The following is a 72,089-nucleotide window of genomic DNA, read 5'->3' on the forward strand; positions in this document are numbered from 1 at the left end:
ATAGCCATCTGTATTTTATTGACCACTTTCCCAAGAAGGGTTTTCTGGGCCAATACGAGAACGCAGACAAGTTGGCCATATACAAAGAGCAGCCAAGAAGTTAAACTTGGGACAACCGAGAACAAAACCAGTGAGTAACAGGCTGGAGGGCTTGAACCCAGGACCAATAGATCCCAAATCCAGCGCCCTCACTAGCTACACTACAGGTACTCTATCTCGCTGGTTACCCCCATCTTCCTTGTTTCCATATTACTTGCCCTTAACGTTGCTCACTCTCTAAATAATTAATACTTATCAAAATAACAACTAAAGAGACCTTTATCATTAAAAAAGAAAGAAAGATGATAATGTATACTAACATTTGACATCCCCTGTCAACCAGATAAATTAAAAAAAAAAGAGAGTTGATTACCTTTTCATTTTTGTTTCTTCCCCCGTTGTGCCAAAACCAAGCTAAGAACGATCAATACTGTGAACAACAATCCAGCTAAAATTACGATTATCAGAAAATAATTATAGTTGGGGTAATAATAATAATAATAATAATAATAATAATAATAATAATAATAATAATTGAAACATATCTATACAGGATTGCTGCCTCAGTTTAGGAAAGAAAACTGCTATCAATGCAGGTCCTGTTTAAAAAAAAATAAATAGAGATCAATTTAGAGTAAATTATAGAATAGTTACAATAAACGAAAGTAAATTCGGACAATAATAAATTCTACGAAATATTAAGAACTATTTAAAATCATTAAAGATTTTTGGACCTTTATAAAAAGAAGCGCGCTTAGAGCGCTTAACTTTTTTCTAAAATAAGACCATCACTGTTTCTAGTATTGTAGCGGTGAATGTCGCGAATTCTTACATCAAAATAATTCAAAAGATATCTGGGAACTCTATTTGCAATGCACTCATTAACAAATCTAAAAATATGAGTCCGTCCTCTATAATACAGGGGTTCCCAGCCCAGTTTAGTCATAGCTTGATCAGTTGTTAGTTTTGAGGCATCTTTGGAGTAGACGATCCTGGCTGCTCGTCGCTGTAGTCGTTAACTCTTGTCACTGTTTCCTTGCCCACATTCATGCCACACAGTATCACAATAATCTAGAACCGGGAAGACCATGGCTTTATAATGTCTATTTGCAGCTTCTAGCGTTAGTGAAGGTCTTATTCCAGAGAACATACCAAGTATCTTAGATATCTTGATCCTCGCATAATCCACGTGGTCATTGAAGGAAAGGGTGCCATCAAGAACGACACCCAAGTACTTAAAAGTGTCCGTATTCTTAATTGACTGTCCATTGAGGCTTATATCAGTTTCATCACACTTTAGTCTCGCGAGCCTTTGGCGGGTGTCAAACGTCATAAATTCCGTCTTCTTCATGTTGATAGCAAGTTTATTATAGTGTAGCCACTGAGAGAGATAAGCTAGATCAAGGTTTAAATTATGATCACTGTCCACAGTGGATGTGGACGACAGATAGATCGCTGTATCGTCCGCGTACATCATGATGTTGGAGAATTGTATACAGGACGGTAGATCGTTTATATACAGAGTAAACATTACAGGGCCGAGGATGCTACCTTGCGGTAGGCCACTGAGGACAGGCATTGGACTGGATAGTTCATCCTAGACACAAACAGCCTGGGTTCTGTTAGTAAGGTAGCTCGTCAACCATACGAGAGAGTTATCTTCCAAACCAAATATTTTGAGCTTGCGAATGAGATCATCATGGGGGACGGTATCAAGGGCCATTTTCAGATCGATAAATAGGGCCCCAGTTACTTTTCCCGCCTCTGTGCTTCTTCTAATTGTGTCACAAAAATATGTTAACGCGGTCTGCGTCGAATGATAACGTCTAAACCCTTATTGAAATGAATTGAAGAGGCCATGTTGATTTAGATAATAGAGAGCTTAAGCACCAGACGTTCTTGAGGTCACGGAAGCCTACCGGAAGTCATTAGAGGAACTATGTACATACTGCGCATGTCATGACGTTCGCGTGGTCACGTCGCAGACGCCAGAACGCCACTTTTCAGGTTGAAGGTAGGACGCCACAAAAATATGCTGTTATCTTGTTTATACGAGATAAATTATTGACTCAAAACCATAAAAAGCTCTTCTGCTTTTTAATAAGTGATTAAAAAACGTTTTCGTAGCGCGTAAAGTGGTTTTTGCTTAATCGATAGATTAAACAGGATTCGACAATGGCAGACAATTTTCTCGCCAAGTCTGGGTGAGTTAAGTCATTTGATTTCATGTCCATTTGAATCATCAAATGCAGAACTAAGATTTTTTTAAACCGTGTTTAAGCTTATCACAAATTACTTTGAGCGATAATTTAGGATTAAGACACTTAAGCGACATTTAGATACAATAACAAAGTGCAAAATGAGATAGATGATTGTCTTTCTGCATCGGTTGTATTTTGTAACTGCACATTGTATATCGTATGCATCTATGCTAGGTTTTGAGCAACCGACTACAAACATAAGAATAACAAATCTCGCTGTGGTTAACGAATTTAGAAAAAGAGAAATGGTCCTCTAGGCATCCAGATCATGCACTGAAAACTCATGCTCGCTCGTTCGTTCGCATTGTTTACACAACTAGGAAGTGGTAAATTTCAAGTCGCCCAATAAAAATTGACGAATTATTCATTCTGTCAAGAGAGTGGGGTAAAGAAACTTATTCCCTTACTCATTAAGGTCATATCTCAAGCATCTTTTAGCAAAGACATGTTAACACGGGTAGAAGTCCGTCTCTGAAAAACGTCGACTGCTTAACCTTCCTATTTCGCACCAAGAACGAAGGCCTCGATCCAGTCTTACGCGGCCTCTCTGCCGTTCGTGTTGTCAAGAACGTCTGGTGTTTAAGCTCTCTAATGTTGAAGTTTAACATTTACGGCTTTTTGAGCAATTTTTGAAATTACTGGTAAGATCGAAATGGCCCGGTAATTGTCCATAACTCTCCGACCTCCTGATTTGTAAATAGGAACAACTCTCGCCTACTTCCACTCATCTGGTACAGTGCCTGTGGTCAAAGAGAGATTTACAAGAAAAATTGCTAATTGGCTAATTGCTAAATTGGGTAATTGCTCTGACTCTGAAAATCATCGATCATTGTCACAGCTGACATCATTGCGGTCCAGGATCCAAGATCTGCTTAGAAAATAATATGAAATAAATTATAATAGAATCACAATTACAATTGCATGAAGAAGCACAAGGGTAACGAAACAAAATGGTGCGCGCAGACTGAGGTGGGGTAGGGAGGTGTGGGAATTTAGTAATCAGTATATCATGCGATAGACGTAGACTGGTAGACTTTATTTGAACCTGATCGAAAGAGAGATGAAGGCAATTAAGTGGAAGGGGGGACCTTTCATCCTTTAATTAATCAATCTCTCTCATTAAATCTAGCATTCAAAAGTCCAATTTCCGGCGCATCGACATAAAACTTTCACGCTAAATAAATAAATAAATAAGATGAGTGAGAGATAATAAAATGAAAGCGATATCAGTTATTCCAATAAAGGAGTTCCTTTTCTTAGCTGAGGGAGTAAAGATAAGCCCTTTATATGGGCGATGACCCTAATCATTACTTCGCCAGCAAATATCATGTTCTCGACAAGGGAAAACACACCTGTACGCTAACTTGAAATGATTGTCGTATCATATACTTATGAGACTGTTGATGTTTTTCTGCTCTGAGTAAGGGTTGTTTTAGGTAGTCTTGTGATTTTCGGAACTGACTGCTTCATGCGCACTACCATACAGTTATCTGTTCAATAAAGAAAGATTGGAACAAGTGCAATGTAAAGTTGTCAAGCACAGGATTTTAAAAGAGTATTGACTCCATGTGTCTCTCTTACTCGACGGCAGTTAATGCATACTCCTAAAGTAAGCTTGTTCTTTCCGCTTCTGCCGGGTGATTCCTTTTAAGGAGTGTGAAAAATAAAACTTGATTGAAAAATAAAACGTGATTACATAAAAAGAGGGTTACGATGAGGTAATGGCGTTTACGGCTAAAGATTAAAATTTTGGACAGTTTACGGCTAACGGGTCAATATCCTTTTATTGTTGTCACCCGATACCTTTTTGTTAAGGTTAACGCTTTATACGACTAACGGTTAAAATTTGTGAATTTGTTACGCCTAAAGGCTACATATTTGGCCATTTAATATACCCTCTTTGATGAAACAGTTACAATGCACGCATTTTTGCGTTCACGCTAGTGAAGCAGTTCAGTCTAATTTTACCCCAAACAATCTATTGCGATATTATAGGAGAGATTGCAAGAGTCTCTTTATAGCGCTCTATCTTTTTATTTTTGTCTTTTTCTTCGCCATATTACAATGGCATCCTGGCGATTTCAAGGGGTTATGCTCTCAACATGTTCCGATCCTTCAAGCTCTGATCCATTACCCAAAAAATAGACGAGGTCAGAACTCTTCTTCGGCAGTGTAACCGGGTTTATTGAAAATAAACGTTTAAGGTGAAAGAAGAAAGCGTCTTCACCGGAGCACCTACAAATTACAGTTTTCTATTTTGACAGCATGCCTCCTGCTATCCCACAATGCTTAAGAAAACAGTACGTGAAAACGTGTAACGCAACGAGTTACGCGTGACAGAACACAACACCATTGGGAGTTTGAAATGTGTACAGAAGTGAAAATGGTAACGAGGGTTCCTACTTTGAATCACTGCTATGAAAGGTGTAATAGGAACACTGCTTCTTTCTATCTAAAATAAATTCCCGGCCTAGTATTCGTTAGTCTCCCTCGCAGCCGTTTTCTTTTGGATGTCACGCACCGCTCCCCCAAAAGAACGGCTGCTGACAACCGAACTACATTCCTTTCTCCGAATTGGCCAATCACAGCTCGGGTTCCATTTTTAGGAACCTTTTCGCGCCAGACTCACCTTTTAAGACTCGTCCAATCAGATATTGTTTTCTATCGCGATCCTCATGTGGAAAACACAAAACAAATGGCGGTGCTTGAAGTAGCTTTTCGTAAAGCGTCGTCAAAGTTCAAAATTTTCGAGCTTAATGGTCACCAGAAGCTTGCAAATAGAAAAGTTTTAGTCGAGAAAAAAAATGTTTTTGTTAAGCTGCCTACAGGATCCGGGAAATCGTCAATATATCAAGCACTCCCGCTCGTGTTTGACCATGTTACCGATGAAAGTGGTCATATTATTTTTATTGTTGTTGCGTTGTACGAACGTGCGGAAACACTCGATAATTCGGGCCGATTTCCTGTACCGGTGATAAGAAGCCACGAACATAACTAATTGGGTTTGCTCCAGCTTGCAGCGGACTGGCAAATGAAGAAGTTCAAGTAGTGTAGGAGACGTTGGCTGACCTAAATTGCAGTGTTCTGGAAGCCTTCGCCCGGTTTGTTGACGGCAAGCACGCGCTTTTTTTCCTCCTGATCTCCATCTGTAGGTCGAAGCAAGCGTTTAGCCCTTAGACTCGATTGAAAGGCGTCTTGTATTTTGTTTTAATTATTGATGTAATTTACTGTTTCTTATATATTCTGACTTTTATAATCTGTAGTAACCTCTTGAGGTAGTGCGTAAAAAGAGTTTCAGTTCAGTCTTTAGCTTCTTCTACTTTCTCAGTTGCTTGCTGAAACTTTAACAACCGCTCAAACAATCTAGCGTTCGTGTCGTTGGCGTAGCAGTTGACGTCTATGTTAAGCGTAGATTCTATAATTTCAACGAAATTGTGAGAATTTTTTCCCAAAAATATATACTCTATCTTTACCAGGGCACAACGATGAACATGTGAAACATTTTGAGCTCTCACTGACAAATTTCTTCTGTGTTTCTCCCGACATGATAGCTAGATCATCTGCCACATCCCCATTTTCGCGTGAAACTTTACGTCATTCAGATTTTCTGGCATGTGATTGGTCTGTTCAATAGACCGCGAACAAACCGCAAAGACAATGAGAAAGGGATGTAGTTCAGTTGTCAGCAGCCGTTCTTTTGGGGGAGCGTTGCGTGACATCCAATAAAACGGATGCGAGGGAGACTAAGTATTCGTTGTACGTATAATTTTACTAGTTACAAAAATCCATTTAATTAGTTCTTTCTCGTCATTGACATTAAATCACTGGTTGGACCAGAAAAAAACATTTCGATGATCAAATAATCCGCTGTTCAAAAGTTTAGCTTACTCTGAATTCCATTCTGTGTCCCTCTCGCTCTCTTTAGGAGGACTCGAGATATAGCGGCTCATGGCAACTTGTTGTCTGAATAGCGCAATGGTTGCTCTGTTTGTATTGGGCCAGATGGCCCATTGGAGCACTTTTTGCGGTTTGACTGAATTCGAGCTTATTGATTTCTTAAATTACGTAGCGCATTGCATCTATCCATTTTTTCAATTGCATTTTGTTTACATTTTATTGCCCAATATTAAAAAAAAAATTATTCCTGGGTCTGTGGCTTTTTTATTAAGAAAGATTGTACAAAGTGGTGTTCGAAATTCCTCTTGAGATTCATCACTGAGTCAGGGAACTAGATGCAGATCGTCAGCGAGTAAGAAGAATAAGCGCAGCGTGCTATGTCAATTGTTATGATAAGAGTATTTTATATGTAGTGTATGATAGAGCGTAACGCAAATAGTCATATGATCCCTATCAAATACCGGACATATTTTGTCGAATGAACACGATCTCGACTTCCTCGTTCTCCAATCTTGAAGGATAATCTTTTATCGCTAAACTAATTAGTCCAATAATCCGTTGCGACGACCCGCTTTTTACTACTCAGCGGGATTTCTGATTTGCTATGTCACGCTTTGAACTGACTGAGGAAGTGCTTTGACGCGGCTCCACCTAAGCCTGACGGACTTCATTTCCTACAGATATGTTTCTTTTCTTCGATTTATAATTCTTGCCGACTGTTGACGATAACTTGACTTGTGGAAAATGCGGTCATTTTGAGAAAACAGTTAGCCACAGAATGGAAACGGAATGGTCGCAAAAGGGTGATGGCTTTTATCGCTTTTATCGCTTTATGGCTTTTATCGCTAACGGTTGAAATTTTGGCTGTTTCACAACTATCAGTTAATTTCTTTTAGTCTTCTGTCCTTTGGATTAACAGTTTTCATGCTTTAAGTTTTTACGACCGACGGTTAAACTTTTTCAATTTCTGCGCCCAACAGTTAGTTTTGTTACCGCTTTGCAAATAATGATTGATCGGGCCACTGAACCCTCAAACAGGAAACTAGGTCAAGGAAAAAAAGGGCAAAAGGTGTGTATGAGGGCCGAAAAAAGGAAGGTGTTGTTTGATTTTGTTTGTCACAATAGGAAAAATGAAAATCTGTGTCCGAAAAGGAAAAAGTACAGACAAATCTGTCTATGTCCCGTACAGGTGATCAAAAATCATCACCATTGCCACCGATAGGTGAACCGAGTCAGGCTCGGGTTTATTCATCCATAAATGGATTATTAATATTTATGGATGTCAATTATGAACAATTATTTTTGCGCTTACCATTCATAGAAAGGGTGGGAACGATTCTTATCACAGGAACTCGATATGCTGTCGCTATCAACTGATACACGATACCGCACATCTTTTCTCGGTCATAAGCTTCGTGAGAAAGTCCGCAATCGATGCAAAGAGAAGATTTTTAGTTGTGACTATATACTTAACAAATCAACTCCGTGTTGTTGTACCTATGTTTAAGTTTAAATCGCGGGTGAGACAAATTTTGGTACGATAAAACTCAAACTGGCTCCCGAAGCGCAGCCGAGTGAACACAGATTTCAAACGTTCGCGCATATGTGAACCTTGAACTGACTGGTTGTGATGCTTTCTAGCTGTCAGAACCAAATTGTCTTGTGGTAGTTTCAAACAACTACCGTGACCCAGGAAGCCGTGGTTTTAAAAAGCGCAAAACTCTTTGTTTTCTAAAAGTGTAGTGTTTTCCTTTATAAATTATCAATCTCCTCACGTAAAACAGACAATTTACCTCTGTGTTAGCCAAGGCAATGATGCTGATGTTCTTTGCACAAAAATTCAGTTGGAGGAAAGGTGATTGTTTGAGTTTCAAAGTTTAGAAAGCTTTGGTTACGAGGATCAATATATCGAAAAAAATAATCACGCTTTCACATATTTCACATTGATTAAATCAAATTGTTTATTTATTCTTTGGTTGTTGTTATTGTTTCTTTTTTTGTTTGTTTGTTTCTATGGTAGACCATACCAAAGATATAAACGCTAAAACGGGCTTTACAATTTCACGTTGCAGTTTAATTTAATGTCATAAGACCCTGGGAATCGATGTTTTATTTGTAAAAAAATAAGGACATTTTCAAATTTTATACTTTACCAAGAGATTTTATAAATTAAAAGTTTGCTCTTGCAAACACACCACATCCAAAGTTCGTTAATCTTTTGAAATGTTTTCCTTCAGGATGCCCACGCACAGAGCCCCGTTTTTTAACTCATCGGCCGTACAAACTTATCGCTTGTACGTATTATTGATTTTTTTCGGTTTTCCAGGTGACTGAAAGTGAAACATGCTAATTATTCTGGTACACAACAGTTGATGTTAATACAATTGTCATGCTACAATCTATTGAAGTTACTTTTATCAAGTTAGCAATGACAAAACAAATGGTTACTGACAGCTGTTTCGATAAAAATTTTTGCGAATTCTAGTCATTTTCTTAGAGTTTTGACTTAGTTTTTTATGTTTTTTATCGCTAAATAATTTCTAGGATTGTAAACGGGCATGGCTCACTTATGTTCCCCTTCCTTTGTTTCCTCCAGATTCTGCTGCGATATCTTCACGCTTGCTGTCTTGAGGTGATCAACTTGGGCGTATACTGTTTGGGACTGCTCTTGAAAAAGCTTCGCACTGTTTTCTCGGGTATGAGCCAGATCTGCATACACAAGTCCACGGTAGGGAGGGGGCATCTAGATCAAACATTAAACGAAGAAATATAATTATATCTTATAGGAAAAAAGTGAAAGCACCGACACTGAATAATGTTAGCAACATAGTAGCTAGTGAACTAAAAAGAAGAAGAAGAAGAAGAAGAAGAAGAAGAAGAAGAAGAAGAAGAAGAAGAAATGGAAGTAGGAAGATTGAGGACCAATAAAGTTTATAAACGAATACGATAAGCCAAAAGAACTAGTGTTGCCCTATTCAGTTTTCGCCCAAGATTTTGTCTTCTATTAGCCGTGATTTCCTTTTGGTCTGTTTGTTTATTTGGTTGCTTTTTTTTTTTGCTTGTTTGTCTGTTAGTTTTGATCTACTATATGCAGTTTTCATAAGACCCTATAGATACCTAAAAACAAGTCCAGCTGCCGTGTTCCAGCTGCAAGCTCGACCATCATCAAAATTTTTTTAGTGAAGGAGTGAATGTATAAGGATTTTTTCCCTTAAATTAAACAGCGCTGGAGACGAAACAGGCCTTCTTAAAAACAAAACATAACAAAACTACAAAAAACAAAAACAACAACAAAACAACAACAACAATAACAAAAGAATTATTGTCGGAATCTGTTAGATGCAATACCTGTGGCGGCTTCTTCTTCTTCGTTGTCATGTCAACAGCTGCGTAGAAGTATTCATTGTTCCCGCCAGCTTGAGGTGTCTCGCTCTCTGCAGCTTTTGCGATATTGTCGAGCCCTAACTCAGTTTGATGTGACGAACGACCAGAACAATCGACGCCTGACGCCTTGTTCACAGGTAACCCACTTGCTCCTTTCTGAAGGCGGCCTGGAGATGTTTTGAGAACACTAGCTTCAGAATTGACCTTGCTTTTTCTTTCTTTATGAACAATCGCGTAAACATTGTCCTTGTTTTCTTCTTTTTCGTCACACAAAGTGGGCGGCTGCTCCATTCCTTTCTTACCACCAACCATCATCGCTTTTTCTCGTTCTGTTTCCTGAATTTCTGAACATCCCTGGCTTCCTGACCTTGACTTTCGGTTGGTCTCATCCATGTCATCATACTCGCTCTCTTTTTTGCAGTCGCTCCCTGTCTCGTAGGTGGCCAGCCCAGATTCCGTTTGTGAAAGGGTTAAGTGTACAGTAAGTTCGGTGGAGCTATGTGTTTGTTGGACATGCACAGGATCAATAGATTGCAGTTCGGAACTCGGAGGTACCTCGTAGGTGCAGGTAACCCGATCGTGAAGGTGATCTGAACGTGAACTGTTAGGAAAAATGATATTTATCTCTCATAAAGCGGAAACACGGTTTCAGTAGGATTATGATATAGAAGAATATGTTTATATAGCTGAAATGTTTGCCCTTTTTTCTTCGTGTAGCGTTGTACTCTGTACTCGAACCGATATTTTTAGGAAAAAAAGTAATGTGCTGTTAATGATATGAGTCACATGTATACTTTGAAGCAAACAAGATGCATCAAATCCAGTGACAGTCAAATTTCTACTGAGAAAAGGTGATGATGGAAGGGCAAAGAATGAGGTTTGGAAGGGAAAAAAATATTACAATTATCATTATATTAGTACCATTACCACTATGTAGATCTGAAAATATTTTGTTTGTGTCATTTAATCCAGAGCCAAATGGGAGATGCTTTGCCATCACTCAATATGTTTCTCACGGAAAGTCAAGTTTTGCGGATAATTTATCGATAGACCCCTTGTCTTTCCATGTTTAAAACCTGGATGAATAAGATACGATGAGTTGATTAAGAACTATAACCGGAGTGCTAAAGATTAACGTATTCTACTCTGTACTACTTGCCGTAATGTTGTTTTCATCATAAAACATATCATTATCGTCGTGGCCGTCGGGGAAAAAAAGGAAGAAAATGCATGTTAATAGCAAGCCAAGATAAGGTACAAACAACGCTCCGATGTAAAGCCCCCCTCCCCTTACAGGGTATAACATGAAAGGGACAGCATCTTCAAGGGTAACATTCGGAGAAGGCTGTTTGGCTCCCCCTTAGCTTGAATACTTTTTCTAATTTTTTGAAGACGTTTTCAAGCCAAATATCTTATGTCTTTATTCACATGTTTACCATATTTTCTGATTGATAAAAAAACTGGAGATATTAAAGAAGCTCATCGGCTATCTCAGACACATGAACGAAAGGAATCGACAAACTTGAGAAATGTTGGGAAACTCTTTTACATTCTATGGCATCAAAAAACAATTTATATGAATATCAGTAATTATACTTATATTGGAAAAGGGAGAGGATGAAGGTTGTAGAATAATTCAAAAAGAGGCGAAAGAAAAAATGATTTAGAAAAAAAGAAACAAAGAAAAAAACAACAAAGAAAAAAAACAAAGAAAATTAAAGATGCAAATGTTCCAAACGACTTGCCTTGGTTTTTATGATTCTGGCGTCGACAAAACAATATCCCAAATACGACTGCAGTTGCAAGGATAAAAACGGCCAATAGCACTATGATGATCAGGACCAAGTTTATTTTACCAAATGACAAATTTTGCCATGAAGATTTACGAACGGTTTTCTCAAACGTAGTCCCTAAAGAAGAAAAAGGAAAATGGTCATATCATTGGTTTTCTATGAGGCGAAGGCTGATTGAACTGAAAAAGGTTCTGGTAGACACTAAAATGAAAAATAAGAAATGTCGAAAAATCGAATGTCACTTTTCACGAACTGTGATCGACAAGGGACTAGAAACAGTTTATTGTCTCTTGCGATCGATCTTTGGAATATTATAGGTTCCAAGGTTCTATAAGCTCAAGTGTTACATTTCTACGCCTCCCTGCCCGGGACATTTTTTTCAAGATCTTAAGCTTCGTTAATCAATAACGAAAAACAATCTCTTCTGTTACCCTGGTCAACCCATGGAAGAAGAGCTAACTGCCTCCCGGTTAGCTCAATGGATAGAGCGCTGGACTGTTGTGCGGGAGGTCGAGGGTTCGAGCCCCGGCCGGACCAACACTCAGGGTCTTAAAATAATTGAGAAGAATTTGCTACCTATCTATAACATCAAGAAATGGTTAGAGATTCTAGTCTTCTCGGATAGGGAAGAATAAATGGAGGTCCCGTCTCCTGTAGGGTTACGGGCAGGAGACGTTCATTTCCCACACACGAGATTACTGTGTGATGGATGTCCTCCCCCGGGGTGGGATGGGTGGGTTTACTGGGCCCGCAGTAATTGGCGCAAGCTGTTACGGTGTCTCTGCCGGTCGGCGAAGCTTAATGAATTCTAAAATTCTAAAGATATCAGATCGAGCGTAAGGCATACCTCATAATGTCACTCTGAAGAGTAGTTTCTCGTTTATAACAAAGTTTTTGGGAAGTACGAAGTTGGCATTCATGATAACGTTGCTTTTGTGTTTCGAAAAGAAAACAATGCAAGAAAACGCAGTGTTCTATGATTGGATTTTATTTCCCGTTAACAACGGTACATTGGAAGTAAAGAAACAAAAGTAAAACTCTATGGCAATTAAATAGAAAATTACATGGATTAAGTTCTGGATAAATACAGCTGGTAGCATGTAAACGATTATCATACACGCATAGAAGAGGCTAAAGCGACTACATTTTACATTGCGTTGGGAGGTTAATTGTGGGTCCGTTTTGCATTGTAAAAAATGTTTGCTATTGTTAGCTATCTATGAAGTTTTGCCAGAACTGATTCTTTGAAACGAGTGGTTGTTTCCAGAGTTTGTGACTCACGGGTCAACGCTGACGTAAAGCAATGGAGAGAATCATTTGCAGAAATCCTTACTTAGATAATTACCCACATACCGCATGGTCGTATAACTCGATTCATTTCACTTATATGCCGCCAAAATAAAAATGAAGCGAACCCTAATTGTTTCAAATGAAGTTTCATGACCGAAATAGTACTGAGACTTATTCATTTTTGTGATAAATGAAGGAATGAGTCAATGAATTGATAAGTGAACAAGTCAATCAAACAATTGATAAATCGATCAATCGATCGTTCAATACAGCTAATACAGAGGCATGTACACATTTATCATGAAGACATTGACAACGTTAAGATAGTCACATTGTACCTTGCGTTGGTTGATTTGATGGAGGTTGTTTTTGTAGTGTTGAAATTGCTGCACCTCTTGATTGGGTGGAGGGTTTTATCACCCTTGTTGTTGATTCTTTCAAACCAGTTGGAACCGGTGCTCTTGGCTCACGAGTCGGTCCTGACACAAAGCAATAGAGATAGTCATTTGCAGAAATCTTTACTTTCAGAATCCCACACGTACCCCACGGTTATATAACCCGATTTATTTCACTCACACGCCACCAAGATAAAAATAAATCGACCCCTAATTGCTTTAAATGGAGTTTCATGACCAAAATCAATCGATCGTTCAATACAGCTAATACAGAAGCATGTAGACATATATCATGCAGACAGAGACGACGCAAAGATAGCCATATTGTACCTTGTGTTGGTTGATTTGATGTAGGTCGGTTTTGCAGTGTAAAACTTGTTGCAACTCTTGGTTGGGTGGAGGGTATTAGTGCCTTCGTTGTTGATTCTTTGAAAAAAGCAGTAACCGATGTTTGTGGCTTATAAGTCGACCCTGACGCAAAGCAGTAGATGAGAAAATAAATTCAAGAAATCCTTAGATTGAGAATCACCCACAAAACTCTTAAATTTCTTGATTCAATTCACTTATACGCTTAAAAAAGTTCCAACAAAACAAACTCAATTTTTTTTATTTCCTCTTTTCTCATTTCGATATATGCCTTAACACTGTACGAATTGACTCTCTACATAATGTGGTTTTTGTGAAGGTGTTATATCGAACTTTATTCGATTCCGGAACTGTCTTTGTTGAACTGATAGTGGATCAGTCTCCAGTAACTAGATGTTCTTCAGCGAATCAAAGGTGACGGAAAACGGAGTATAAAGGTACAGCTGTGTACATTCATAGCTACATTAATTTTTAATTTGCACCGCTGTAGTTCAAGTATAGTTGCGTGCGTATAATATATGCTTCGCTGTTCGATGGTTTCTTTGCACTCCCTAATTTCTTAGTTACAAAGAGAAAAAATGGTCTATTATTTAAATCCCGTTTTCAAAGTTACTTCAACCAATCATGCGAAAGATTGTTGCCACTAGAGTTACTACTTGTGCAAAAAAATACTGCCCCACGGATATTTTTGGTTCTGGCGTCTTTAGATCATCTAAGCCTTATGAAACCCGTGCCAGTACTTGTACATAGTTCATGTCACCTGGGCCCGGTTGTTCAAAGAGTGGATAACGCTATCCAACGGATGAATCCCTATTCAACCGACCAATGACACACTACGAGGCTTAAACTAGGCTCCCAGAAGAAATAAAACGATTCGGCAAATGTGTTTATTAATGCAGTAAATGGTTTGAACCCGGGGGTAACATGTGAAGGTGTAGTCTGATCGTCCGGGTGAGTGTAGTCCCGAGAAGGACTGTTGTCGGTGGCAGTGACTGACGTTTCGACAACCTGTGCGGAAGTCATCATCAGAGTCAAGTGAGTGATTGTTGTCAGTAGAATGTTCTTATTCCAGTTCGTGTGAAATGATCGGTTGGTTTTGCCGTGATGTTATTGGCTGTAAGACTCAAGTGACGTAAGTCGTTCGTGATTGGTCTGTTTCGGTCTGTCGGTAAAGCTAGGTTGTTCTTTTTCGGTCGTTTGTGATGTTTATGTCGTGAATGAGTCGTTTGTATGGGGCGGGTAGTTGTTGACATCTGTTTAGGGGAGTCTGTTCTAAGTTAGTAAACCAGCTTTCCAGAGTCAGTCGTTGAAAACAGTCAGTGCTGTAGGTTAGGCATTGCGCAGAGTCCCAGTCAATGTTGTGGTTGGTAAGTCGGTGGTGTTCAGCAATGTGATTGCTGACATCACCTTTCCTCGTCGCCCGTCTGTGTTCAGTCAGTCTTGTTGCGAGGTTTCTGCCAGTCTCACCGATGTGAGACTCCTACATCGGTGAGACTGGCAGAAACCTCGCAACAAGACTGACTGAACACAGACGGGCGACGAGGAAAGGTGATGTCAGCAATCACATTGCTGAACACCATCGACTTACCAACCACAACATTGACTGGGACTCTGCGCAATGCCTATCCTACAGCACTGACTGTTTTCAACGACTGACTCTGGAAAGCTGGTTTACTAACTTAGAACAGACTCCCCTAAACAGATGTCAACAACTACCCGCCCCATACAAACGACTCATTCACGACATAAACATCACAAACGACCGAAAAAGAACAACCTAGCTTTACCGACAGACCGAAACAGACCAATCACGAACGACTTACGTCACTTGAGTCTTACAGCCAATAACATCACGGCAAAACCAACCGATCATTTCACACGAACTGGAATAAGAACATTCTACTGACAACAATCACTCACTTGACTCTGATGATGACTTCCGCACAGGTTGTCGAAACGTCAGTCACTGCCACCGACAACAGTCCTTCTCGGGACTACACTCACCCGGACGATCAGACTACACCTTCACGTGTTTATTAATATTGTTACACCAAATTTAAATAGTGAGGTTATGCATTTGGGGGGTTTTATTTGTTTTCTTCCTACTGCCACTCAATTGCTGTGACGCATTGCGCAGATGTAACGTCACAAAAGCGTCATGTAGTGATTCTGCTTGTACGACATTGAGAATGCAATTACGCGACCCGATCCCGCCCCGATCTAGAATGAGGTATAGAGGCTTTGCACGGTCACGTGACATCATAGCAAACCGTTACTACGTCGCCATGACAGGGGGTAAGCTAAACAAACATGGCGGCGAAAGAGAAGAAGCGTGTGCCTTATCTGCCGAAATATCGCGATTCTTTAACGCCAGATGACCGAAAAATATACGAAAAGAAGCTCCAAATGATAGCAGATATCGATCCTTATAATGTAACGAACCAGTTTTACACCGATTCGATGGAAGTGTCCCGATCTCGAATACATCGATATGGTAAACTTCCTGCTGCTATCGACGAGTACTTACACTCAAGAGCAAGTTAAAGCTTATAAAAGCCTCGAAGCATACCATTTTCTGTTGCGGGCTTTGTAAGATGTATATTTATAGGAAAAGCAACAGATAATTTGAAAATTCTCCTCCGAAAGGTATGCATTTTTCGTTTAAGTTCGGTATTCGATATGGTCACTACAATTCAAGTCGTTTCTAAACTTAATGTGTGTATCAATGTTTTCCTTGAGGTTAATCATTCACAGAGACTAACTGATACTGCTGTAAAGCCATGGTTTGTAGCTAAAAGCGATGGAACAGCTCTAACAGCCAATTGCAACTGTATGGCGGGTTTAGGCAAAGTATGCTCATATGTTGGAGCGATGTTGTTTGCTGTCGAAGGTGGAGTTCGTATCATGAAAGCCAAAACATGTACGTCCGTTCCGTGCAAATGGCTTATGCCAATTCCAGTTGCTAATATTGATTATCAAGAGTTAAGAGACATTGACTTTACATCCTCACAAACAAAGAAAAAGAAGCTGAATTTGGAAATCGAAAATATTACGACACCAACGACCCCAACAACTTCCTTGGGACCTGTGGCCAATAAGACAAAACCCGGTATATATACTCCTTCAAAACGTCAAATCAAAACTTTCGCTTATTCAAGTCGAATACTTCTCCAGCAATTTTGTCATTACTTTCACCCTACAGCAAGAATTATGTTCCAAAGAATGTCAACTTACCAGAACCACTGACCATACTTTATAAAGAGGAACTTTCCACGATGGACCTTGAAGGGTTAGTCGAAAAATCAAAGGGAATCTTCAACCCATTAAAAGTTACTGAGGAACAATCTGTGCGAATCGAAGAAACAACACGACAGCAAAGCAAGTCAAAGTTGTGGTTTGAAATGAGGTGTGGTCGAATAATAGCAAGCAAATTTCATCAAGCTTGCATTACCAGTCCTGATACACCCTCTGTCAGCTTTATTAAGGGTATCTGCTATGGATCTCATTTCTCCTCAGATGCAACAAAGTGGGGCTGTGATCATGAAAAGCAGGCATTAAAGGAGTATGAGCAGGTAAATTTCAAAAATATTTTATACTTTGTCAACCTGAGCTCCCCTACTCATCTATATATTGTTATTGTACAGGACTGTGGTTTGGTTGTCAGTCCCCAGTACCCTCATCTTGGTGCATCCCCAGATTCCATGTCGTTATGTACTTGTTGTGGCCAAGGCGTTGTAGAAGTTTAAGTGCCCATCTAGCATCCAAAGTTCCATGATTCCAGATGCTGCTCATGCAAAGAGGGATTTTTACGTGAAAGAGACATGTGATGGCGAGTTCCAGCTCAAGCGTACCCATCCGTACTTTGCACAAGTGCAACTACAACTTGCATTAACTTCTACTGAGTTTGCTGATTTTATTGTTTGGAGACAACTGGGCATACATAGAGAGCGAATTACAGCTGACAGCCAATTCATTGAGAGTTACCTGGAAAAGGCTAAGAAGGTTTACCTCTGTGGCATTCTTCCAGAACTTCTAAGAAAGCATTTCACTAGGCCAAAGAGAAATGATGATGTTTTATATTGTTATTGTAGAATTAAATTTGAGGATTCTATTATAATAAGTTGTACTAATAACAGGTGCTTATTTCGCAAATTCCACATAAAATGCTGTGGACTATCTAAGAAACCATCTAGTAAGACATGGCTTTGTTCAGACTGCAGGAGATTGAAAGTAGCAGAATCAAGACAGCACTGATGAACATTAATTTATTGGTTTTATTTGTATACTTTAGTTATTAATATTCAAATTTTAAAATACTTTGTATGGAGTAATGACAATTGCAAATATTTTTGTAATATTTTATTACTAAACCATTCAACTATTGAAATTTATGTTATTTAGTGCCACAAAAGTAGGTTATTGAAACATTTCTATATCACTGAACTAAATTTTTGTTCAGGGTGAAAGTCTCCCTGGCCCCACTAAGTAGCCCCTGGGTTCCCGAAGATGAGTGAAAACACAAAATGTGTGGTGAATCTGAATCCATCTAATCCAATGTCATTCAATGACTCCCCTCTGGCTTAGTACTATGATATTACATTTCGCATACCATACATTTAGTGATTTTTTTTATTAACTGGTTTTAATCTGGTGGAACAACTGACTTACAAATATTAGTCAAGGCACAAGAAACAAATGCTACTTTATCAAGTAAACATGGTTCTCCAACATTCTCTGTTTTAACATAATCATTTGGAATTATACCACGTCCTAAGATGGAATACTTCTGTCGCAAACAGTGAATCACTCTTTCCACATTTATCCTAACATTCGCTATAGTTCGTGTGGTTTCAATATCCCATGGGGCTAGTTGTCGTTCTCCTCTAGTGAAGGCTGGAATATTTAATCTAGCAACAGAAAGTCCACAGCTGTCTTCAATGTCGAAGCCTCGATCAACAAGAACCAACTCTCCAGGAAGTAGATTTTCGAAGATCCCACAGTGCTCTGTAATAAATATATCAGAGGTCCTTCCTCCCCATCCTTTGGAAATAAATGAAACAATTCCTTGAGGGGTTATCCCAATCAAGAATTTGGCAGTATTGTGATGCTTATACGAGGACCATGTTTTTGCACGGGCCAAAAAATCAGATGTACGGTTTATGAAGACTTTGAAGCAGTCAATTATCGCAGCACAGGATGAGAATTTTTGTCTAAAACTTGCAGGCATGGTTAGTTGTAATGCATCTCTGTCAGGCCAGTGTACAAGGAAATACATACATGAGTACATTACAATGCAGCTTTGAAACACTCTTGATACTGTAGAAGCATGTATGCCAAATCTATATCCAAAATCCTGAACATGCAAATTTAAACGAAGTCTCATTAACGTTGTCAAGAGCTCTTGGAACTTGGTTAGTGAAGTACGGCATGGAAGTCTAGGACTAATGAGATCAAGTACAGCAAGGAACACAGACATAGTTGTCAAAAACTAGTGTAAGACTTGAGCTTTTTGTCGTCTTTCTCCAAGCTTTCTCTCGTTAATTCAGAGGCTAAATGGGCAGATTTTGCCTGTTCCTCGAGCAGTTCTAAGTCTATTAATGTCATATCAGTTTGAATCTCGAGTGAAGTTGTTTGTTTTGGTCTCGGTTTGTCAGAAGCGAACATACTTCTTGTATTTCGTCGGATCGAAGGTTGATCGATTCCACGGTACCGACACTTTCAACGACGTTTTCTTGCGTTATGTTTTCCAGTGCTATTCTCTATTTGACTGAAGATTATCAAAGAGCTCTTTTGAATTTAGGCCCAGTTCAAAACGTCAAATTTCACATGTGCTGAACTTAATGCGAGAGTATTAATCCGATGTCAATCAAATTCGACTGTTTTAAATTAAATGCGACTTTCGCCGTTTCTGCGACTGAAACAGTCGAGGATTCGACTTAGTCTCGTATTTTGATTCAAACGTCGCATCTGACATGTGCCGAACCTAATGCATGAGTCTAGGAAAGTATTATGATTCAATTATTACCAACAACTCGCCAAGGATTCTGTGAATGTCACGCGCGAAAAAGCCAAAACAGCACAAAAAATGGTGGGAGACGAAGGAATTTGTATTTCTTGCTTTAAAAAGACAAATATAGTTGTTTGACGCGTGTTAATTACCATTGTATGAGGTGTTTGGTTATTTAAAACGAAAAAGGCACTCCTGGGTGTAAAGTAGGAAAATCTGTGGCATTTTGTGGGTCGTGTTTCACCGAAATGATGGAACGTGAATCAAGTCAAAGTATCGTATATCACGAAACGCCAAGACGACGAAGCAAAAACAAACAGCAAAACAAAAGCATCATTAAAGAAATTAAGCAAACGCTTAATACTTCTTACAAAGAAGTAGTGCACCTGGGGATATTGACAGCGAACAGCGTTAAACTCGACAGAGTTAAATTCGACGTTTGAATAAAATGCCGTATTTAACCATTTTAGTCGACTAGAATGGAGTTAAGTACGGAACATGTGAAGTTCGACGTTTGAACTGGGCCTCAGAAAGTAATCAGAATAGCTTTATCGGTAATCAACCGCACTAGACAACGCTGCGCATAGCATATGCACTCAGTATTTATAATCGTCCTATTGTAAGCTCTGTGGATTTTTCAACCAACTTTTTCAAAGGTACATTTACTAGCCCTCTCACATATATATCCTGATTCTTCCACTCCTCTGTGACATCTTATATTATTATACCGACCAAAGCCTCCGTGCGTCTTGTACATTTGTGCACAATACTCAGAGGTGTGGCTGGTTGGTTCACCCGTTGCCCAAGGCCAAGCTTCATTTCTTGACGCAGTCACTGTGGTATTATCACTCATCCACCTTCACTCTCCGGACTCTATATCTTTCTTCAGCCCAATGATATACCCCCGTTTCAAAATCCTGGATAGTTCGCTTTAAAAAGCCCCATTCCCCATAACTTTCAATAGAAACAAGATCATATCCAGTATGCTTGCATGGTTTTCTGTTTTTGGACCAGAAGTAAGAATTCGTCAGGTTGTTTCGGTGAAAGACGTAACTCGAACCATTGAATACATGTGTGCAATTACCTCTGTAGCCTGCAAGTAAACAGAAGCATGGAAATGCCTTCATTATCTTTTTAACTTTATTTGTTACAGGAGGCAGCAGCTTCTAATTAGAGTGCTGAACATAAACAACATACATGTACTCTCCTACTTTGTACCACCTGTGATTCGCATTTCCTTCCCTATTGTTTTGGACTTCCTATTTTCACTCCTAAAGCACAGCATGCATTAGCCACCAGCAAGCGAAGTGAACACCCTTAAGACTTTTCCGTAGTAAAGTAAATTTAGGTATTTTCCTGTACATGTACTAGGATATCTTATAAGTAAAATATTTATTTATTTTGTGAAAATACACCCTTTACCTTTCAAACCCCATATTTCAGCGAACCCCTAGTTCGACATCTTTTGACACCTTTGAACATGACATAATGAGCAATGGAAAATAAACCTTACTGTTTTTATTGTTGTTGTTGTTGTTTCTTTTTTTTGGCGAGCCTTAAGAGGTAAAAGGAAAGGCTAAAGTGCCTAATTATAACATCTTCCTTACAGCCTCCGTCTTTCCGGACTACCCTTAATTAGTAAGCCCTAGCCATTCAAAAGGGACGGGAATCAAACAGAAATGAGAAAGGAATCAATAAAGCATGAAACTTCAATCATAAAAGTTTTACTCAACTTTCTCACTCTTGATCGTGTGTATGTTTCTTTAAAATAAAGGATAGGATGCGACAAACAATTTTTCCATCTCGGCATAGAAATATTTCTCTTAAAATGTTCAGAAATCCTCTCAAACGGTTAAGCGATTCGTGTTATGATATGGGTAGCGAACGTGTCAGTTAACACGTGTGACAAGTTCTGCTGAGACGTGATATCCAATTTAAAGGCAAAAAGAAAAAAATGCAGCGTACGAGTGTCAAATAAAAATATTTAAAGTCAATAAAGTTTAAAGGAGTGCAGATTTTCTTTAACAAAGTAAAAATACAACCTCCACATTAGTAACAAGTAAAATCATACTCGCCTGGTGTAATTCCGTCGGTCGGCCTTGCTTACAGTGATTCAGGTCCAAACTGGAATGGTATTGTGTCCAAACTACTTGGATGATTCGTTTTGACCAATTTCATAAGAGTCGATACTTCACTTGAAGGTATCAATCTTCCAAAATAGTGTTATCCTTTATGCTTTCCCGAAATATTGTAATCTATTCACCATACAGGACTTCGCTTTGAGAAAAACATGCTAAAGAAAATCTCGCCAGGAAAAATCTCGGACATAATTCAACCTGCACATAAGAATGCCATTATTCTGCTGAAACGCGCCATGAAAGTTCTAGCAAAGTAAAGGGAAAAATTCAAATAGGTTGTTCTTTAGAATGAATCACCAGTTGTCATAGATATTCTCCGGACTTTTCTAATTTGAGGAAAACTGATCCAATTATAATAACGAGAATAATAATAGTCATCGCTATATTGATAGTTATCTTCATCGTGTGACTTTGGCTTTGAGTGGAAGTATGAACATTTTTGTTTCTTCAAGTTATTAGCCATTTAACAAATAACTTAACTAATAAACTCGACGTTCGGTCGTTAAGAGGAAATCTCAAACCTCGGCGTAGCCATATTGACCTCGCTATCGCTTGGTCAGTACGGCAAGGACTCAGTTTGAATGCTGTTGTATGGCGCGCCATGTATGAAAAAAGCTTTGAATAGGCTTTCGGAATGAATTATTACGAGACTATTACTAATACCTTTCGAAACAAACTGTCATCGAAATTGGATGAAAAATGGAATCGGACAGTCGTTGCTTGGGCGACCAATCATAAATTGGTTGAAGAACGGTCCCTTCCCCGGATGGTCAGAGTATAAGATATTTCCTTTTAGTGGTGGAAGAGACTTTTTGTCTTGTGCACTTCGAGCCGTTTGCGCTTGCAAAATAGCCCCGTAAAATGCTAAAAATATTGTTTATATAGATATATTTTTAATTCTCCTAGCGTCAAAATCTCTATATCAAGACATGCATATAAAAATATTCATCGTCCTGCGTGTGTTTTCGCTGTAGTGCGTGTAGTAGGAGTAGGCGCTAATTATGGAAGAGCATAGGGTGTTGTAATAACTGAATATTCTATCCTGTTTGTTCAATTGTTTGTTTGCTTGTCTAGTTGCTTGTGTTAATTTTTCATCCATAGGGGTGGTAAGAGGTTGAAGTGTAACTTCCAACATGACGTCTGCAGTAGTTTTGGTACAAATTAGATATCCAAGTTTCGACGAATTCAATCCTACCTTCTGAGAGCATCTTATGACCATCTGTTAATTGTGTTCTTGGAGAACTGGCAGTTGCCTTGATTGCGATCGATTGGTTGGTTGATACAGGTCCTGTCTTCTCCTCCACGAAAATACTCTCGTTTTTTGAAACTATGGAACAATCTAGAACAAAAATATGAGTTTAAATCAGGCTTGCTTTAAAATCAAAGTCCCATAGGATCTTTTTATTACGCACTGCAACTTTAATAAAATTAGTTTGGCATAATCATTTACTTACTGAAATACTTTTCGCATATATATCCTGGATTGTCATCATAGTTTTCTGCTTGACATTCTATGTTGTTATATTTTCCATTGTTCAGCATCTCTACACATTTTTCTGTTTTAGGATGATTGGGTTCGTGTTCATTCCAACGCCATGTTCCCTTTGCTGTTCCATTTGCTGTTCCAGCGATGCAGGCAACTTTTTTACTCAACCAGCACCACGTTTGAGGTTCTTCAACCCTCTGTAGGCCAATAAACCAACGCGGTGTTTTTTCATCTTGCTCCTCGGCTAAGTTCTTGACAAAATGCCATTCTGACTCGGTTTCCATGGAGACAAGAGAACCACCTTTTTTTTTACAGCTGTTCATGGCTACACTCCACTTACCTTTTTCTGTGTGAAAAGTATACTTGGAGCAGATCATGACTCCTGCGTTATGGGAAGCCAACCAATTGAGGTAAAAAAAAAAAAGGAAAATCAAGAAAAATGATCTAAATTTAATCAAAAAAAGACATAAACAGCAGTGATAAACATATTGAACTTGCACATTTTGATTATGACTTGACTTTTCGCATGTACTCGACATACATTTTCAAAAGTAACCGTTGAAATTTGAAACAGCTATGTATATATATAACTGAGGTGAGGGGACTGGAACCAAGATTAAGCATAAAACTTAACAATAAACAATAACACTAGAGCAGATTAATAAAGCAACAGCTTTTCACTTCCGATGTTCACGTTGAAAGCTGGCTCAAGTTCCTGAATGAGTAATGTCTGATTTTAGAATGGTAGTCTGTTTTGCCCTTCGCCAAAATATCAAAATGATCCCACTTGATATTATGTCCAGTGGCTTTGACATGGTCAGCAATGGCTGAACTATTGTCATTTTTCTCATTTTTCGCGAGTTATATACATAGCTGTTTTAAATTTCAACGGTTACTTTTGAAAATGTATGTTGAGTGCATACGAAACGTCAAGTCATAATCAAGATGTGCAAGTTCAATATTTTTATCACTGCTGTTTGTGTCTTATTTTTGATCAAATTACGATGGCCCAAGAACAAAAGCATTTACGATCTAAATTTACTTACAATTATAATTATGTATCATTCAAGAATGAGAAGTAGCAACACAGAAAGAGAAATGAGCAAAAACTATCCTGGTGGAAAAGGAATTGGGTGATGAAATTGAGAATTTCCTGAATAATATCATTCTGAAAAAAAAAAAAAAAAACTGCGAGCGGTGGCATCCACTATCTCCCTTCCCTCCTCCCCTTCCCTCTTAAGGATGGTATTCACAGGTTCATAGGGACCCTGTACCAAACTAAGTTAAGATTACAATTTGTCAAAAACTGATAAATTGAATTCAAAATTTAATTTTACTCCAAAACTTCTCAAAAAATTACAACTGCAAAAGACACGTATTTTCGCAGCGACGGAAAGTCTACACGTCTGCAGTTTCTTGATACCAGTAGGCATGCATCTCATTAAAAAATTTACCCCCCACTGAAGGGAAAGGTCTTTATTCTAAGTCTGCATCTGCCTTCGGTGGCGTTAGTCTACCGTTCTCCCTTCTAATAAGGTAGGGTGAAGCCAAGGACTCTAAGCTGATAAAAACAAGTTTGGCGCCTATTAGAAATACACGACCAGCACAGAAGAGACCATGCATCTGAGAAGTACGTACAACGCGTAATTATTTGGTCTGGCATAGTTCATTTGGTTTAATTCTAATTTTGACTAGACGTTAAAGGAGCAGAACTGCGAAGGCTTTTTCCCTTTGCATTTTTCTTTATTTTTTTAGGTCGATGTAGGAATACTTACCTGACCAGTTTTTATAGCTTTTCCGATAGAAACAACGGAACACTACCGACAGCAAGGTAAAAAAACAAATAGAAAAATTAAAATTGTTTAGTAACTGTCAATAATTAAAAAAAAGCATAGAAGCTTACTAGTTCGTAATCTTCTCTTTCTTTTCGTCAAAAGGAGTGAATAGTCTCGTGCTTTTCGTCGCAAAAACTATCTGAACAGTTTTAAATCTGGCCGCTTAGATTTTTTATATCGTTTTCTCTTTTGTGGTTTTGTTGTGCATGCACTCTATTCCACATATTCCTCGCAGAAGTTCCTCAGACATCTTTTGTGAGTAAATTGACTTAATAAACAGCGACTTTTGATAACTTTCCGAACGATTTAAAAAGCAAAAGGCTTTCGGTGAATCGCTTTGATACGCTCCATACGTTGAAAACCATGCTACACCGCTCCTGATCTGGCGTAACTTTTTATTCATACGTGATAAGAGCGATACGCGTCATCTGATTGGCTCTTGGCTTCTTCGACCATTTTGCCATTAAAAAGTTATTTCTTGCCTTTTTTATTGTAAATCACATTATGTTAAGGATAACGCACTTTGTCTAATTATACGTGTGTAAGTCAGGTTATATTCGTCGCGAAATACTGGCTATAGGTTTTGACTAAAGGACATCCACAAGGACTTTCATCCATAAAGAGGTCGTGAAATCCCGATATGGCTACCTGGTATTATGAGGCGTTTACATTTCATGATCATAAATATGGAAAAAGCCAAATTCAATTTTTGAAGAACTCAATCATATGATTTATCATAGTGTCTCACGCTTTTAAATAATTTGAACATTATCGCCTAATTAACTCTTTGTTGGTTTTATAAGTCACGTACAACTGATTTACCCACGCGCTGGTTTTACAAGCAGCGAGAACTTATATGTTTTTCTGTAGGTTCCTCAGAGCTGACGATCATTTGTAGAATCATATCCTTTTGAAAACTTTTGTTCAACCCATCGGTCGGCCCTGTTCGCTTTTTCTTGTCAAATGTATAAAACCAAATGCACTTTAAAACGAAGACATTGAAAAAAATGGACCGGAATCTCCGCAAGAAAGTTACATTTACAGTGTACATGTTTGATGGCCTTCAGTCTATGTTTTACAACGATGACTTCTACGTGTATAGTTTACAATGATGAGTTCAAAGTTAACTAAACACTTAAAGAGAAACTTTCTTACCATTGTTGTCTTTGTCTTCAGTAGCATTAGTAACACCAAAAGCAAACAGTAATAAGGTGCCAATAAAGGTCCTCGTAATATCCCTTAGATTCCAACTTAGCGCAGATATCGTCGAAAATGTTCAGTGAATAATTGAAAAGTGTATTCCTGAATGTACTATTTTGGTGGAGCTAAAATTTTGTTGCTGTTTGATTGGAGCATTTTGCACAAGCTTTTGTCCGCAAACCCATATGGGATAATTATGCTTCGCAGGGAAGGTGGATAGACTATGATACTCAAATAATTTCCCACGATATGCAACTTTCTTTTTTTGTTTTAGTTTCGTATCCAATTAAATCAAAGTGACCTTAAATACGCTTAGGCTGTAACAACCAAGAATAAAACTATATATAAAATTTTAATATAATGGCACAGGCGCTGCTTGCCCGTTTATTGGTTCTCTCAGCTATTTATTGAATTCGCTTTGATTCATATTATAACATCAAGCAATTTATCCAAACACACGTGTATAAGTCAGATTATATTCGTAGAGAAAAACTTGCTACAGAATTCAATTAAAAAAATCCAGAAGTACCGTTCATTCGAAGAGAGGATGGGTAACTCGCCTATGGTCATTTGGTATCATGGGGTGTTTCCATTTCATTATCATAAATATGGAAAACGCCAAATTCTATTTTTGAAGAACTCAGTCATATGATTTATCATAGTGTCTCACGCTTTGCTGGTTTTATAAGTCACGTACAACGTTATTCTGTAAGTTTCGCAAGGCTGATTTGCTGATTTCGCAAGTCTGATTATCATTTGAACACTCATTTCCTTTTCAAATCTTTTCCCAGCCAATCCTTCGACCCTGCTCGCTTTTCCTTGCCGAATGTATACAAACCAAACATACTTTGAAAGGACAGCACCGAAACAGTGTGAGCAGAATCCCCGCAAGGAAAATATACTTACAGTGTGCATATTTGATCATGCCTTCAGCTTCTATTTTACAACGATGGATTAAAAGTACATTCTCCACAGATGGCTCATGTACATTCTCCACAGATGGCTCAAAGTACATTATCCACAGATGGCTCATTTACATTCTCTCGGAAATCTGGAGTTGGGATTAGAAATCTCTGGTAAACCACTGGAACGTATAAATGTTACAAAACTCCTGGGAGTACACATTGACTCAAATCTTAAATGGGAATTTCATATCAGTTCTATTCTTAAATCATGTTATGCGACTCTGAGAACCTTAAGAAAAATAAGGAACTCTACTAATTTTAAACTGCGGGAACATTTGGTAGAAACATTAATTCTGTCTCAAATAAGCTACTGCGAAATTGTTTTTTATCCACCACCAAAGTTCCTCTCAGCTAGACTACAAAGGCTCCAGTTCGCTATGGCTAGTTTCATCACTTGTAAATAGGTAAACCGGTATATCTACCATTTTGGATCTTGGCTGGCTACCTATCCTGGAGCTAAGGAACTACTCGCTACTGAAGACTACTTTTAAAGCACTGTATTCTGATAACTGGCCCTCCCATTTAAATTTGCAAGTCGTAAAACCCGTTAGGCATCTCCGTTCTAGTGTTGCTCCAAGGCTTTATATTCAATTTGTACAAGGCACCTTTCAGCATTCAGCAGCCATGATTTTTAACGAATTTCCAGCAAATATAAGGAATTGTACAGATTTTAAAGAATACTGCAGGCTCTGCAAGGCGTTCTTAAAGGCGCGCGCTTTGTCTTCCTTGTAAAGATATAGAAACAACCACTACCACCAAACAATACATTCTGCATATTTACTTTCATGTATAGTTTCTATTACAATTTAGTTAGTCATTATAATTTAGATTTAATATTAAATTTTAGTATCGTAAGCCTTTACAGATGAAGAGCCACACCTTTTTATGTGGATATACTGTGAATAAACCGTTATTACTATTATTATTATTATTATTATTATTATTACTAATATTAAAAGTATTATTATTATTTATTATTACTATTATTATCATCATCATCATCATCATCATCATCATCATTATTATTATTATTATTATTATTATTATAATGTGCTTACCACTGGTGACTTGGTCTTCAGTAGCATCAGTAACACCAAAAGCAAACAGCAATAAAGTGAAAACAGCGGTCCTTATAATATCCCGTAGATTGAAAATTAGAGCAGATACGATCGAAGATGTTTAATGAGGTTAAAATTGAAATTTTATAAAGTGTTTGAGGAACAGAGCTGACGGAAGTTTTTTCGGCTTGTTTGTTATTTGTTTTCTTTTTTTATCCCAATGTTGCAATACTTACTGGATTTATTTTTAGGAACTATGCGCTTCATATTTTCAAAACAGGAACAGTGACACCAACAACGCAAAACAAACGAAAAACCGTCTTAATTGGTTGCTTTACCATGTAAAACTAAGATATATATATATATATATATATATATATATATATATATATATATATATGTTTTTTTTATTTAAAGGTGCCAAGACTGTTTTTGCCATTATTATTTTTTTTAGTAAAAATTTCAGCATGATGGGAAGGAATCAAAGAGGTATAAGTTGTAGTAATGGACCTTATGCTATAGGAAAGGTTCTTATTCAAAGTTTGGATAGGAGGAGTACCTCGCTAACTATAAACACTAACATTTTGCTTACACGGTGTCTATCATTTGTGCTCTCTATGCAGGCGTTCCTCACCCGTTTATCGGTTCCCTCACTTTGATTGATACTAGCCTTTAATAAAAAATAAAAAAAAACGCTTTACAGGTAACGATAGATAGGTCGTAATACTCAAAGAGTTTCTCTAAGCAGCCTTTTTTTTTAGGTTTCGTATTCATTTATATTGATTTGGTCTTGAATAAGTTTAGGCCGTAGTAAATAAGGATGGAGCTATATTAAACGTAAATAAAACAGAACAGGCTTTGTAGTTACGCGACCGTTTATTGCTTCCCTCATAGCTACTTATTAAATTTGCTTTGATTGATGTTACTAAATAGAGCACTTTATCCAATCACGCGTTTGTAAGTCTGTTTATATACGGCGAAAAAACTAGCAATAAACTTTAATTAAAAGAAATCTATTAATAATTTCATTTTTAAAGAGGGTAGGTTGTTTGGTATCATGTAGTGTTTCATTTCATGATCATAAATATGGAAAAATGCCAAATGAAATCTTTAAGAACTCGATCATATGATTAACATGATCTCTCTCGCTTTTGAGTAATTTTAACATTATCGCCTAATTTACTATGCGCTGGTTTTACATGTATAAGTAGCGAGAACGTGAGACATCTTTTTCTTGCCGAATGTATACAAAACTTTCAAAGGAAAGCACTGAAACAATCGGAGTGGAATCCCCTCGAGAAAAATATACTTACACTGTACATGTTTGCTGACCTTCAGTTTATAATTAACAATGATAACTTCAGAGTTTTATAGAATACTTAGGGGGAAATGTGCTTACCAATATTGACTTGGTCTCCAGTGGTAATAGTAACACCAAACGCAAACAGCAAAAAAGTGCAAACAGTGGTCCTCATAATATCCCGTAGATTCCAATTCACTGCCGATGCGTTCGAAAATGGTCAGTAAGATTGAAGTCGAAATTTTATAAGGTGTTTAAGGAACAGAGCTGACGGAAGTTTTTTTTTTTTTTTTTTTTCGGTTGTTTGTTTATTTTGTTGTTGTTGTTGTTTTTTTTTTTCGAGGTGATAATACTACTTGGATTTATTTTTAGGTATTATGCCTCTGTTGTTACAATGATAAACTAAGTTATTCTACTTTTAAGGGGCCACACTTTTTCTTTTATTTTTTTTTATTTTTTTTTTCATTTCTCCAATGAAAATTATAGTTTGAAGAGAAAGGAATCAAAGGTCATGGTAATGAACGTATGTCTCCGGAATAGTTTCAAAGTTCAGATAGAAGTACCTCACTGATCATAAACACTGACATTTTGCCATCATGGTGTCCAGAATTTTGCGTTTTCTATCATAACATTTAAAAAAAGGTCTCCACTGGATAAAGATAAGATAGTACAAATACAAATTAAGAAATGATTGCCACCATGAGCTAATTTGGCCGGAAGCATGCTGTTCGAAAAATTCCCCTGAAGCTTTGTTTTTATTTTGTGTCAGTTTAAACCAACGTGATGTGCTTAAATACGTTTATAGGCTGTAATGAAGAGAAAAGAAAATGAAACAGCGCAGGCGTTACTCACCGGTTTATCGGTTCCCCCAGTCAGTTTTTTAATCCGCTTTGATTGATATTACTGTTTATAACTCCATAAGGACATTCATCTATAAAAAGGCTGAGTAACACATGGTTATTTAGCATCATAGGACGTTAAAAAAACATGATCACTAAAATAGAAACTGCCAAATAAAGTTCTGGGAGTGTTCAATCACGATTTACCAGTGTCGCACGCTCTTGAATATTTTTAACGTTATTGCTAAATCTATTTTGATACACATTTCTTCAATCGTGGAAACAACTCGATTCCAGACCTGCTTTGTCCAATTTAAGAGGTTTTTCAGCTTGGGAAATATTTCATCAAATTGTGGCTACGTACGTTACAGTTGTGGTGACTGACTTATGTTCGGAGAAGACTTTCTATTGGACGATAGCGATGATATCGAAACTTGCTATAACGACAGAACCAACGGGATGAATCCGGATTTTCGGTTTTTTTCTTTCTTTTTTTTTTTTTTTTTTTTTTTTTTTTTCTTGCAGCTTCTGTTTTACCAAACTGAAGCACGTGGTTCACAAAAATAATTCTAGGAAGTCGTCATAAAGAATTAAAAACTTCCTGTTGTCAGCTCTGTTCCCTAAACACCTTATAAAATTTCGATTTCAACAACAGTGAACAATGTCGACCATACCAGCGTCAAGTTGGAATCTACGAAGTATCATGATGACTGCTATTTGCACTATATTTCTTATCACTTTTGGTGTTATTAATATTACTGAAGAGCAAGTAGGCAATGGTAAGCACATTTTTCTTAGACTCCATAATCGTACTTTGAATTTCCAATCTCGAATATGACCATTATCATAGATATAAATCCATGTCTTCGTAAAAAAAAAAAAAAAAATTAAAAAAAAGTGCGAACTTGCACTGTCACTGGACATATATTTTTCAATTATTTCATGGCTTTCCTTACGTTAGGTTTGCATCTGATTGCTATTCATCCAGTAGCTTGGGTCTATTTATGTGGGTGAGCTCCTGGTACGTGAGTGCAAACAATTTCATGATCTATTGTAGAGGCTAGGGTGACTGTAATTTACATGACTGCTTTGATAGGTTGTTCCTCACCTTGAATTGGTACAATTCCAAACAAATATATCATAGCGTCATCAGCAAAGAATTCTGATTCATTTCCTCGTTATTCACGGCTAAGCAAAAGCAAAGCGTGGGCTCCTCATAAAAATGACAGCTCCATGGATACAAGTGAATTTACAGCATTCAAGAAATATCACTGCGATTGCTACTCAAGGCATTTCTGGCTCTTTTGTTAATCGCTATTAAGTGAGTTGTAGTGATGATGGAAACAAGTGGGACAACCATATGGAGCAATGGAAACTTAAGGTACTAGTTGAATATATAATTCACTTATAGCTGGACATATGTCTGGTACACGCCTTGTTATTTCGTTTATGCTTTTTTCAATGGGCCGTGGGGTGGGGGGTTAGAGAGGGCGGTGTTGGTTAAGAGAGGATAATATTTATTTGGCGAACACGTTCATGAGTATTTAGGTGCAGGGTGAGGTTCAGTAACTGCATATATTTTATGAAAGGTAAGTTTACAGTTCAAAATTAGTTTCATTCTTTGAAATATTTTTGTTTCAGGTGTTTCAAGGCAACATAGGTGATTCAAAAAGAGTTATTTTCAATACTTCACTCGTGGCTCAGCACATAAGATTGAACCAAACAATCTGCTCCAACAGTTGTGCTCTAAAATGTGAGCTTTATGGGTGTAATTTGACAGCAGGTAAGTGATGATCGAAGAATTTCTAGGTAAAGTACACTAGTATCTATCCGTGGCCCCAGAAGATCTTGCCCTATGGGAAAGCCTCCATTATGTCTATACGCTATGCTTAATTACAAATGGTGCACTTATGTAAACAAATGCTGCTCTTTGAAGTAACAATGTATTCAGTTTTTCTTTCATTTTTCTCTTCTTTTTAAGCATTATGTCAATTTTAAATGGTTATTACACATTCATGGTCAATAACAGACAAAATAAATTGGCGATTAACCGTAGCAAAGAGATAATTTGTACTACAGGAAAATCATCTCGTTCTCATGCGGTGACGTATGGGATTCCCCTGAGATTATGAAGATATAGACTTTTGCATTTTCATTTCCCGGCATTTAAGGTTTTTTCTAATCTATGCTACTTTTGTGTTCCTCAAAATCAACTGATTTTGAAAACTTTTAAGAGAATTACCTGTATGTTAGGATTACAATGACTTATTTGAAAAGGCTACAAGTGGGTAACCAGCGCATCACAATCGGGTGAATCTACCCAAAAACCGACGTAGATGTAATAAACCGACGTAAATGTAATATCTAAGGTGAATATATATCCTAAAGTCATCTAATTGTGTATTACAAGTCTTATAAATGTTTAAATACTCTTAGCTTTAGTCACCTCTTAGCTCATGGGTCTGTCTGTTTGATCACCTGCTGGTTTTTTTATTACTATTTTTTTTTTTAGCAATTTAAAAGTGATTAATTCTGCTGAGTCCTTTTGATTGGCCGGGATTGGAATGATCAAATTACACTTTCTTTCACTTGCTACGCAAAAAATGCATAGCGTAATTACTGCGAGCTTATCACTAGTTGTGATAATGAAAGAAAAATGACGAAATCTGTGCCCTTTTTCTCATCATGTTACAGTGTGCATGACCTGGTCGAACTGGAATTTTTCGGTTGTTTATACGAAATAGGATTAAATGATTTTATTCTGTACCTTGCGAATAGGACCATTTCATGTCAATACACTGTAATATCTGTCTCTTACTAGCACAACCAGTTGATGGAGGCAAGTTCTTGGTTTGGCATGTTATCGTCTCTTTTGAACCATGCTCCTTTTCTTCCATATAATCACTTGATTTAGGTTGGACGATTCTTTTAAACTTTGTAACCCAATCGAAGCTTTTAAACGCAGATTAATTGAGAAGTCGGCCGGGGCTCGAACCACCTACCTCGACCTCCCGCACAACAGTCCAGCGCTCTAACAAATTGAGCTAACCGGGAGGGGGTTAAATAAGGTTTTTTTTTTGAGAAAACAGTTCAATTAGCCAGAGAGAAGAAACAGGTTGGTCGCAATGGGGTGATGGTTTTTACAGCTAAATGTTGAGATTTTCACTTTTTCACTGCTGCAGTTAAGGTGGCTGAACACAATCTTCGCGCGCGCTTTTGCTGATGCAATTCAGCGCGCGCACAAGGATTGCAAAAAACAAACCGCCCTATCTGTACTATTTTTTCTCTGTAGTTGGCGAGTGTATAGAGGGATTTAATCTTTTATCACAAAGATATGTTAGAAAAGGTGCAAAGAACCCAGCAGTTCTCAGCTTTTTTGTCGTTACCGAAACCAGTTAAATGCAGCGCATGCGTAGTAAGTGAAAAAAATTGCGATTGAATGGAATTGCTTTCTCGGAAACATGCCTATTTCTTGAGAACCACTCATTACAATTTAACGAAATTTGGCACAAAAGTACTTTAGGAAATAAGTAACTGGAGTATTGAAAAAAAAAGATTTTAAACAAAGGAAATTCTAGAAAATCGAGTGAACCTTGAACAAAGGATAATCAAAGATCTCTCTGTTAAATTGTTAGCAAAATTGTGTTAACTTGTGAGTATTCTTACATGCTCGCTTCATGCAAATTATAAAGAAAATCTAATCACTAGATTTTCTACAAACAAACAAAACCGATTTTAATTGCCTTTTTATATCTAGTCATGTCGCCAAGGCAACGGCATATGCGTCAGCCTAACTATCGAATAAACAAAGTTTGTGTTGTTAACTTGCTTGCTGCCAATCTTGGCGACCGAGAGATCAAGGGTTTTAGAGAAAATGGTGAAAGTAACAAAGGTATCAAAAACTGTGTTCAGCAACCTTAATTGTTTCCTTTGGATTACTAGAATAATTTTCACAGTTAACTTTTAACGATAGCGGTTGATTTTTTTTTTATGTTTCAATTTCTACGCTGAACAGCTATTTTTCTTTTCTTGCCGCGTTAATCTAAGACCAACGGTAACCTTATTGAACCCTCGCAGGAAACTAGGTCAAAGAAAAAGGGGAAAAGGTGTGTATGAAGGTTAAAATAAAAAAAAGGACGATGCTTTTTAATTTCAATTGTTACAAGCGAAAATGTCGAAAATCTAAGTCAAATAGAATGGCTTAGACAAAACTGTTTATGGCCCGTAGTGGTGACCAAGAATCGTCATCATTACCGTCGATGGGTAAACCCGCGCCAGACTGAGGTTTATTCATCCCTCAATGGACCATTTATTGATGCCAAGTATGAACTACTGATACCTTACCATTCAGAGAAAGAGCGACACCGGAGTTTTCCTATCACTTGCTTTGGTTCTGTAGCGTTTGCGGCGACCAAAAAATCTAAATTCTCAAGTTCAATGGGGTGTCACTCCAAAACACGATTAACGAGATGTTTGGGACTATTTTACAGATCGAAATGACAAACAAAAGTTGACTGTTTGCACGAATCTTTATTCTTGAAAGGCAGTCGACCACGAACCACAGTCAACGATAAAAGTAACGATTATTCTCACAACTAATCAATCTATTGATCGTAAACTGTTTATAATTTATAATCTATTTACGATGAATTTTATCTTAGTTAATTTTATTTTAACAGGGCCTCACGCAATACCACTCTCCAGTGATGTGAACCCCCTGTATTAAGACTATTATTATAATTATTTACTTACTTTCAGAATCACCCACGTACCTCACGGTCATATAACTCGATTTAATTCACTTATATGCTACCAAAATAGAAATAAATCGAAACATATTTTTTTAAAATGGAGTTTACTAACCAAAAGGGTTATGAGACATTCATAAAAGGAAGGAGTGAATTAATGAATCGATTTGTGAACAAGTCAATCAAACAATTAATCCATTGATTAATCTATCAAGCGATCAATCGATCGTACAATACAGCTTTACAGAACAGCTTTACAATACAGCTTTACAGGGTATACATGGGTACACAGGGTATACATGGGTACACAGGGTACACAGGGTATACAGGTGTACATGGGTAACATGGGTAACATAACAGTATACATGGGCACACAAGGGTACCAGGAAGTCTATATGGGGACTGCTATGAATTACTTGCCGACAAACCAGCATCTGCCAGCTTTCGGACCATGTTTGTCGAAAGATGAAGCTTTCCATCGAACGTCTGGATGGTATCTTGTCGTTGTTCCGAGAAGATGGGTTGATTGAAGGCCTTATTCGGCGATGCACATTTACCATGATTGACCGATATTTTTTAAGTGCAATTTGGAGTGGAGGAGTGAAAACAATTTGGAGTGAAAAGTATTTGCTTTGACGTCTTCCAGATTGTCTTGAGCGTCAAACTTAGCGGAAATCAGGGTTTCAACGGTAATTTGTTGGCCGTCACAGATTTCGCGAATTTCTTTAATTTTCGAGGTATAAGAGGTATGAACAAGCCTTGGCTTAATTTTTCTTTTTTTCTCTTTGCCACTGTCACAACCGTGAACTTTCATTATTCCGTTTTAATGGAAAAAAAACAAATTCTGCGATCCATTCTTAACAAATGCGAGTTTGCATTTTCGTAGTTGTAATTTACAGTTTATCGGGGGAATTATCAACAATCTTTATCACAAGTTTAAGATGAGTATTTTATTTTAATTTTACCGTCTGTGGTTGAATTAGAATTAAAGTCTCATCTACATTTTCACGATCTCTTGTTTACTGAAAATTATGTTTATTTTTATAACAACACTTACACTTCTCCATTTCCATTCATAAAACTGTACATTTTTACAATCCTGGATCCAACAATGATTTCATTTTCTTTTTCATGTTCAAGTGAGTTGTTTAGGAAAGTTCTCAGCCATTTCTTTTTATTAGGAGTCAAATTCAATACAAAAAAAAATCATAGCACATAGAAGCATACACTTGAATTTTTCGCGGAATAAAGTAAGACCTACTGGTTCCGACTTTATTGATGGGGTGTCGACTTCACCACCCTCCTTTAACTCGTTAATTTTTTAGACCACTTTCGGCGAGAGTCCTGCCATCCAAACATTTTCCTACCTACTTTCAAGAAGTAAAATTTCAATGTTTGTTTCTCAAACAACCACTTCCGCTGGAAACAATAGAGGTACCCGGCAATTTTGAAACGCTCATGGCGGCCATCTTGGTTTACAAATCGCCAGCGGATCTGATCGCGCGCGCCATCGCTTATTTCTCTCGCGAGTAATTTGCTTACATGTATCTTGGAATCCATTTTCAGCGCGGTCAAAAAAACTCTTTCGAGCCTCCTTAACGGCGGCTTAAGGCAAGTTAAGGCGACTTAAAGTGATTTTATTTGACTGAAGTGATGAAATCAAAGTTAGCAACAGTGACTCCATAAAACTTCAAAATATTTACAGAATCCCTTGCAATAAACACAATAGTCATTTTGCTTACTTTTGTATGCTCATAAGTCACCATTGTCTAAAATATCCAGGTTTCAAACCAATTTACCTAAAAAATGAGACAGAATTACCACAACAGTTATTGTTAAATTATTCAGTCAACTAGTGAATAAATAGCCAGGAAAGTAATTTAGCTTAAGATTTTTAGATAGAATTACCACAACAGTTATTGTTAAATTAAACAGCCAAAGCTAGTGAATAAATAGCCAGGGATACATTATGGACTAACATTTAAGCAAAGATCTCATACGTGAAGTAATTACAGCCTCTTTCTCAAGGAATGGGAACAGAGAAACCTCAAATGAAAAACCACAGGATACGCTTTGTGAACAATCATTATTAGGAGGCGTTGACTATCTTTCTAAGTAACATCGCTATTGTGAGGGAGATGCAACAATTACAGGACTGCAATCCTCCGAAACATGGAAGGTAAGAGCATATTATGTTAAATAAGCAGTAGATTGGACTTAAAATGGGAAAAATTGAGTTTGCGTAAGTATTTGTACATTTTCGACTAATATAATTACTGATCCCAATGAAATTCTATTCTTCTCTCTCTGCATTAAATCAATGATTGTCGTCTTTAAGATGACAAAACAGCTGTACGAGGAAAGCGGAGGCGGTCATTTTTGTTTGCAGGGAAATTACAGGGGTAATATAATTAAACGCGCTAAATAAGCATGCTGCAATATCAAAATATTGCAGTGTGCAGGTTACAATTATCAAAAATATTTATTCTTCCCCTCATTAAAGACTTTTAAAACCTACGCCCTTTTCCGGCGGCTAGCGTCTGAAACCCAACTTTTGTCAAATTTCTCGCATTCTGAAGCTGTAATTGGCGTTCTAAATCTTTGCTCTTTAAAAAAAAAAAGAAAATGGAAACGCCGCCTTTAGAAGTCGATAAAGATATAAGCACTGACAGAAATGTCCAAAGGTTACACTACATTATCTTCGATTTCTGCTGAAATATCTGCCTTCGTAGAGCTCTGTGTAATAAATAATCCTTCGTCTTCCGACGAATCCATCATCTTTGTAAACCCAGGTTCGCACTGAGTAAAATGACTGAGATCTCTGTCTTATAAAGTATGCAAATTAGCAATGTTACACGCCTGGAACTATTTTGAACAACTATAACAACGAGCTACAATAACAACCCTCGGCAAAATTAAAATCTAAGATATATTCATCACAACTAAGAAAAACAGCAAAGAGCATCACAATTATCCCACATAGGTGCGACTAAAAACAGACACAGAACAATAGGATTTCATGGGGATCAATAATTATAATAGATAATTCCTTCGGCACATGGCATTATGAGAAATATTGCATTAATGACGACACCGTCGAATCGGCGTATTTCATCCAACGTTAAAATTTGATTAAATCGCCCCGAATCATTTCCCAAAAAAATCCTTTGAAGATCCAAAAGAACTAACTTCCACCACCAAAACCCAGATTTCTAGTTAATTATTTTGTATAGCACATAGTTAAATCACGAGCTTCTTTGACCTATTTTTAATCTAGTTGGAAGTTGGTGCGATAAATTCAATTAGATTGTGTAAATAAATGGTCAAGAATTGCTCAAATTGCAATCAATATATGTTTTGATGTTGTTTTTCAAGATTTGGTACTTTTTATCAACCCAGGTTTTTTCATTTTGTGACGCGACGCTCCGAGATGCGTCCGAAAGTTTGAGCCTGAAGAGCCATATTTTGGCGGAATTCATTTGTTATCGATTTTCTCGAAAATAAATCGATATTTAGCCAAAGAAAGTATGCAGTGATTTGTTTCACTCTTAGGTTAATGCTGATGCTACTGTTTGAAACAGATGGAGATTATTACTACAGCCAAGCTTGTTAAATAATATTTTGTCATCATGACGATAGTTATCCACTCCCTTTCGTTTTGTTTGTTTTCTTTTGTTGAATTAGTATCCAAGATTTGAGTCAACGGGGGTCTTAAGCTGAAAAAAAATCGACTTCGCATATCAATCAAGATTGTCTTTAATTGCCCCTTCCTAATATCAAGATGAACGACTAAGAGGTTCTTAGAAGCCGAACGCCGATTGCAGTAAACACGGCTGAAACAATCTCTGCCGAGCAAGTATATTGTTACCAGTTATTGGTTTGAGTTACTTAAGATTGTAAAGCTTTGCCAAGGAAACTTCCAGATTCGCTCTAACGATAAATTTATTATTGCATTACTGTCCAAAACACATGAGTGTGTTCCTTGCGCTGACGGCTACGTCAAATACGATTAGTGCTTAAGTGCCTGATACCTATATCATAACGCAAATCACGATAAATTTCGTTTTTAAAGTTTGAGCACGTTGTGAGAGACATCTAATAGTAAGAATGGATAAATCGTGTTTTGTGGTATTTTTTGCCATCCTTCTATTGCGCGGAAACATATGGAAACAGCCATACTGGTTGGCATAATACTTTAGTAAAATAAGAGTTCTAGATGTGGTCTTCCAGATAAGTCTGATTTCTGATTACAGAGAATGGATTTTACTTGAAAAATCCGAATTCATTCAACTTGATTAATTGGATAACTCTCTAAACAGAATCGAATGCTTCTTCTGTCTTCTACTTCATAACCGGTATATATGAAAGAAAGAAACAAACAGGACACCATCCGATACCTGGGTTTAAATTTCTACTGTCTAACGCCGAAGGCCCTATGAAGCAGACATTTCAGCCGCACTCCAGCGGATGGGCTCAGTGCGCATATGAAAATATTTTTTTTGATTATATTGCCGGATCAAAGAGAACTGGAAAAATAATCAACATGAAAGGAGATACGTATGATACACGATCCTCGCAGTAGAGAGCGCTATTTATGCAATAGCGAAAATCAGACCTGAAAAAAAATCAGGCCTGAAAGGAGATGAAACCCAGAGACCAACTTTGTTATATTAGTAGAGTATGTGATCGACCAAAAAAACTGGCTAAGCGTGGAACTCAGTAACTACGAAAATTACTTTACGGAAAATGAAGTAAGGAATTGGAAACAGACAATGTTCAAGGTAGAATATACAAGCATGTTCTCCCTCAAAATAGATGCTACTGTATATATTATCCTTTGAATATTTCGCAAGGCGCGTGAAAAAGATGTTTACAAACAGCTTGCTGTGTGCAATGTTGTTTTTTTTTATGTGTTCTCTGGTTTGGACTTTATGAATAAAAATATTTCCCTTCTTCAGTCTCATCTCCATTTAAGTTATTGGATGCAATGGTGATATTATCGGATATCACCCAGTTTTAGCTGGAGGAATATTCCAATTGGTTACGTGATGCGTTTAAAGAAATCGCCCACGATCGAAAATATTTTATCGATCATGAATGTATATATACTTATGTCTTTCTGCGAAGTATTATTTTGTAAACACGATAACCCTGAAAAGCTATTTCAGTCTGCTCCCGTATGTACAAAGAAAAGATAGTTTCCCATTTTTCCAGGAGAACTTAAATATTGAGTTCCTCTTTTAACTTAAGCTGTTTGTTGGGTCTATTAAAAAAAAGAAAAAAAAAAAAAAGAGAGCTCCTGATGTACGTGTGCATATAATTTCATAATCCGCGGTAGGAGCTAAAGTTAAATTCATGACAGGACGGAAAACGCGTGCACTGTAAGTACCTCTCGTTGTCCCATACAAAGCCTTAGAATACTTTTCCAGCGGTTTTCCAGCGGTTGGAAACTCTTCTTTGAATAATTTGAGTTCGATGTATTGGTATTTTGTTTGCACACAAGTAAAATAAAATTATACATCGAGGAACTTTAAATGCGCGCTCGTATTTCTGAATGTAAGAATTCCTTCAAATGATTTGCTCTTTTGCTTCGCGCCAGGGTCAAGTCCTGAGCCATTATCAAGGTAAACTACTGGTTTCAAAGAATTACCAAAATTGTCAAAATCCTACACCTTACCATCAATAGAAACATTTCTCCCACCGATAACTTAACTCAGCTGGCGACACCCGACAAAGAAAGACTAGCTTGTACAGCTTAAGGTCGAAAAGCCATAGCAAACAATGTTTTCTTTGTAGATACGGGAGCAGAATTGGATTAGGTTTCAGGGTTATAGTGTTTTACAAAAAAAAAAAACTGCACAGAAAGACGTACGTATATATACATTTATGGTCAATCTCCTACCAAAAGGTAAATATGTATTCTAATTTCATCTGTATATGTACATTATAAATGTTTTACATAGTATTAGTTTTGTTCACCTCGTAATTAATTTGCTTTGTTGCTGATGTTGTGACAGCTTTCGCTGTTTTTCATAGTGAGATGCAACTGAAGACTTTTGCGTTATTTAAAATTGGTTGATTTCACACTTGCCTGGCTCTCAGCTTAGTTCTGACATTAAATTTACATGCGAGTTAGATGAAAGGTCGATTATATCGAAAATTTTACCAAATGATTCACTTAAAAACCTGTTCCAATCTTTGCAGGATATGACACTGGTGATAAACCTCACGGCATTTTTAGGATCTTCAAGCATCGTTGAAGGCCTTAAAGAACTTTAAAGACAAAGATCTACAAAGGATCTTCTAAGGATCTTTTAAGGATCTTTGAAAAATCTCCAGTGATCGTAATATGCAAAACCAAGTGATAAGATCCTCGATAATTTAACGAAGATAGTCCAAGGATCCTGCAACGAAACTTGTAAAGATCCCAGTAAAGATCTTTGTGAGTATCATTCAAGATCCTTAAGGACAAAACAGGGATCTTTGAAAATCGTAAACGAATCCTCTTAAGTATCGGTAAAGCGTTCATGTTAGGTCTATATCACGTCCCAATAACTAATATATATTAATACTAAATAATAAAACCATCATGTATGTTGCACGATATGTCCTAGCTAACCTTCTTCTATAAGTTACCCTCATCTTCTTTCAGTTACCCATGTTTTACCCAGTTTATCCTCATCTACCCTAGGCAACCCATGTTCTACCACGTTTACCGCTATCTACCCTTGATTAACCATGTTCTACCACGTTAACCCTCATCTACCCTAGGTTAGCCATGTTCTACCACGTTTACCCTCATCTACCCTAGGTTAGCCATGTTCTACCACGTTTACCCTCATCTACCCTTAGTTAACCATGTTCTACCACGTTAACCTTCATCTACCCTAGGCTAGATGAGGGTTACCGTGGTTGAAAATGATTAATGAAGGGTAGATGGGTGTAAAAGGGGAAGAACATGGGTTACCTAGGGTAGACGAGTATGAACGTGACTGAACATGGCTAACCTAGGGTAGATGAGGGTTAACGTGGTATAACATGGTTAACCAAGGGTAAATGGGTGTAAACGTGGTAGAACATGGGTGACCTAGGGTAGATAAGGGTAAACGTGGTAGAACATGGCTAACCTACTGTAGATGAGGGTTAACGTGTCAGAACATGGTTAATCAAGGGTAGATAGGGATAACCGTGGTAGAACATGGGTTACCTAGGATAGATGAAGGTGAACTTGGTAGAACATGGCTAACCTGGGGTAGATGAGGGTTAACGTGGTACAACATGGTTAACTAAGGATAGATGGGGGTAACCGTGGTAGAACATGGGTTACCTAGGGTGGATGAGGGTAAACGTGGTAGAACATGCATGGCTAACCTAGGTTAGCCATATTCTACCACGTTAACCCTCATCTACCCTAGGTTGGCCATTTTCTACCACGTTCACCCCCATATACCCCAGGTAACCCATGTTCTACCACGTTTATCCCCATCTACCCTTGATTAACCTTGTTCTATTACGTTAATCCTCATCTAGCCTAGGTTAGCCATGTTCTACCAGGTTCACCCTCATCTACCGTACGTTAGCCATGTTCTACCACGTTCACCCTCATCTACCGTAGGTTAGCCATGTTCCAACACGTTAACCCTGATCTCAAGGTAAGCCATGTTCTACCACGTTAGCCCTCATCTACTCTAGGTTACCCATGTTCCACCACGTTCACCTTCATCTCCCCTAGGTTAGCCATGTTCTACCACGTTTGTCACCATCTACCCTAGGCTAGCCATGTTCTACCGCGTTAACCCTCATCTACCCTAACGATAGCAACGTAGTAGTGAGTAAAAAAACAACTACAACAACAAAAATAACAACAACAAAAAACAACAACAACAACAACAAAAAGTAACAACAACAACAAAAACAGACAAACGAACAAAACATAAATGATATGATCAGAATATGATAAGATGACCCGGTCAGTTGTGTCTTATTTTGCTTTTGATCAATATTTTATTTTATTTTGTTTCATTTGCTTCCTTTTGCTTTTGTTTTGTTTTGTTTATTATTTTTGCCTGTTTGTTTCTTTGTTAGTTTTTATTCACATATTTACTATGTCTCAAGGTAATCCTGAGGTAAATCTCAGTGTTCTAATTTGGTTCTAACTTGGTTTGTACTTTACCGTGCACTGTACGAACCGTTTTCTGACGGTGACTGTCGTAAGCCGTGTATTTTGGTTACGAAAGCCGGAAAAAATCAAATCTAACGAGTTTTGCCCCATAATAAACTATTCATCAACGCTGCTTTCTTGAGTTGTACTGATGAATTATGGCCCTCAGTTGTACGGTGCTTTTGTTTTTACTCGGTCCGTAATCCCACTCAGGATAATATTCCCAGTACGGCCCTCACGATTGGTTAGTAAGAAGTATAACTTTAGTATTTTTCAGAGGATACTCAAAAATTTGTCCATTTACCGTGCTTTAGCTAGCTGCACCCACAACTATAATTTTTATAAATCATAAATCGAGGAATTAAATTTATCAAGATCGTTTTCTTAAGTCAAACAGCGCTGAAGTTCGTAGTAACAGGTAATCATGAAGACAATTATTGCTCGGGTAGGTGAAATATTTTACCTGTGGCGGTTTCTTCTTCTTTTTCGTCTTGTCAACAACTGCATACAAGTATTATGTATTCTTGCCAGTCTTGAGTGTCTTGTTCAGGGCGGCCCTTGTATTGACTTTAAGCCCTATAAATGACGCCTGGTCACCAGGTAACCAGTTAGTTCCTTTCCAAGGGTGATTCGGAAGTTTTTTTAGGGCGCCTGCTTCAGAACTGGCTCTGCCTTTTCCTTCTTTGTGAACAACATGCGTAAACATAATCCTTGTTTTCTTCTTTTTCATCGCAGGAACTGTTTGGCTGCTCTATTCCTTTTTAATCACTCACCACCAGCGTGTTTATTCGTTCTCGCTTCTGAATATCTGAAAATCCCCCACTTACTGACCTCGACTTTCGCGGAGTCTCAACTATGTTATCATACTCGCAATCTTTATTGCAGTCGCTCACTGTCTCGTAGGTGGCCAGCTCGGATTCCGTTTTTGAAAAGGTTAAGTGAACGGTAAATTCAGTGGAGCTCTGCGTTTGTTGAACAAGCATAAGGTCGAAGGATGTCTGTTCAGAGTTCAAAGGCTTCTCGTAGGTGTTTGTGACACGATCTTGGCCTAAGCATAATCTATGACAAAAGAAATTAGAAATGAATTTCACTGAATACTGTTTTCAGGGCTCAGCAATCTTAATAATTACTTATTCAGCCTTTGTTAAATCAGTTCATGTTGTCACTGTACTGGACATCCTTTTTCTACTAAATCTTATCAGTTCCGACTATACGTTAATCTCAGAACCTAGCTTTTTTCAGGAGGGTCATGACACGCAAAGATACCACCGTGGATATCTGCAACTTTAAAACGATTTTTCGTTGTCGAGGGGACAGGTGACACCCAGCCAAAACGATATGCCGAAGTGCATTTCATTGCCCTCTCCATTTGATAAATTTGTTGCTTTGCTTATTTTTCCTTTTCGATTCAAATACTTTAATAGCTTCCGGTACAGTGGTTTGCTTAACATAACTGAGAGTCGCAAAGCGAACCTTTTCTGCCATTATGCCCATTACACGTAATAAGAAAAAATGATAGAAATGTGGTTATACTAATTGTGAATTGTAGCCAGTACTGTTAAAAAGGGCTCAATACACATTTCTGTAGAGCGGTATATAACATTAAGTGACTAAAAGGAAACACATATGATTCGCTGCAACTCTGAGTTTCGTGCGTTAAGCACTCATCAGGCAGATTTAATCCTAACGCACTAAACTCAGAGTTGCAGCGAATCATGTGTGTTTCCTTCTAGTCACTTAATGTTAGAAATGCGGTTAAAAATAAATCAGTAATCAAGCGTCAACTTACTTAGTGTAATATCATTTTCACAGTAATTCCCGAACATCGAGTCACCAGTTAATATTCACCATTGTCGTTGTTGTTAGCGTTGACAGAAAAGGAAAAATAATTAGGAAAGGTAAGTCTGATAAATTTTAAGCATTGCCAAAAAAAGGATCAATACAATAATGCATGGCAAACTGCTGCAATTATTTGAAATTTATGTACAGGGTTGTAATGGGGATGCTACGTACAGGTTGTTATAATTATGCACAGTTGGTTGATAATATGTATCACTTAAGGTAAAGAGTAAAGGAAATGTCAAATATATAAAGACAGATGAAAAAAAAAGTTTTCTCCACGAGAAACAAAAGGCTTGACGAGGACCAATTGAGAGCACAATGCAAGACACTTAGAGTGTTTACGATGGCTCTGATGTCTTCGAAAGAAAATTAATCCAATAGCGATTACAAGAATCAGGATAAAAATGGCCAGTGGCACCACTACTATTACAACCACGTTAGGCTTGCTGGTATGCACATCGTCTGCCAAGAGATATTCAATGACGGTATTCCCAAACATAATCCCTTTACAGATATATACATAAAAGGGTGTTTCAGATAAGGCATGGAGCCAAAAGATTCGACACAACCCTTAAAAAATGATATGATTCTATTTATCTTAGCTCAAGTTATACCATTTCTTTGCCTTCACCTACATCTTAATTTGAATTTTTTCCCTTTTTTTCCGGAAGAGGTGGAAGCTAGTAATATTTAAAGGCATAGACATATGTTATCTTAAATCTTTCTAAACGGTGATAATTGACTTACACTGGGATTTAAAACCTTCAGTAGAAAGATCAATTGTGGGTTTGTGTTTTAGAGCCGACGATAGTTTGCTTGAATGGTGTTCTAAGTGAGTCCCCGTCGTAGTTGTGGGTGATTGTTTGAACCGAACAGTTTCCGATGCCTGGGATTTATAAGTTGGTGCTAAAGGGAAACATCAAATCAACTTGGGTTAGTGATTCGCTGTTAGCATTTTCAATATAAATTCAGCCTTTCACTCAACCATAGAGATTATAAAAATACTCTAAATTCAGTTTGATGATGATGGTGATGATGTTGGTGGTAAATAATGTTTATGGTTTTTTATGGTTTCTTTGTTCCTTTTGTATATAACTACACGTATAAATTTAGATATAAGGAGCTTTTGGGCGTTTCGCGGAGTAAGTCGTGGGAAGTTATGGCACTTTATTTCTTTTAAAACCTACATTCAACATTCATTGACTCACATGATCATTTAGACGTATTTGTTGGATAAGTCATGCCCACACTTACCTGGTTTTTTTGGAAGTTGCCACCTTTGAAGATTGTTTTGTTTTGGAGAGTAATAAGAAAATTCACGAATTGATGAAGTGCGATGATTGCCTATCAATCATAGAAAGGAAAGTGCAGAGAGGTACAAATATATTTTTAGGATGTGTACGAATAATGCATTATAATTAAACGATCCAAAATGACTTAGGTTTATCTAATATATGTATTATGTCACAATAGGATTTCAAACCATCTTTAGAAAGATCAAAAGTGGGTCCGTGTTTTATGGTGGATAGTAGTGAACTTGAATAGAAGTTTTTTCTGGGTAGTTGACGCACTTGTTGTTGATGTTCTGACCCGTGAAGTTGTCGATGCCTGAGATTCATCATTCATTCCTTAGGACCAACATGAAACCAAAGTTAGTGACTCACTACTAGTATTCTTAAAATAAAATTTAAAAAATTACTCAAGGAGAACACAAAAGACACAAAAGGACAACCAAAAGTATGCAAAAATATGGGTATTACTTTCTTTTTTCTAGGTTTTTTTTTTTTTTTGCTCTTTTTTTTTTGGTTGTTTTTGCTTGTTTGTTCATTTATATTTATCTACACGTATAAAATCAAAGTTAGAGAAGTGTTAGGTAGGGGTTGCTCAGAGTAATTCGGGGGAAGTAATTTCTCTTAACTTGATTTGTACGCACATTCAGCACTTATAATCATTATAATTATCGTTTGGACATGTACAGATATGTTGGGTAAGTCATGCCTTTGACAGTTACTACCGAAACAGGTGGACTGTTTTTCCGGAGAGACGTGCGTAACAGTTGCCGTGAGTGACAAAGGTGATCACACGACTAAAAAGATGTTCGCACAAAAAGCAAACGCACGTGATAACATTCCTTCACATTTCTTTTCCCGCGCTTTTGCTGTAGGTCGTCGTTCATCCGCTTTCGTTAAGTGATACAAAATGATCCAGCTAAAAGTGTCCTAGAATATTCTTTTCAGCTAAAATCGAAGCGATTATCATACATCTTAGGCTATCGTCTACGCTTTTACCACCAATATAAGACCTTTCTCGTTTTTTGATGAAAAGCCCGCCATCGTTTGATTCTCAGCAATGTGAAAGAATGCGATTACGTGCGTTTACGTTTGAGGCGTCACGGATAGATAATGTGGGCTAAATTCTAATGTTTCTCACCAGCGGCAACTGTTTTGCGCGTCTCCGAAATAACAGTCTACCTGTTTCGGTAGTATAACGCCAACTGTCACCTATTCTGGTGAACATTGTCGCTGTCGCTGATTTGTTCTCTAAAGAGAAATAAGGAAATTAACTTACTGTTGTAAAATTGTGAATGTCTGTCCATTTTTAAGAGAAATGTAAAGCAATGGTAACGGTGGTGTATCTCATTATAAGCAAAAAACGTAAATTAATGGATCAATAGCTATACGCCAAAAATAAAATTAAAAAAACTATGAATCGAGAAGAGCTTATTTGCTCACAGCAAGATCGATATATAATAACTTGTCTATCTGGCATTTGCATTATGTTATGTGTTTTTCTTTAACTGTCTTCCTCGATGCAATCGACTTTCGATAGAAGGACTGGGCCGTAATAGGTTTGACCAATGCTTATTTTTAGTTTCATGTAATTTGAATCGACGATCCCGTAGTTGTCATCATAATCTTTGTACATCTCCACACAGTTCTCGCGACCTTTATTGTCACTAGGTTGTCCTTCTGCCCATGGCCATTCTCCTTTTTTGGACGCAGTTACTATGCTGTTATCACTTAACCATCTCCACCCCCAAGTTGAAGTACTCAGAGGTTGTAATGTTCTGTATAGTTTCCATCAGGAATTCCCATTCCTCACGACTCTCAATAGAGACAAGGTTATACCCAAAGCTTTCGCAGATTGTTCTGCTTCTATTCCAACTGTACAAATAATCATTACTCTCATTGAAAGTGTACGTTGAACCGGCAAATCTCTTGAGGAGACCTGAGTGTACAATAAAACAGAGACATACCATATCCCGGCAGAGATAGAGATAAGATGAACCAAACTGTTCTGAGTTATAATTACCATTATTTGTTTTTATTTTATTTTATTTGTTTGAGGAGGGGGGTGGGGAGAGCTGGCTGCGCATGAATACTATTTTTTCCATTTTTTTAACAAAGTATCTTTCTTAGTACACTTTAGGTTTAGTTTGCCGTGGAATGCTGAGCGCTGGCGTGTAGGACAAGTCCCTTGCCTATTGAGCATTACTTTTATCAAATCTTACTTTTAACAGGCAAACCTGGACAATAAATACCTCCAGTTTTGAGTTTGACTACCCTGGAATTGCAACAGCCATCGTAAATTTATAGTTTTGAAGATGTCTCCGAGTACATTTTGATATCAAACGTGTTATAGGCCGGCAGTATGTGTCAGTGCACAGTACTATTCCCAAATTATCCTGGCAGTAATGAACACTGCTTAAGTAGTAGTGAAAGTAAGGCCTGCCTGAAAAATGTAGGCTTGTTCAGGATTTGAAACAATGACCTCTGCGAGACCGGTGCAGTACTCTACCAACTGAGATAAAAAATCAATTAGGAGCTGGTCATTATGACCATAGGTTTAATACGAGCCAAAATAATGACCAGCTTTCAGTTGGCTTGTTGCCTCAGTTGGTAGAGCACTGTAGGGGTATCACAGAGGTCATGGTTTTAAATCCCGTAAAGGCCTGAATTTTTTTTTTGTTTGTTTGTTTTTTTTGTTTTCTTTTGTTTTGTAGGCTTTATTTCCACTACTACTTACAGTCAAACTAAGTGAAGCGTACCCCTCAGGATTACATTAATGATTTGATTATTTGAATACTGAACCCACTAATTGTTCCAGGAGCGCAATAACGAATTGAATATTTGAACATGGAACCCGCTAACCGTTTCAAGAATGCAATAATGGATTGATTATTTGAATATTGAACCCGATAGCCGTATTCGTTTTGAAAAGGCGCGGATCATTGCTCAAATCAGAAGTCCATTTCTGATTGGCTTACGCGAACACGTGATGATGGATTGGAACTATTTCAACATGGCCTCATACATGGGGGGGAAGCTGAGTGCGAGTGTTGTGTAAAACTTCTTGTAAATGTTGTAAATGGAATGTTATCGAGAGCTTTTTTCGCCTATTTACATCTTGAAGAACCTGTAGAAATTCTTGTGTGTATTCATGGTCGAAAAAAAATAGTTTACGGGCGAAGCCATCGCAAGACTTTTTTTATTTCGATAATATTTGCGATCGACTGTTTTCGCAGTGTTTTTACAGTGCAGTTTGTTCATTTTCAGGATTCCTTGTCAAATAGTAAAATCTTGTTGGACTTCAGAAATGGACTTCTTATTTGAACAATGATCCGCGCCTTTTCAAAACGGATACGGCTATCGGGTTCAATATTAAAATAATCAATCCATTATCGCATTCTTTAAACAGCTAGCGTGTTCAATAATCAAATAATCAATTCATTATTGCATTCTTGAAACGACTGGCGGGTTCAATATCCAATTGATCAATTCATTTATGTAATCTTGAGGGGTACGCTTTACTTAGTTTGACTGCAAGTAGTGTTCATTTCTGCGAGGATCGATTTCAAACATTTTAAGCGTCCTTCATTGTCAGCTTTCAGTTGGATACGAAATATAATTTAAAAAGGAAACTTGTAGCTATTAATTGTGCTTACCAGCAACATTCTTCATGTGTATGATTCCAGTTAGCAAAAGAAGAGCAGAATAAACCGCAAAATACGCTTTTTTCATTCCGCCAAACAAGTATTTCCCACAATGTGCTCAAGCATCAAAAACAAAATTGTTTGCGAGTCGCGGTATGATATTTCTTTTAGGTGCTTTCGGTTCTGCACTTGCAAATAGGAAATTTCCACCGAGTTGCGCTAAGACGAGATTTAGCACTCACGTGTATCACTTACAAATTTATGTGCTAATTGTAAGATAACACGGAGCAGGAGAACACCTTCTATAGTTCACGTTAGTCGCTGGTGACATCATTCTTGCCTGGAATGATTCAATAAATCAGTCCAAGTTCCTATTGCAGTCTCATTGCTTTCTTACTCCCGATAATTTGTTTATCACAAACACTTTCAGCAAGAGAAAGTTGACAACAGGATGGTGAGTACGTCGAAACCTTAGTTGTTGTGTCTGATGTCCTGTTTACATTTATTTACCAAACTTTCCTTCTCTAAAATATGTCATGTACACCATAAATCGCAGTATTTAATCTGATGGTAGCAATATTCAAAACATCAACCAGACGAAAACATTACGAAGAATCTGCAAACATGCATACGGGAAAAGGTTTCATTTTTTACCTGACGTTTCCATTCTCAATACTCTTCTCGTTTTTTACGGCTGACCCAAAAACTTCCCTTGATTTGCATTGGAATCCGTCGTTTTTGTAAAATTCAATAAAATCTTAAAGAGCGTGATTAACACAGCTTCAGTTTAAGAAACAGCTCTTATGAAATGTTTCTGCTTTTTCCACAACTTCCGTCAGAGTCTTAAGGTATCGTTTGTCAGACTTCTGTTAGCAATTTTTTGTAAAACGTTTGCGTGATATTAAAATGAAAGTTTAAGTACTGACTGATAAAAAATGAGAACATTTTCCATGTAGACGCTATAATGACGCTGACGTTATTGCTGTTATCTTTTTAGTTAGTTATATATCATTAGGTAAGTCATATATCTATTCCTCTTTTTCCTTTAATCTTCGGTAGTAAATGTTCTAGCACAAAATCAAAGGTAGCTCTTCAGCTGAACAACGTGGCATTACCATATTAGTCAAGGTTTCCGACATCGATCAATTGTTTAAAATGCTCTGATCGAGATGAACGAGGCACCGAAGAGCTGGGAAGCATACAAATGCAGTGAACTCTGTTTGAACAATCTTTGGATGTATTCCGATATTCAAGTCTTATTTTTTCAATGATTGGCAGGGGCCATTATTGAATTCTTTGTCAAAAAAACTTTCAATTCCGCGTTAATGTAAAAGTTACTACATACGTTTGTGTCCAGTACACGTGTGCATATCGATAAAGCGAAAAGTCACGTTTTACCTTTAGATGTGAAGCACTTGATACCCATTTCATAACGCGATTCGCTAAAAATCCGCCTTTGAAGTTTGATCTTCTGATGAGAGATATTAAGAAGTCGGAATGGATAAATCGTGTTTCGCGGTACTCTTTGCCATCCTTATCCTATGTGGAACCATATATGAAAATAGTCTTCCTGGTAAGCACATTACTTAGAATCCGGATTGGTCTAGTCATGATATCTGTAACTCTAGAAACAGATTTAAATTTTTTATTATACTTTAATACAATATGCATGAAGGAGAGATCAAAACAGGAAACTAACCAAACATGTTATTTACCTGGGTTTTTTGTTCTGAATGACTGTCTAACGCGCAAAGTTGAGACGCAAGTCGATTTTCGTTCAAAATTTTCTGATTTAATGTTGTTCATAATATCAGTGCTTTCTCATCAGTTGTTACAGGGCAACCGTTGTTCAATTGATAAGTCAAAGTTCGTAAAGAAATCGTATTTGCTTAGTGTGCTAAAAAAATGTCAGTTGGAAAAAAAAAAGATCTGAAATCAGAATCTCTTGCGTCGTAACACTTTTGCTGATTCCACTGTGGATCTGTCGATGAAATTTGCATTTTTGACGTTTCTAGAGTATTAGAAAATAAAAAACGCATAGCGAAAAGAACCAAGGAAGGCAATGGTTAGGATTAAGACGCAGTGTCTTTAAAAGTGGCCCGTGAATTTCGGTACAAAAACCCGTTTTATTTTAAACTTTGCCCATTAATCTGTCTTTGGCCGAAATTGAGCGAAACCACCTTGGGTTTTCCAAGTGTTCTAAAATAATTCTTTTCCGAGCAAAAATCACTTCCGCACTCTATGGCCTGTTTTTAACAGCGCCGATCATCAAAATTGGTCAAAATTTAATTGCTCCCCTTTTCTCAAAACTCTTGTGTGAAAATGTTATTTCTGTTTCGCATATTAAGATCGATCTTTTGTGAAAGAAAAATCACATTTTTTTTTATTTCTTAACGGTCACTGACACTCACAATTATTTTTCAGTTTGACACCTAATTTACCCTTACCGCCATGACCGTGAATGTGCTACCCTAATCTCGGAGCTGTATTTATACACGTTTTTAAAATTTAAAGTTATCATGAACTCGAGGTGTTCGCCGGAAGTAGGTATTTTGATTCATGTAAAATTGTAAAATTTAGGTGTGACGATGTTATCGATCCGACATACTCATGAGCTAAAAGACTTTATGAACACTGTGTATCAAAATGTACATGGATACTAATATGACACTAATATGATGCTTATTCAAACCTTTTGCAGAGAGCTGAATTACAGATTTGTTACAATGAGATGTTGGTAAGGTTGAGAACAGACGTCGGCATTTTCTCAGGCGCCTCTGGCAGCCACTTCAGTCCACATCGATCTCACCTTCCCACCCATCCCACCCCAGGGGAGAACATCCATCACACAGTAATCTCGTGTGTGGGAAATTAAAGTCTCCTTGCTACCACAACCCTGCAGGAGACGGGACCTCCATTTATTCGTCCCTATCCGAGATGACTAGAATATCTAACCATTTCTTGATGTTGTTATAGAGAGGTAGCAAATTCTTCTCAATGATTTTAAGACCTTGAGTGTTGGTCCGGCCGGGGCTCAAACCCTCGACCTCGTGCACAACAGTCCAGCGCACTATCCATTGAGCTAACTGGGCGGCGGTTTGTTGGTTATCAAATTCAATAAGTTGTTAAGTACTTGCAAATAGGCAAGGCAGTCCAAGGAAGTAACATGTCTGCCATACATTTTCTGACAATCCTAATGCCAGAGCTATACACATCAAGTAAGTCCTGATTTCACCTTACGTTCATTACATGCTCTTATACAATGTTATTTGACCTGTGCACTGTATTTCCTCTGATACAAACTGTAAGCCCCCCCAAGCTCTCAATCTAAAACACTTCCCTGCCCCGAATGAGCGCCCACCCCGTAGAGCACAGTGTACATTCGTATATAGCTGTTAAAATATCGTAATTGCTTTCTACTTTCTTGTTAAAAAATATGCACATATTTAAGTAAATTATTATAAATTCTCTTTCGAATTTAGCTAGTGTGGTAGTTTAGAATCGAGAGAGAAAAAAGAAAAAGAAATTGTTAAGAGCTCTTACTTTCCGCCTAATTGTGTAAATATATATATATATATATATATATATATATATATATATATATATAAATATATATATAAATATATATGGTTTATATATATATATATATATAAACCAGCGAGCGCATGCTCGCTGGTTTACTCTAGTTTGAGCACTCTGGCATGGCTTAGACGATACCACAATGGTTGGGTCGTTTGGGGTGACCGTCTCGGTTCTCCCCCATCCTAGCATTAGCACTGCACTGATGAGGCCCAGAAGGCCGAAACAGTACTGTCTGCAGTTAGATATAGCTCTTTGGCATACAAAGCTTTGCTTTCATGTCCAAATTGAGCACTCTATCTAGGATGAGTCATTGCCGTTGCAATCGCGCATGCTCGCTGGTTTACTCTAGTTTGAGCACTCTGGCATGGCTTAGACGATACCACAAAGGTTGGGTCGTTTGGGGTGACCGTCTCGGTTCTCCCCCATCCTAGCATTAGCACTGCACTGATGAGGCCCAGAAGGCCGAAACAGTACTGTCTGCAGTTAGTTATATATATGTATATGCCATATGGTACTTTATACTTTAATCTATTTTATTTGTAATGAGTTATCATTCAACTGTTTCAGAACTCACCTGATATGTTCCTTTTGGTAAAAAATTTCTTGTTATCTCCCTGTCATCTTCAAGGAGAACCTTAATCCGGAAACACTCCCCAGCAGGTTCTTGGGTGAGACATTTTTTTCTCATGGCTGCTACCTGTTATCAAAGTATTGGCATTTATCAGGTCTTTGATATATTGTCAAAAGTCAATCACCCAAAGCATGCAGCATTATACAGCTTACCACAAATGAAATTTCTTATTCAAAGGTCTTCCTTAATTTGGTAGCAATTGTTCAAGACATTAAATTCCCCCTTTTTTTTTTTTATTTTGGCAACATAAGTTATGACCACCACATGAAGAAAAAAACCAAAAACACATGAAAACCAAGAGTAGGGAGGTTTTTCTGAACAATCATTGACCATGAAGTTAATTTGCATTCCTTTTTGCAGAAATTTGAACTGCAACAGTTACACTAGCTACGCAACTCCCTTTCCACCATGGTTATGTTATGTTTTCACCAGTTATTGCAGCACATGAAACTCACAGAACATGATTTTGCACATTGGGGATTTATATTATTTGTTAGTACTTTGATGAAAGGTTCCAGAAACAATAATTATTTTGGTTTAATTTGTAGTATAAAGAATTTACTTACTCTTTTCGCTTTTTCTAGTAACGAGGAGCCTTACAGTAAAAATATTGCGTATTTGACAGTTGACAGCTAATATTTTGGTTAGTACGTTGACGGTTGACGGTTGACGGTTAACCCCATTGAAACCCTTATTAATGGCATCTAAGAATGGAAATAAACTGACCGCCAACAGGAAGACACACGAACGCAAGATCAAACTGCTAACAACAAGCAGCGGCACCCAATTCGTTAAACTAAGTCTAATAAATAATTACGATATCTACTCAACTTGAGAGGAAACCTATTCGTCCTCATGAAATCGTCACATTTGTTAAGTTCTTATTAGGAATCGCGATTTCTGTATCGATCGGCTTGTCTTAGAGGAAACTTGCTGGGCTGGTTAATAAAATAACCTATCTTAAATCAGTCTTAAACAGTTGCATCAGCCTTGTTATGTTCTCAGACTAAGTCTCTCTGATCAGACCATAGTTAATCGATTAACTTTCTTCGAAGTCGTGTTGATTCCTGTAGAGCGACGGCAAACAACTAAACAATATAGTGGCCTATCTAAAGGCTGGATCAGTTTTGTTATCTTGTGAGAATACGTCTGTGTGATCAGACAGAGGGGAAAACAGGGAAACTTGTTTTCTGTATCAAATGCGACGACCTCACTACCTCATGCAGAAGCAGAGTCTGATATTCTCACCTCACTTTGATTGCAAGAATGGGTCAATTTAATTCGGAATAACATACTGGTGAATTTGTCTATGCTATTGTTTATCACCATTTGCAGGAAACCTCCCTCTTTTCCTCCGAAAAACCCATGTTATCCTTTTCACCTATTTGTCTGTTTTCTTGCTTGTCTGCTTAATTTGTTTCCTCAATTTTCTATAATCGCTTTAATAAAACTCAAAATGGTGATACGTCAGATGTGCGAGATATAGCCGTGGCTCTATTTTACGCGCTCAGTCTTCTTGGCTAGTAAATATGGGAATAGCACAAAACTATAATATCACTCTAGGTTTTGTCTACTGGCCTCTAGGGAGCTATCAGCTACCTTGATTTTGTGACTTTTAAAAGCATTGGAAAGCTTTCTATCTTCTCAGACGATCCAGTTGTCTTTGTCTTGCCTGAATCAAGCCATTTGAATACTAAAAACGAATTCCGAAAAGAAAACATATTACTTCTGAGCAAGAGAATAGACAGGTTATATTATCTTGTTCTAAATCATGAATATTTTTTAGCAATACACTCATGCGATCAGAGTTAACTACGACTGACTAAATGTCTGATCAAAACAAGTTCGGTAGAAGCTACTTACTTTATGACAGCTTTATTTATTAAATCTGTTGAACGAAATGAAATATAATCATCGGTCAAAATAGAGTCCAAATAAATAAAGTCAAACAAATCATTTTCATTCCTCCAAAGAGTTCGTGTTTAAGTATATAGAAAAGTTGAAGCCAGGCTATAAACAACATGTACGTGGGTTTATCGCCGATAGTATTTTACCATTAAAATGCTATCGGCAATAAACCCACGTACCTGTTGTTTATCGCCTGGCTTCAACTTTTAACTCAATAATTATAAGCAGCTAGGTTAAACAACTTGACCAACCGAAAAAATAATTCGCACAGTTTAGAGGGTCTCAATGGGGTTAACCGATAGCCATAAAAAAGCCAAAAAATGTAACCGTTAGACTGTTAACCATTAGCCGTAAAATAGCCAAAATATTTAGCGTTCGCCGTAAAAAAGCGAAATCAGCGTATCAACTAATGCGTACAAGTTTTCTTTTTACCAAAGGACAATAGTACTATGGAACAATCTGCCTATCAGTAAAGACGTTAACTTAAATAAGTTTAAGGCAGTTGCTCTTGCAGCCATGAACTCATGTAATTGACATCTATCAATTGTTTTAGTGTAGGAATAGTACGTTACGTTATAGCTATATTTATACATTCAATATGTTTCATTGTTCTTTTTATATTTATTTATTTGTAATTCATAGATCATATTTATATCAATAGTTTTAACCGATTGTTCTTTATTACTTAGTGCCATTGTTTTTGAAATTATTATTGCTATTTCTTATCATATTATTTTGAAACTCCTAGTATAGTTTTCTTTTTTTTCTGCTGTCTTAGGAGTATAATTATTAAAGATTAAAGATTAGAGACCCTCAGCTTTCTTAGAGTTGTGATCTAATATTGTCTTTAGCGCGTCTTGATCGGTCAGTGTACCCCGATTTAGCATGGCGTAATTTTACAATTAGTAAAATGTCAGTTTTGAAGAGCCAGTCTGTCGAACGAGAAAGCAAATCATTTAAATCAAGCGCGCCTGAGACGTAAAAGGTGTAATTATTTCATTTGCCACAACTCGGGGTTTTCTCATCCGAACCACACAACTTTAACTTTATATTTGGCTCCCTTATCCGTGTGATTATATATATCTCACAGATTATTTTTGTATAATTCTTTTTTTAATAAAGCCTGCCCCTTGATTGCCTAATAGAAGAGAGGGCTAAAATTACATTTGAATTCTAAATGGAATGCCAATAGAATCCAAGTACCTCTTTCGCGTTGTTTCTAAACGTAGAAGGTTCAAAACCACAGCAAGGATTATGAATACTATAAACAATAATCCTGCTAAAATAGCGACTGCCAGATAAAGGGAAAAGCACTTGTTGTCATCGATGAGGACACCGACCTTTGTCACTACTGGCAATGTGGTCGTCGAGGAAGCCTAAACTCTGAACAAAGCTCAAATAGAATAAAAGAAAACGAAACAAAAACAAAAAGCAAAACAAAACAAAAAGCAAAACAAAACAAAAAGCAAAACAAAACAAAAAGCAAAACAAAACAAAAAGCAAAACAAAACAAAAAGCAAAACAAAACAAAAAGCAAAACAAAACAAAAAGCAAAACAAAACAAAAAGCAAAACAAAACAAAAAGCAAAACAAAACAAAAAGCAAAACAAAAACAAAACAAAAAACAAAGAAAAAAAACAACATCAACAGCAACAGCAACAGCAACAAAACAAAAATAAAACAAAATAAAAAAACAAAACAAAAATAACGACAACAACAAGAAAAACAAAACAAGAAGAACAAAAATAACAAAAACAAAAGAGCAAAAAAAAAACAAAAAACAAGCTGACAATTAGGTTGTCCCCCGTATAGGGAATTCCTGTGGGTTACTAGGTCTGTAGGGATTTAAAAACTTATCCACAAGAAGAACAGATCTCCGTTGAACTTTTTCTGTTGACTTTGCCGTAGTAGGAATCAGGTCAGACCCTGGATTTAAAGCGTTTCAAATACTTAGTTTTGAAAACGTAGAGTCTTGACTCTAGGTCCCTGTCGCTTTTATAACGGAATACTTTAACAGAAATTATCGTCAAAAACAAAGAATTTTTTTCTCTCACGTAAAGAGCAAACGAGCAGGCAAACAAAACAACCACAAAATTGTCGAAGAAAAAAATCAATACAAAACACGCAAATCCAGCATTTAATGGATGATGCTCATCTTCATACACTCAAACTACTACTGATCGTTGATCCTCCCTGATACAGCAGTGATATCCTGTTCAGTTGTCTTCTTGCGTTGTGCGGTAACAGCTTTATTTTCAGTCAATGTTTCAGGAGGAATTGTGCTTGCTGGAACAGGATCGTGGAAACAAATTCCTCAACAATTAGCTATTGAAGAAACATAACTACTGCCACACTGCCACCATACGTTTGCCGAGTAATATCCCGATTACGGAGAAGTGTCACGTCCCTATAATCCAAAAAGCTTTTGAGTACATTTGCGGCTAAGACTAAGCGGTTTGCTCCCATTATGGTGATGAGCTATCAGTGAGCAGGGTGGAGATAGGAAAGATAAAGGAAGGAAAAGGGAGGGTGAGATTAGCTTATAGAAATTCAAACTTGTACATGAAAATCAAAGTTTGATACATGCAGCTAATATTTTACTTTTTCTGGTACTGATCAATACCTGTTTCTTCCTCGAAAATCCATCCTCTTGGTATGCCCCTCTTAATTGTGCTAAATGATCCTTTAGCTCCAGTTGGATACTCCCCATGAATTAACCAGTAAGAGTCGCTTTGGTCAGGATTTCTGCCCACTGCATGCCATTTGTCAGTAGTCAAAGGTTTATCATTGATCCAGGTCCATCTCGGCGTTGTTAAATCTCGTTTGAAGCCAATATACCATTCACCACGTAGGTTGTCTGTTTTATTTTGAATCTCAATTGTAATAAGTATGCCATTCCTGCTCTGTTTCCATAATCACGAGTGTTCTTTTGTTTTTTTGTTTTTTTTCACAAGATTCCTCAAGGTGTGACTTGGGAGGAAGTTTGGCGCAGGCTCACGGGTCAAGGAAATGGTAAAATAGATTGATAACAAGTTGTCTTTAATCAAGAATAAGCCAAATAAATTAGGGAAATTTAGCATGAGGGAAACAACACCAATTTCCACTTTCAGCTCTTCTTGTAATTAAAGGAGAAGCAAAGTGTTATTGTTTATTTCAGATAAAGCACGGGTGCATTGTTGAGCTTAAACGACCACAACGATATCGACGCAATATCCGGTACTCAAGGTGGGACTTGGGAGGAAGCTAACTCCCAGTTAGCTCATGGGATAGAGCGCTGGCCTTTTGTGCAGGAGGTCGAGGGTTCGAGCCCCGGTCAGACCAACACTCAAGGACTTAAAACAAGTGAGAAGAATATGCAACCTTCCTATATCAAGAAATGGTTAGATATTCTAGTCTTCTCGGATAGGGACGAATAAATGGAGGTCCCGTCTCCTGCGGGGTTAGGGATAGGAGACGTTAATTTCCCACGCACGAGATAACTGTGTGATATATCATAACTCAATCAGTAAACAAGCCCCATCTGGGTTGTATCCAAGGGTCATATAATAAAATGGGAAGTGCATGGAAACGTGTGACCAGCTCTGTAGAACGATTTAACATCACTAAGCTTAAGTATTCCTAGTATGGCGCTTTTCTCCTTTCTTTTTTTTTTTAGACCAAGTTCAGTTTTTCATAATTCAACCTCCTTGTTACCCTTAGAAGTAATTTAGACGAGTTTTGATCTTTGGAGGAGACATGTCTTTATGTTATACTTTTGTTATGTGTCTTATGTATCTACATCTGTGGTGTTGCATTGCTAAAGAAGTATGAAATGAGGAATCTTAGCCATTAGGCGTTAAAAAATGATAAACCTTAATAGTTTGTCCTACAGGAGGTTAACTGTAAAAAAAAAAAAAAAAAAAAAAAAAAAAAAGAAAAGGAAAAAAATTCTGGTGAAAGCAATGGAAAGTTTTAAACCTGTAGCTGCTAATTGCCCAGAATTCTAACTGACCGTTGGCCGTTAAAGCCATGACTCTTTGAGTTCCTCCAGTACGACAGTCGTGCTAGATATCTCGGGATTTAAGAAAAGTATGTCAAGGAGTACCAGTCTTTTTTTTTTTTTTTTTAATTAATCCCCCCCCCCAATTAAAAAGCATTAATAATTAAACAATTAAAAAAAATAAAAATGATAAAATAAAACAGTAAAAAAGCGCAGATTTCAGTGCGTTTTACTGTTTCATTGGTCTTATTCATCCTATAATCTAACGTCATACAATCAAAGTCAGTCACATGAAGTAAGAACTCTGAGCAAGGTTGAGTACAAAATTGATAAAGAGATACTAAAATATGACATTCACCGAGAGACAGGAATACAGATCATTCACCTTTACTTAAGCGTTTGTAAAATGGTGGAGAAAAAAATTCACACATGATCCTATCAAATAATTAATAATGATTAACTACATAGTACAGTAAGAAAAGATCACAATCAATCACCTAATATTATCATTGTTATTATTACATTTTATTCATTTTAATGGCGAGACTGCAACAAGCTCTAATTAAGCGATAGCGTGAACAGATGAGATTGCCTAGACGAGCTAAAAGCATATGAATAAAGGCTGATAGTTTCGAAAGAAACTGTCTGGGGCTGCGTCGGTGGGAGTAACGAAATAATTTGGATATATCAACAAAGTTGAAAAGGTAAATTGGCCACCGTAATGATTACAAAAGCTGACGTTTCGAGCGTTAGCCCTTCGTCGGAGTGAATAAAGGAATTGTGGGTTGTGTGTGCTTTTAAAGGCAGAAAATGGAGCTACGTTATTGGTGGGTGCATGGCAACGAGAAACTCAACTATGCTAAAAGCATAGTTTACTTTTCGTCTACATAGAACATATTTCAAGGACAGGGTTGCTCAAACCACCATTAAACTATCCCAATGCCAATGGAAATTGTTGTTTTTTCCTCTATGGCTTTGCAAAGACACACACTATCGATATTTCGTTCACCTCTACCTTTTACGGATTAACGATACCCGTCTTATGAACAATACACTTAAGCATTAATATACTCAAGAACAGATATTTGATTTTCATATTCAATGTCGTTGTCTTCATCCTTTGATTTCACAAGGGAAGCGTACGTTCGGGACCCATCCTCATCAGAGGTCTGCAAAATATTCAGTGGTAGTCGTTAGAAACACGATGGTACTATTGACTTAGTAGGTGTGCATGGTTATCGAAACCTGCTCTTGAGTCCTTTCAAAACTATTAATGCTTGAAAACACGACTGAACTCGTAAATACAATGAAAAAAGTAGAAAGAAACCATAAACGTTGCCAAGTGAAATTAGACAGTCGTTAATTATACTTCTAGTTATAACATTCATTTTGGGTAATTCTAATCTCTTTGGTTGTGTAATTACCATCACTGACTCTGAACACAGCGCGGTATATACACCCTCCTGTTGGACAGACGGCTCACTTTGGTTTCTCTTACTTCCCGCCGCTAAGCTAAGCTGGGCACTGACATTCAAAGCATTCAACGGCAACCTTTCTCTGAGGCCATGTTGATTCCTGTACAATGACAGCATACAAATAAACAATGTAATGGCCTATTTAAAGTGTCTTTCAAAGTTGCATCAGCCTTGCTACCTTATGAGGAGAGGACAAGGAACGGCTTTCTTTCGGAATCTATTGTAACTACGTCTTAACACTCCGCTAACATGCACAAGGCGAGTCTGAAGGTGTCACCTTACACTGATTGCAAGAGGGGGTCATTTTAATCTGGAATAACATACTGGAGAGTTTTTTTGTGCTGTTAGCTTTTGTCACTTTTAAAAACATTGGAAAGTTATCATTCTTACCGCGCGGTGAGATGTCTTTTTTGCTCTCCTGGATCAAACCAATCGCATATTTGATTTACATCAGACTGAATAAATAAAAAATAAAAACAGGCGAAAAGGGGGCTACTTACTTTATAACAGTTTCTTTTATTACATCTGTTGAATAAAATCAAATACCATCATCAGAGACCAAAATAAAAAGAAAACTTAAACTGAAACAACACAAAACAAAAATGAAAACAAACAAACAGGAAAAAATATATTTTTATTTCCTCCGAAGAGTTAAAATTTAAACTCATGTAAAAGTTGAAGTCAGGCTTCAACAGACATGTAGGTTGAAAAACTTGACCAGCCAAGAAGGCGTGGCAAAGCTTAGAGAATCTCAATGGCGTTTAACGATAGCTGTAACACGGCTAAAAAATTTAGACGTTAGTTGCAAAAATTGAAAAATTTCAAGGGATAGTCGTAAAGAGGGTTAACCCTAAATTTCTGGTGAAAACGAAGGGATAATGTTAACCCTCAGCCGTAAAAGCCATTACTTCAATAAGACCCCCAGCTTACCTAGAATTATTCACTATCTTCTTTGGGGCGTCTTGATTGATATTTTTTCGATTTCGCATAGTGTAATTTTATTGTTCTTTAATTGGGTGTTATTTTTGGAGAATAAGTCGATCTTCAAAGGCATCATAGTATTTGATTACAGAACGCCTAAGAAAAATAGGGTATATTTTTTTGCATTTGCCACAACTCGTGTTTTTCTAATCCTAAACTTACCACTTAAACTTTGAAAGTGGTCAACCTGTTCGTTTGATTTTAAGCATCTCTTCAATTTTTTATATCAAGTCTGCCCCTAGGTTACCAGGATAATAGTGGGACTAGAGATTAAAGTTAAGTTTTAACTGAAATGACAATAAGATCTAACTACCTAGTTAGATTTTTTTTGATTTTTTTTAATCAAGTCTGCCATTAGATGACCAAGATGACAAAGCGGGCTAAAATTAGTGTTAGATTTGTAAATGAAATTCCAATAAAATCCAAGTATCTATCTCACTTTGTCTCTTCCGTAGCAGTACCAAAACCACAGCAAGGATGATTGATAACATAAACAACAATCCTCCTAAGATAGCGATTGTCAGATAATGGGTGAAGCAGTTTTTGTCATTCTTGACGCTACCGATGTTTGTAACAACTGATACGGTAGGTGTAGAGGATCCCTGGCCCGTCAGCAACACTTTTTAGGAAAGAAAAAAAAAATGTTTTAAAATCGTGCAATGTGTACATAACATAACGAATAAGTCAAACGAAGTCCAAAGCATTCATCGGGAAAAGCATATTGCAAGGTTAGATGTTTTCACTTCGTAAAAGTTATGCCTTCAATTCTTTGATCCAGGCTTTCTCTGATAGAAAACAGGGATTCAGAAAAACAGAAAAAACAGAAATTCACTCAAAGTAAAAATAATCAAGATCCTCAATGAAAAAACTTCAACTCTCTGCTGAAGACTTCCCGATTGTTACACCTTTCACTATTCGCTTTTCCAGCTTCCCTAAAAAAACTCTTTCAGCCGCACTAGCCTCCTGGTCTTCTTCTTAAGATTTTATATTTCTTCTTTCGTTAAAATTAACTCAGAAGATTTCTCAATAAACCAAAGATGAAAAAAACATTTGACCGGATTAAGTTGATAGTAACGTGTGTTTTTAATCTACTTCCTTTTTTTTAAAACAAGCATGAATAACAAAGATGACTATTTTTAAAAATCAATACCACGCATTCATCCATCCGGGTTTCTCGCGACGTCACTCTTCCCTTTCAGCTTGTATTTAAGCGTGAAGTCACGTTTTCAGGCCGGGAATATAATCAATACTTTTAAACACTAATACGCAAGCTGCAGTGATGTACATGAGATGTACAGTACAATGACGAAGAGAGTGCCAAAATTGTTGTTCATGCCTTTGTTACTGCGAAATTCGATAGCTGCAATTCCTTGCTTTATGGTCTTCCACAACAGCTAATTTCAAGATTGCGATCTATTCAAAACACAGCAGCTCCAGTTGTCACACGCACTAGGAAATTTGATCATATAACCCCCGTCCTCAAACAGCTTCACTGGCTACCTGTCCGTTACCATATAGTTTTTAAAATTCTCCTACTAGTCTACAAAGCTCTCAATGGAACATCGTTGTCCGCTGAACACCTTCTGGCGACCCCGAAAGTTAGACTGAAGACATATGGAGAGAGAGCGTTTGCTGTGGCGGCACCGAGACTATGGAAATCGATCCCACTTGAACTAAGATTCAGTAGTTCGATAGACATTTTTAAATGACATTTAAAAACATATCCTTTAAAACAAGCTTTTTAACTCTTTTAATTTTTAGATGATCTTTTAACTAATTGATGTAAAGCGCTATGGACAAATAGTGGATCGTGCGCTATATAAATATTTTATTATTATCATTATTATTATTATGATTATTATTATTGTTATTCTTATTATCGTTATTATTATTATGATTATTATGATTATTATTATTATTATTATTATTGTTATTACAGCTACATAGCGACAATGAAATTAATGCTTGTCGAAGTTGCCAGATGATTTGACAAGGTTAGTTTAATGTACATATGCTTTCATAGAAACATCTTTTGCTCTAATAAAAACACCCAAACAGACAAACAACAAAAACATTGGCCACCGTAAAAAAATAAAAAAGCTGACGTTTCGAGCGTTAGCCCTTCGTCGGAGCAAATGAAAGACCATGAAAGAGGACGACTTCAAAACTGTTTTTAATATATCAACAAAGTTGAAATGGTAAATTGGCCACCGTTGCGATTATAAAAGCTGACGTTTCATGCGTTAGCCCTTCGTCGGAGCGAATGAACTTAAATGACTTCAGAACTTTGTTATTTAGAGAGAAGAGCCAAGAAATTGCGGGGTTAGTACAACCCCAATCCATACCCACATTAGATAAATATCAGTAAGCATCCACTAGTAAGGCCGGCACTTTGCAAGTGTCGCAAAGATAATTAGGAAAAAAATAAATACCATGAATTTTATCCATCAGGCTGTCGCGCCTCTCACACCTGGGTTGTTTATCCCACAGCACGTCATACATTGCTTGTTGCATTACTGTTCGAATTTGACGTCAATTTATTACGCCAGGCAAAAGAGCGATCGTTTATTAATATTTGTAACTCATTAAGCAAGCTTTCACAAAGTACATGAGACATGCAGCGTCACAGCGACATCCAAACGAAAGCTGGTCAAGGTTGCTGGATGATTTTACAAAGCTAGAGAAGACACGTTACATATGTGGTTTCACTTCAATCACAATCGACAATCGTTGTACAGCGCGCTGTGTATTAATGTAAACCTTTATTTCGTAACAACGTCAACATACGGTCTCACGCAATGCGATGACTCGTATTTTCTATTGCCAATAAAAAGAAGAAAGGGACCCTCGACTAGACACATAGGCTACGAAAAACAAAAACAAAAGAGGGACCCTCGACTAAATACCCTCGACCTCGACATAAGACACTCGACCCTCGATGGCTCGACCAAAAGTTAGACTCGCCTGAACTGGTAGAAAATTTAACGCAAGGGTCCCCTACGTAGCAAATGTATGCAAAGGTCATCGCGAGGATAATCTCCCGCCATAATTTAATTTTGATCGGGAAATTTCATTTCGCAAACTACAGATTTTCCATTTCGTTTCGTTTTGTTTCGTTTCGCAAACTGCAGTAAGCATCGTAATTTTCAGTTTCACTTCAGGTGTGAGTAGGAATTAGAGGGAGTTTGGTGAGAGATCGCGTTTCAAGGAAACTATAAAATTGGATTAATAACAAGCCGATTTTTTTACTCGGGCTTTCGTGGAAAAGCCCGAGTGTAAAAATGGAAGCCGTTTTAATTGGTCGCCAAAAGCAGAGTCATGGTGCCAGGCGTTCCTTATGTAAACCGTGGAAACTGGGGATGAGAGTGCGACGACTTATGTTATCGTGAGCTCGCTCTTCATAAACAACGTAACTTACAGAATGCTATGTTTTGTGAAGACCGCTCAGCAAAGATTCCTGTCTTATAAGCTCATCCCACATACAAACGTACCCGCCGTTCGTGGTAGGCCCACGCTAAATGATGTTGAGTGTTTTCGGAATGGGCCGGCCCGCGAACTTCATTTCTTGAAAAGTAGGCAAAATGTGGAAAGTTCATACTAGTTCTCACGAGATAACAAATGAGCCATAGGTGAGTTCAGACTACGAAAATACTGGCAAAACTGTGAAGGCCTATTTAACAACAAACTATGATGTTGAGACGCACACCTCGCTGAAAAAATCAAGAATGTTCGTGAACAACAGCGAACTGGATACGAATAATGAAACAACTTAGATAGTAAAGTTAAATATATAAGTTTAGCTCGTCCGTTAAATAGCCTGTTTTTGTTACTGGTTTTTATTGAGTTCAATACTTGTAAAGTACGATTTGGTATTTCGTACATAATCACTATTAACAAGTGGTTCATGCGTTAGCGTGCGTCCATCGAGACTTAAGCACGCGGGAAGTTGAAGATCACGAGTTAAATATGCCTTTAAGAGTTGCTTGAGGAGCAGCTGAGAGCAACTATGGCTTTTTGAGTGCTCTTCAAACTTCCCAAGTCCTTCAAGTCTCGATGAACGCTCAGCTCACACGTAAACCAATTGTTTTATAACATTTTCAACGCTGTAGTTTATGTATAAAGGGCTGAAATTCCATCTCCTATGCTTCAATGCGTTGTTTATTTTAGTAGAAAGATAAAAAAAATGATAAAAAAGTGGAATTGCAGTACAATATTGTTTAATGTTAAAACCTTTTGTTTTGAAAACTCTGTCCATTGGAATGCTATTGGGATGAATTATCGAGTATACACAAAATGCTTTAATAATAATGATTCAATGAATGCTGATAATTTTTCCATGATTGAAGGCACTATACATATAAGACGTAAACAAACATCACACGAAACTGATACTCCATAGATATTTCATAGATAATAGACCTACTTACACAATGAAGTTACACGTTTTGTGGAAACATAAAACGTGGATCGGTTTTGTGCTGTCGGTGATGTTTCTTTAGAATATGGAAATGTATGAGTTATCAGCGTAGTTTTGGGCATCTCCTTAATCCCTGAAGTTTCTGATACTTGGGATCCAGTGGTGGATCCTGCTGTAAAAGGCGTAAAGAAGAGTAAAAGTATTAATCCACCCACTATTTAGCATTCTCTAATTATCAACTTATTTCTTCCTATTATAGTTACCTGTTACAAGATGAATCGTATATTTTACTTACCGGCTTTGTCGCTGAGGAAACAAAAAGAGATTATTGCCAAAAAATTTTTCAATTAGCGTCAGTTAGGATTACTTTGTTATTGAAACAAGGCTCTTTATATATTTCCTGTATTTAAAGTGCCCCTGACCCCTAAATTTTTTTTCCCTTTAAAAAAATCTTCATGCTTTGGTGAGTATCTCTTCGAAAAAAAAATTGGATTTGGTCAAATCCTTGAATTTTTTTGCCTCGTCGAGGCACGAAAAATCGCATTAAAATCACCGCCATTTTGACTCACGACCGCGTTTCAAGGATCAAGAGTCTGGCGATTAATGTGACGTCACCTCGAGAACCCAGCAATCTATATTTCGCGCCGTTTTGCACAGTTCACTGGTTATGTTTGGTAGGTTAGATCGATATGGGTCGCAAATATGCCGCAGAATGAATCTAGTGCTAGAAAGGCTTTCGCAGGTCGAAGACTGGTTGAGAATTCCTTGAGCGTCTTCTCGAAGAGACGTCACAATTCTACTCTACCCAGATCTCCATTTACGCGGTCGACGTCCATTCGGATCTCGACTTCAACAAGGCATAAAAGAAAATGAGAGTTTAACCAAATCCAACAATTTTTTCAAAGAAATACTAACCAAAGCAGGAAGATCTTTTAAGGGAAAAAAAAAATTAGGGGTCAGGTGCACTTTAAGTAATTTTATTAATATTGTTATTTTTTGACTGATCATGACTTGCTCTCTTACGCCCATTTTTGAATGGCTGTTACTGAAATCGTTACCTCGTGCAGAAGTAATAGTAGACGTTACAGTCCTCTTCCCTAAGGAACAAAAGAAAAATATCTCTGTAAATACTTACTTACCACAAGGTTGTCCAGCCCTGAGAAAAGTCATAACAGCAAACTTGTAAAATTACAACATTTTTTTTAACGTGTGTTTGTTAGCACCAATCAGCTGTTGATGCGTAATTCGCCTTTCACACCACTCGACCAGGTAGAAGATGAATGGTATAGCGTTCGTCATTTTCAACCCATGGTCGAATTATGTCCGCTAACAAGAGTGCAGTATTCGTTTAGCTTGCAGAAAGCGACGTTCGAAATTTGGAAGTGGAAGAAAACCAACTACGAAAAGAAAAACCAAAAATTTCAGGACTTTGTTAATGGCTTTTTTCCCGGCTAAGGACGAAAATTAATAACTGAAAAAAACTTCCACAGGTTGATTTTGGCCGTCTACCTGAGCATATTTCTATTGTAGATAGCTGAGAATGAAATGTTGTGAATCAAAAGCTACGCCCATTTTTGGTTTCTATAATTATTCAACAAATTTTTTCACCTTGAAGCTTATCGCCCAAACACTTTGCAACTGTTTTCTGCAGACTGGATTCATTATTTAGGTCGACTTCACTTTTTTGTAAAGGCCTATTCTGTTTACATAATAAAAAAGGTTATACATGATTGCTTGTAGCTTGTGGAACTTATTTTCTCGTTTTCGACTGGATATCACCCGTTCTACGACCTTGCTCTCATCCAATGCCTAATCTGTTTGATGTTTGTTTTGATTTGTGTTTAACGCTTTTGTTTTGGTTCGGTCATACCATTGTTTTTTTTTATGTATCTTTGTTTTTGTTTTTTTTTTCTGTTGTTGTTTTTTATCTAGGATCCATATCCTTAAGGGTAGCCCCACACACATCATCGAGTGTAGTGCGGCAGAATGTTAGATAGTACAAAAATATGTCTTATAGTCGCGATACGAGGAAAAGAAATTGACTTCGCACGTGTCTGGGTGCTTTCAAAGGCTTATTATTAAATGTTTGCTTTCTTCATACTTTAGGTTGAGAATGAGGACGTACTATTAGGTCTATTAACGTAACATCCATTAGTCCCCTCGCATATGTATCCTGTTGTTTTGCTTTCTTCTGTACAGCTCATATCATTGTAGCGCCCATAATCGTTTCGATAATCTTTGTACATTTGCACGCAGTTCTCTGGTTTTAAGTCATTGCTGGGTTGTTGTTTTGCCCATGGCCAAGTTCCACGGGATGCTTTCACTGTGCTGTTATCACTAACCCATCGCCACTTTCGGGATGATCTATCTTTCCTCAAGCCTATAAAGTATTCACCGGTTTGCCACTTTTTAACAGTAATGGCGTTCTTCAAAAATTCCCATTCATCGTAAGTTTCAATGGAAACAAGGTCACATCCGGCCTTTGTGCACCTTTCTCTACTTTTAATCCACGAGTAACCTGCTGCATTGCTCCGATAAAAAGCATAACTAGAACCATTCCTCTTCATGTGACCTAAGTGTAAAATTCAACATACATGTAATTCAATAGTGTATCTCCTAATTATTAGTCACTGCTGCTGTTTAGACCAGCTTTCTGACAAAGGAAAAAGCAAGAACGAAGTACACGGGTTCTATAAGTAGGAGATTACATAAAAAGCCTTTATGCCTATTTTTCTCATGGCTCTCTATTCATTGCCAACAGATTCCTCAGAATTTTATTTTGACTAAGATATAAAATACAGGGTCGTAGCCAGGATAATTCCAGAGGTCCGCACAATTTTCCAAACCCTTCCCCCCCTCCCCCCTCATTCCCTCCCGGCCTCCAAGACTTAAACCTTTTTTTCAGTGGACTTGATTAAAGGCGAGGGTATGTTGCAAGCTTAGCGATTTTACTGTATACGAATAACGACTAACGCGCAATGTTTTTGTAACCCTTTTCGGTTATTTGACTTTAGCACCTCAAAGACAATTGCTGAATGTTTATAAGCCAACCGGTTTGTAGTATCTCAGAATTTTATTTACAAATGAGGGATATTTTTTTACCGCTGTGTGACGCATGTAAAATCACCCACGTTGACGTAATTGTAGCCTAGTTAAGTTTCACTTTATTAATTCTCGCACTTCTTACAAATGTACACAAGATGATGAATATATTCATCTAGTGCTTTAAGAACTATAAACCCTAAGTCCAAGGCTATGTAAGAAGATAACTGTGGTCAGCTTTCATAGAAATCGTGGTTTTTCTTTACACGCAAAGAGCCAATCTTCTATCTTTTGTACCGGTGGAGTCGGAGAAAACCTTATTAAAGTCTATTTCCTTGTGTTTATGAACATGCATTACTGATACCGAGGATAATCTCACATCCGACATACGCTCCGAGATGGCGTCTTAAGCCTCTTTATGTTGCTAAAGCTTCTTTCTGCAGCACACATAGACACAGGATACGTGAAAAAAAAAATGTGGGAAAGACACAGTCCCTTATTTCTACATCAAAAAGAAACAAGCACAGTTAAATCAATTAAGGCAAACTATGCTTTTTTTTTAAACAGGTATCATTTATTTGTTTGGTTTTTTACTATTTTTCACAGTCTTATTTTACTTTTTCACTTTCGACTTTTTTAGGTACGCACATGCATAATGCATACCATGCATACAGGTAGCCACGCCCCCGAAATAACCTAAGGAGAGCTCAACAAAGAGAGACCCCGTCGAAATATAAATACAGCTTTTTAAGGGCTTATCGGTAAGAGGTCCTGTTTTTTTTTTAAACAATACTGACCGTTTCCAGTTCAGAGAGCTGAGACTGGAGAAAGTTGTCTCCAGTCTTGGCATCAATCACCGCTCTTAGTTTGCTTGATAGTTTTGGTTATTTTTACTGCTAGATATAACATGCGTGGTTACGAGGTGCATGGGGACTCGATCTGCAAGTCTCTAGGCGTTAGAACGTCCTTATGAGCCTTGAAAGGGCACGGAGGTAATGAAAAATGGCAGACGGGTTTTTAAATACGACGGATAAATTAATATCAAATTTATTTTACACTGAACCTCAGACTTGATCCACAGTGGAAAAACTGATAAAATGATCAACAGGTCAAACTTTGCACGGTATATCCACGTGCCATTTTAATTTTTGCACATTTACCTAGAGATTCCTCTGTGATGAAGAATGTATATCTTAAATTGTATTAAGTTTTGATGAAGTGAAGGTGTCACTAACTTCACTCTTTGCGCCTTCAATTCCTCTACTTCCCTTACGAGCAAAAGAAAAGACATTGTTGGTGGGCTAACTTTTCGGTCAGAAACGAAGGTCTAATACGACCATGACACGAGAATAGTTCAATTATGCAATATTGGTGCCGTGGCAAGCTCTGTTTGGGGTAATACTTGACATAATAAAAAATATGTGAATATTTTTTAGTCTGTTTGTTTGCTTGTTTTCTTTTTTATGAATGGAAATCAGTCTGGTAAAGTTTTATTTTTATATATATGCGTGACTATTAATAGCGTCCATCAAAACGAGTTTCAATTTTTTTCTTAAAAGCGGAAATTAAAAACTCATAATTCAAGCTCTCTGAACCCAGGGCAGTACTATATAAATAACATTTATATTCCATTGTTGCAACTCCCAATTTGTTAAGTTGATCCTAAGGCGACTTATGTCGCAGATGCTTCAAAACCAAGAGTTTTACTATCGCTTATCTGAAAGCAAAAATTAACAGTGGTGGTCTAAAGTCAAGTGCCATGCTTAAAAATGACCAAAATTAAAAAAAAAAAAAAAAAAAAAAAAAATTAGGAAAAGAAAGGATATGAAACAAAAAACAAACCAAAAGGAGATAAGATAGAAAAATTCTAAAGTTATATTATACTTTATACTATGCCTTAGTTTATTCTTATTCATTTTCATTTTAAGGCACAGTAAGCATGTTGTGGATGCTATTGGCGCCTTTGAGAACCTCCTTGTCTATTACAATCTTTGCTCTCATATCATCGAATTGATTAACTGTAAATTCAAGATCAATGAAGTAGATCATTGCGTATGACCTGTTAATCGTAATGTGTGGAAAACTTTCACAGCCAAGGAGAACCCCAATTTACGAGTACAGAGAATGCAATTTTTTC

At 37.3% G+C, this 72,089-nt stretch overlaps 1 long non-coding RNA gene and 2 pseudogenes across 2 annotated transcripts; all 3 read right to left on the minus strand.

Annotated features, from left to right (window-relative positions):
• Window positions 1–8,133: 8,133 nt before the first annotated feature.
• Window positions 8,134–44,647, minus strand: LOC148723054 (uncharacterized; annotated as a pseudogene). The gene is made up of 10 exons (XR_015992058.1): window positions 44,523–44,647; window positions 43,936–44,221; window positions 28,696–28,784; window positions 28,115–28,185; window positions 25,313–25,319; window positions 20,075–20,518; window positions 13,390–13,530; window positions 11,327–11,491; window positions 9,546–10,171; window positions 8,134–8,940 (listed from the first exon to the last, which is right to left on the minus strand). The product of XR_015992058.1 is annotated as an uncharacterized LOC148723054 (transcript).
• LOC148723055 (uncharacterized) lies at window positions 18,068–19,145 on the minus strand (annotated as a pseudogene).
• A 15,761-nt stretch (window positions 44,648–60,408) lies between the features above and the next one.
• Window positions 60,409–62,089, minus strand: LOC148723056 (uncharacterized). The gene is made up of 3 exons (XR_015991367.1): window positions 62,013–62,089; window positions 61,462–61,612; window positions 60,409–61,206 (listed from the first exon to the last, which is right to left on the minus strand). It is a non-coding gene; the product is annotated as an uncharacterized LOC148723056 (long non-coding RNA).
• Window positions 62,090–72,089: the final 10,000 nt, after the last annotated feature.

This window comes from Stylophora pistillata, chromosome 9 (assembly GCF_964205215.1).
Source record: "Stylophora pistillata chromosome 9, jaStyPist1.2, whole genome shotgun sequence".
Taxonomy (NCBI): Eukaryota; Metazoa; Cnidaria; class Anthozoa; order Scleractinia; family Pocilloporidae; genus Stylophora; species Stylophora pistillata.